The sequence below is a fragment of the Melanerpes formicivorus genome, unplaced genomic scaffold (assembly GCF_026170545.1).
Source record: "Melanerpes formicivorus ecotype bairdi unplaced genomic scaffold, bMelFor1.0.p_v2 SCAF_20, whole genome shotgun sequence".
NCBI classification, from domain to species: Eukaryota; Metazoa; Chordata; class Aves; order Piciformes; family Picidae; genus Melanerpes; species Melanerpes formicivorus.
Window position 1 is genome coordinate 5,292,975 of NW_027142372.1, and position 72,089 is coordinate 5,365,063.

Genomic DNA, 72,089 nt, shown 5'->3' on the forward strand with positions numbered 1-72,089 from the left:
CAAACATCCTCTCTCAAAGGTGTCTGGAAAGGACTTAGCGTATTCAATTCATTTGCCTATATGGGCAATGCTCACTCTCTGCAACTGAGGTACCGCCATCAGTGTCTCTGCTGCCAGGCAGATACAAGGAGAATTTTGCCATGAAGCAGTTAAAGATTTTGCAAACCCAACCCCAAAATCGAAGAAGGTGTTAGAAGAAACTGTGACTCTGCCCCATGTCACAGAATCACACAGAATCACAGAACATTAGGGGTTGGAAGGGACCTCAAAAGATTGTTGAGTCAAACCCCCTTGCCAGAGCAGAATCATCAAAAGCAGGTCACACAGGAATGTGACCAAGTGGGTTTTGAATGTCTCCAGAGAAGGAAACTCCACAACCTCTCTGGGCAGTCCATTCCAGTCTAGCTGGGAGGTGTCCCTGGACAAAGAGATTGAGTCCACCATTAGTAAGTTTGCAGAAGATGCCAAGTTGGGAGCAGGTGTTGATCTGTTAGAGGATGGAAGAACTCTGCAGAGAGACCTTGAGAGGCTGGATAGATGGGCAGAGTCCAACAGCATGAGATTTAACATGGCTGAACATGAGCCAGAAGTGTGCCCAGGTGGCCAAAAAGGCCAATGGCATCCTGGTCTATATCAGGAATAGTGTGGCCAGCAGGAGCAAGGAAGTCATTCTGCCCCTGCACTCAGCACTGGTTAGGCCACACCTTGAGTACTGTGTCCAGTTTTGGGCTCCTCAATTTAAGAAAGATGTCAAAATACTCAAACATGTCCAGAGAAGGGTAACAAGGCTGGTGAGAAGTCTGGAGCACAAGCCCTATGAAGAGAGGCTGAGGAAGCTGGGGTTGTTTAGCCTGGAGGAGGCTCAGCGGAGACCTTACTGCTCTCTACAACTGCCTGAAAAAAGGTTATAGTGAGGTGGGGGTCAGGCTCTTCTCCCAGGCAACCAGTGACAGAACAAGAGGACACAGTCTCAAGCTGTACCAGGGGAAGTTTAGGCTGGATGTTAGGAAGAAATTCTTCACAGAAAGAGTGATTGGTCATAGGAATGGGCACCCTGGAGAGGTGGTGGAGTCACCATCCCTGGAAGTGTTTAAAAAAAGACTGGATGAGGCACTTGGTGCCATGGTTTAGTTGATCAGATGATATTGGGTGATAGGGTGGACCTGGTGATCTCAAAGGGCTTTTCCAACCTGGTTAATTCCATGACTCTGTGATCCCCCCATTGAAATGTTTTCATTCACTGCAACTGGCAAACATTTCTCTTAATAGTAAATCAATCAGCATCAGAAAGAACCATTCCAGTGCTTTGCATTCAGTTAATAAATGTTGCATGCATAAGCTGCTTTTTATAAGAATAATAACAACTGCAGTTGTGATCATGAGTTCTATGAAAGGAAAGACTAATCTTTGTCTCAGCAAGACCAAATAGGATTGAGCGGCACCTTAAAGGTCTCATTGTGTAAGCCTCACTGGATTTGCTTTCCTCATATTATTTGAAAGAGAAGGGATTGCCAAAAGCAAGGGTAATCAAGACCTAAATAGTGACTGCTTAAGCAAAATGACAGCTGAATACAGCCACTGTAAAAAAGAGAACACAGCACTAAGGAAAAGTCCATCTAAAATAAGAAAGCAGAGACGTTACCTTCAAGTGTTTTCTTTTTACAGTATTATGATTACTAGAGAGATTTCTTGTCTGAAATATGAGTGTCTATTAACATGAAGTTTGAGGCAATGAGGAAAGAGAATAAATAGTGCAACAAGTGGTTTCTTAGGGTTTTTAAAATTTTTCTTTTAAATTTAGCTTATTGAAACCTCTAAAACCATGAATAGAAACATTCTCCAGTGTAGCTACCTGCCTCCCATTTTCATATGGAATTATTCATGTCAAAATATAAACACATCATTTCACAACTATGCAAAAAAAGGCTGTAGGCCTTGTTGGCATTGTCGTAGTTTGGGCTGGGTGTCCTCTGCTACAGGGGTGTTTCCTGTGTCCAGAAGTCCAGCCCAGTGGGTGGACACAGGAAATTAGGTTATTTCCTACCATTATCCCTTGCACCATTGTAAGTTTCACGGCGGGGTCTGGCACTTCCTCTTTCCTTCCTCTCCGCCGCCTGGTAACTGGGGGAGAGATCTCCCGGCCATGGGCCTGGCTAGGCCCAAGGCCACGGGGGGATGGGCAGTCTCAGATCTGGCCAGCCGAGACTAGCCTAGCAGTGGGGGGGGGAAGGAGGAGCCCTGGGGGTTTTGGGTGCACCCTCAGGTGGGGATGGGATTTCTCTGGGTCTGTTTTGGGGTCTCTCTTGTCGCTGTATTTCTAGTTTTCTGCACGCACTCACTGTTCTATTTAAACTTTCCATCACTTTTGCAATCCGTTTGAGTCGTTATTTCTGCGCGTGGTGGGGAGGGGCTTTGCCCCAACCCATTACAGGCATTTACACTACAGGAGCATATGGCGCTGAGGACTTGGAACATGGTTGAAGAGTAACCCTGAAAGTACTCTTTGGAAGTTCTGTTCAGTCTCTCTTGTGTTGCAGAGGCACCCACAAAACAGACAGCAACAGCCACCTGAAAATGTGAATTTTTTGTAAGTACTTGGCAGTCCTTCCCACAGAATAAAATTGCAGGTTCAGGTATCAGCTGGGAGTACATTACTGCACAACCAATTAAGCTGTCTAGAGAGAGATGAACCAAAATTTGCACTCACTCACTCAGAAAGGCCAAAATGTATACATTCACCAAAGGCTGGGTGTGGACTCCTTGGATGAGGTCCCAGTCTAAGGGGAAAAGGTCCAGCTGACAGGCTGCTTGCTCTGTGGAGACCAGTTCTCATGTCTCTATAGCGGACTCCATTTAGACCCTATCAAAGGTGCACTGCAGTCCATTTCTTAATTAGTTGGAGGGCTGAGTCCTCCAAGCACCAAAAACCAGGGTCAGAGTAGTTTCTGGGCCCTGTGGCACTATTAGGGTGAGGTCTCTGTGAGATCCCAGGGAGACCCTTACCAGCTCCTCTCAAGCCTTGGCCTTTTGTCCAGCGTCTGTCAGGCTTTTGTGCTTGTCTGGGCAGTTGCACCTACCACAAGGTGTTGGAACTGGCACTGGCTAGCAGCTACCATATACCCGAATGAGAACAATTGTATGAGCTGGGTACATCCTACACAGCCTTATCCTCAGGGCTGCAGTCTCTCTAGCACTGCACTATTTCTATCTAACATGAAAGGGTTTTAAGAACTTTTTGTCTAATTTTAAGTCCCATTAGACAGCCAAAATTGTACAAACTGGTCTTAATGTTAATTTTGTGCTAGATCAGAAAACAATGGCTATTGCAGCATCATCTCTAGCTACTGGATGAACATTGTAACATGTCAAAACACGTGCCAAAAGATATTTCTCTCACAGAACTAAAGTGTATGCATTGAAGAGAAAAGCAAATAGACATTTGTGGTAGGTTGGTCCTTGCTAGCATTCAAGAACCCACAGAGCTGCTAGCTCACTCCCCACCCAGCAGCAAGATTGGGAGAATATAGGAAGAGCAGCGGCACAAGTAAACTTGTGGGTCAGACTAATGGCAGAGAAATTGCTCACTAGTAACCACTACAGACAGACTCAACAATTAATAGACTGCTAGTTAATATAAATATTTAATTATTGATTTGAGGGTTTGGAAACAAAAAAGACAAACACTTAGGGAAAATGCCAGGCTCAGCTTCATTACTTTCATTCACACACCTCTCCTCCCACCTTCTTATGGATGCAGGTCACACTCAGACCCTTCAGTAAAGCAAAAAGTACCACTGCCAGTTGAGGTCAGTGTACAGCAGTTTCTCTTTGCCATTAGTTTGTTTCTCACTCATTTCCTATGATGCACATGGGTCCTCCACAGGGTGCAGTCTCCTCAATGATGGACTTGCTCTGGTATGGGCTTATATCCATAGACTACTTTCCCTTCAGACCATACCTGCTCTGGCACAGGCTCATCTGTTTGCCATAGCTCTTTAGGAGACGTGCAACTTCTCCTCTGATCTTTTTGTTCCCTCTTTTCCCTCCTTCCATGCATTCTTCTGTCCTTTCTTAAACATGTTTTCACACAAGACAACAACAGAACTGCTCTAAATGACTAGGCTTTGTCAAGTGGTAGGTCTCTTGCCAAGCTGGCTAGAAACAGCTGTGTCTGGCACAGGGCAGCCACTGAACTCTTTCTACAGATGCCACCCCTGCAGCCACCTTTGCTACTAGAATCTTGTAATTTACACTCAACACAGGTGTTAGTAATTATTAGCCTGCTATTGATCTATTAAGACCTAGAGAGGACTTATCAGAAGATTTCCTCTTAGAGAACACATTTGAAAAATTAAAAGTAGATTTCTGAACGCATTGGTTATGAATAGCAAATGAAAACTAAAAGGCAAGACAACAAAACTTTGTATATTTTTCTCCAGTTCATGCCACTAATATGCATCCAAGTGAGTTTTTTTGCAGAACTTGGAATAGTACAAAAAGGAAGAAGTTTTAAAAATGAAAAAGAATAGCAGGTAGTCCTGAGGTTAATATCATAAATATTAAAAGGCTAAGACTATCTCATTCAAAGTCTGCTTTTTATGCTTTCCTGTTTATTAAATCAAAGTAGTTATAATTCTATTTTAAGATAATACTTTAATATATTTAACCATGTCAAGGAAAGAAGGGCAGCATTGGAGGGCTCACCTCAAAACCCCTTTAATAAAAATGGAAATCTTAACATTATTTTGGATGTTTATAAAGCTGTTGGCTTCTTCCTTTACTGTTTTTCCCTGCAACTCATGGATCACTAATGATGGCATTTTCACCAAGCAGCAGTGATATGCTAAATTGGTCTATATCCTTTTGGCAATTTAACAATGAGCATTAACTAATAAGCTTTAAAACCAAACAATATCATTGATACAAAACTAGGAGTTTCCAAAAGAAGATAATTAGCAGAAAGAAAAAGCTTTAAACACTGGTGTTTTTTTTAAATAAAATGGATGTCATGTAAAACATGACAGAAGAAAAAGCCAAAAAGACATACAATTTAGTAAAGTATAAAATGCAAAATGTTCATTCCTATTTATCACTACAATAGGGAAATGTCAAGGAGTTTTAATGCTTAATGAGCCCATCAAGCTTAGAATGCACCAATTGTAACATTTTTGATAATTGGCTACATTTTCATCTTCAAAGTCCCCCCTCTGTGGCCCCTTCCTCCTCTTCTCCAAAATGGCACTGCCAAAAGCTCTGAGCACCTTGCTTGGACTAAATTATACCTTTTACAGTGGCATGGGGTAGTTTGTGGGTTATTTTTGAAGAAGGCAGTCCAAACAATATTTCAGAAAGGATTTTTTGCTTTTGGCATAGCTGTCATTTGTTTTGATAGATAACATTGTTAATATAAGCAATAGCAGAAGAATAGAATAGAATAGAATAGAATAGAATAGAATAGAATAGAATAGAATAGAATAGAATAGACCAGACCAGGTTGGAAGAGACCTTCAAGATCATCGCAGCCAACCTATCATCCAACCCATCTAATCAACTAAACCATGCAACCAAGCACCCTATCAAGTCTCGTCCTGAACACCTCCAATGATGGTGACTCCACCACCTCCCTGGGCAGCCCGTTCCAATGGGCAATCACTCTCTCTGTGTAGAACTTCTTCTTAACATCCAGCCTAAACCTCCCCTGGTGCAGCTTGAGACTGTGTCCTCTTGTTCTGGTGCAGGTTGCCTGGGAAAAGAGACCAACCTCTGCCTGTCTACAACCTCGCTTAATAATCAGCTTCATAAGAATGTTGCCTCACCTTAATAAACAACAACAAAAAGCATTGCTAAGCTATCCATATGAGACACGTAATATTGCTATCAGATTTATAGTGCAGAAAAAATAAATTACCTGCATTATGTTAACCAATGCTCTTAGAGATCTTTAATCTCAATGTAAAGTCTACCTCTTGGAACATGAGGGAGGATTAAGTATTTCTGACGTCCTTAAAACAGGAGTTCAGCCGGTTTTGTCTGTAGCTTTGGTGCACACACCCCACATGACCTTCTGACAGAAAGCAGAACATAGAGGTGGAGGAACACAAACATTTTTCACTGCAACTCCAAAATGAGAGTTTACCATGAAATGTAAACTCTAGAATATGTGCTAGGCAATGAAGAACAGGAGTTACCACACAGAATTTCAATCTTTCTCTTATTATGTAGTTGTAATTTAAATGTAATGTAAATGTCCTGTCATCTTTCAAAGTTTTACACCATCCATTGAAAATGACCTTACACAACATTTTAAAAACACATCCACAGATGACTGTGATACTTCTTTGAAGGTATTGCTGGGTATTCAAAGCATATATGGATGTGATTTTCTGGATCAAGAAACGTAAATTGGATTTGTAACTAGAGTTTCTTTAGAATAAATGTAATTAATTAAATAGTTATTAGCCAAAAATGAGTTAAGAGAAAAATCTGACAGTCTGATAAATCTGACATAATCTGCTGAATTATTTTTAAATCAGTTCTCTTGCTTGACATTACATTGATTAAAAATAAATAAATAAATAAATAAATAAGAAAGAAAACACTTGTCCTTGCATAAAGTATGCATTGGATTCTCTGCAGAGATAAAGTTCTTGCTCCAGACAAGAATCTTTTTCATCCTATCAGTTTTCTTTGTATTATCTTCCTGACAGTAGACATGTCAGATGGCAATGCTTATTTTGACTGAGTATTATCCATTCAGCACAAGCTTAAATTAAGACAGTAGGGAACATTTTATCTCTTGCCTTTAAATAATGCTGTCCCTTTAAATCCCAGTAAATATGTTTTATTGGCATTAGACATCAAAGATTAAAAATATCCCAACAACCACCCCCCATGCTGAGTGATTGATACGTATTACCATTGTTAAGAGGCAGCTGACACCAGCTGGCCTCATGCTTCATCCAACTTGCCCATTAAACCTGCCTCACTGCTCTGAATGAGTTTATATAGCAGAGTCTCTGGCAAAACCTTGGAATGCTGTCAAGCCACACAATCATAACTATTCAATATAGTGTGCATAATTTTATCAGCAGGGAGACAAAAGATTATTATCACTGTTCAACTAAAAGGTAGAGAGCTTTACTGAGCAACATTAGCACTTGAATGTTACACAGCAACAGTGACTTTCAAATCATCCTGGTTGGGAAACGTTATTTCTTTCATCCGCACAGGTACTACTTTATTAGGTTACATAAGGATGTGTGTTAAAAAAAAGTTAGAAATAAATAAATAGAAGATGGAGAGAAATGGGGGCAGAAGAGGAACAAAATGTGAAATATGTGGAGCTCATGAATTGGCTGAAACCACCACTTTTGTGTTATGTATTGATTCTCACACTTTTTTTTTTATTTGATTGATGACAGTGGTGTTTCATGTCAGCTCAAGCCACAATAATATTTTACAACCATGTTTGTGAGAGCTGAACTAAATGACAACAATTGGATCAGAAGGCCCTCAGTCACATTTCTTTGATTTAGTGAAGCAGGAGACTATCTTTATTGTGCTGTTGCTAAAACCATCAGTAATTAAAGCTGAGTGCTTAAATCTTTGAAGTTCATCAGACAACATGTCCAACATGCTTGTTTATCGCTAGAGATGTGCTAAACCTTGATGTCAACCAACCCAGCAAAAGCAGTCCGCTGAAGATTTAAAGAGCCACAGGAAGTAATTGTTAGTTATAATAATTTTAGAGGCAAAAGATGCCCATTTTCTTTAAAATACTATTCAGCAAATAACTCCCAATTTAATAAACGCAGAAACAATATGGTTTTGGTGATGCTTCCCATGCTAATCTTCTGCCAAAATGGAAAAGTATTACATTCAAAAAGAAAACACAATTAAAAGAACAACATGGTTCTGATTAGAAATTATTTTTTTTTTAATGGTGGTATTTGTAGGTTCATTCCCACTCAGCAGCACTCTTCAGGAATCTCTCAAATCTGAGGAGAGCCTTAAGAATATACTTGCAGTATGTGCTTAAAAGATTCATTGAACCAGGATTCAAAATACTTGAAAGACAGTCCAAGCTCCCAGACTTGAATAATAAAAAACAAAAAAAAAATTAGAAAATTATTTTAAAAATCACCTTTAAGAACATGGCATTTTTGAAGGTCTCTGTAACTCACTAGTACCTGTTACTCTACATGCAAATGAGATAATTTATTTAAATAACACACCATGACACATGAGTGAAAACCAAATTTTTGTTGGTCAAGAAATTCCATGTTTGGAAAAAAAAAATATTGTAGGAACTCATACTAAAGTCATCCTATGGACATATTCCTACTAAGAACTTGCTTCCAAAAACTAAGAATAATCATCAAGTCTATGCTTTTTTCTTTACTCAGCTTGTAAAACAAAAATCACAGGGAAAAAAAGCAAGATTATTTTGGCTTTTACAAGATTCCTGTGCTACAACAGACTTACAGTTCAGTGTATTTTGGTTAGCATTGGTGGTTTTCAAACACCAACCAGAAAAGAAATAGAGTTTGTTCAGCTGTAAACTTGTCACGTAGATCATATGCCCATATGTCTCAGGGATTTAGGATAATTTCTGAGGGAGCTGGGGTTGCTTAAACTGGAGAAGAGGAGTCTCAGGGGAGACCTTATTGCTGTCTGCACCTGAAGGGAGGTTGTAGACAGGTGGGGGCTGGTCTTGTCTCTCAGGCAACCAGCACCAGAACAAGAGGACACAGTCTCAAGCTGCACCAGGGGAGGTTTAGGCTGGATGTTAGGAAGAAATTCTTCATAGAGAGAGTGATTGCCCATTGGAATGGGCTGCCCAGGGAGGTGGTGGAGTTGCCATCATTGGAGGTGTTTAGGAGGAGACTTGATAGGGTGCTTGGTTGCATGGTTTAGTTGATTAGATGGTGTTGGATGATAGGTTGGACACAATGATCTTGAAGGTCTCTTCCAACCTGGTCTGGTCTGGTCTGGTCTGGTCTATTCTATTCTATTCTATTCTTCTCTTGGTAGTCATGATCTATATGAGAATCTTAAGATCTACTGTAAGTTCACGCTAACAAGGCCATGAATAGGAATTACCTTCAAATGTTTGGGCATACTTTTGAAAAAAGCACCTAGGATCTAGCTGAATCTCAGAATTCTAGTTTCCTCCCATATTTAAAACTGGTAGGGTATTTTTTCCCTCCTAATTTTTTTTTACTTGTTAGGAAAGTGCACTTCATATTGCTTTGTTCTGGGGGGTTGTTTGTTTGTTTTAAAAGTGATGCTTTCACAATTTTGTGTATATTTACAAAATATCTTTTTTCAATAAATGTTAGGTATAAATGTCTGAATAAACAGCAATATAAACATTTTATTTTCATGATCTTACAAGTGTTAAAATTCAGTTTCTTTATCATGTTGTCTTGTTATGATGCAGCAGTAAGGACATACATTAGCTCTTATCAATGACACAAAAATCATGAAAGTATAACGCATGTATGACTTTTTGGATATCATTGGGATTAACAAATATGACTGGACAGATGGGCAGAGTCCAACATTATGGCATTCAACAAACCCAAGTGCTGGGTGCTGCACCTGGGGGTGCTGGTTGACAGCTGCTTAAACATAAGCCAGCAGTGTGCCCAGGTGGCCAAGAAGACCAATAGCATCCTGGCCTGCATCAGAAATAGTGTGGCCAGCAGGAGCAAGGAAGTCATTCTGCCCCTCTACTCAGCACTGGTCAGTCCACACCTCGAGTCCTGTGTCCAGTTCTGGGCTCCTCAATTTAAGAAGGACATTGAGACTCTTGAATGTGTCCAGGGCTGGGCAGTGAGGCTGGTGTGAGTTCTTGAGCACAAGCCATGTGAGGAGAGGCTAAGGAAACTGGGATTATTTAGCCCAGAGAAGAGGAGGCTCAGGGGAGACCTCATTGCTCTCTACAACTACCTGAAAGGTGGTTGTAGCCAGGAGGGAGCTGGTCTCGCCTCTCAACCAACCAGCACCAGAACAAGGGGACACAGTCTCAAGCTGCGCCAGGGGAAGTTTAGGCTTGATTTGAGGAGAAAGTTCTTCACCGAGCGAGTCATTCGCCATTGGAATGGGCTGCCCAGGGAGGTGGTGGAGTCACCAGCCCTGGAGGTGTTCAAGAGGGGATTGGACGTGGCACTTGCTGCCATGGTCTAGTCATGAGGTCTGTGGTGACAGGTTGGACTTGATGATCTTTGAAGTCTCTTCCAACCTTGGTGATACTGTGACATTTCTGTAATTAAGTAGTTTTAGCAAAGAAGTGGTTCAAGGAGGGCTCAAACTGTTGTCTGCTTAAAAGGAAAAGCTGTTCTCAGCAGCTATTTTTCAATGGGACTCCAGGGTGTTTGAGATTTCCTTAGAGCTTGTTGACAGACTCCTGTTTAATACTTTTATTTAAAGCACAATAGGAGAAAGGTGTCCTGTTTATGCCAACCAATCATCTAAAACCAGACTGCAATGCATTAGAATATACACAATAGTGTTGCCACTGTGTGCCAGTGAGGACACTGAAGTCACAGGCCTTATTTTTTTCCCACAATTATCACATAATCGTCAACAAATTACTGTTCTTCCAGATTTTTTTTCTCTGACATTTCATGTAATGTACCTTACATTACAAAAAAAGTCAGCACTGCAGGCTCACTTAGGGCTAACGTTTACTTTCACATTTCATGAGAGGACAATACACAGACCAAAGAGAAGACACAAAGGCTGCCCTAGTGCACTATTATGGCCAGGTACCTGCTCTCTGTACAAGCACTTTGTGCAGCAAAATTATTTTGTCAGACTCAGGGCAGTGGTGAAACGAAAGAAAAATATTATTTCATTGAAGTCACTGCCTACAATATTTAATTGGATTAACATGAAGCCAACTGTCCTGAATAGCTGGGGTATAATTAACTATGTGTGTAGCAGCTTAAAACAACGAAATAACCTTTATTGACCATGTTTGTCAACCACTGCTTTTTCACCATACCCAGGCTAGTGAAGAGGCAATTTAATACCAGCTGGTATGCATGAGAGTTAGAATGAGATAATCAGATAATCTCAAATTGTAGTTAACATTCAGTAATTCCTATGAAGAAGCAAAAAGGAGTACCTTTTTTTGTCTCCAGCAGTAAATTATTTTGATGAGTAACAGACTGTGGAATTTTAATTTTCAGGACACCGCACACATATCTGTCAGTACAAGGACTCTCCAGCAGAGCGTCCTGATTTGCTAGAAGTGAATTTTTCTATCCCAATGACCAAAAGCTTCCTCAGTATAAATTACACCAACACATTCATTCTGCAGTATATCAAGGCCAACTCTGTGATGTGAAGCATCTTTCTTAGTACAAAGTGAAAATATCACTTTCAGGGTAGCTGTGATGCTAGTCCCTATCCCCTTCTATTTATATGTATTTCCATATATGCGTTGTCAGAATTATTTCTGTAAAACAACAAACAAAGGCAGAATTTAAACTCTTGTCAGAGACTAAATTCTTAAGATTAGCTGGGGATGACCATGGAAGATGTAATGGAAAGGTGATCTACTCACATTAAGCATTTCATTGGTGGATCTGCAGGGCTGACTGTTGGTTACGCAGAGTATCTAGGCACCATGGTAATACACTATAAACTTTGAGATATTTCTAAAGAGAGTACTGAATGGTCCAAGCACCAATTCAGATGGAGCAGATACAAATTTTGTGCCTTGTTTTGTGTTACAGAGGACTATGTATGCCTCAGAAGTCACTGTGGACATGTACTAGTTATTTAATGAAGTCTGGTCACTGTGCTGTTGATGCCCTGAACTGTCATGTAAATACACAAAGAGACGCAGAAAGATAGCATCATATGGGCAGAAAACCCCTGCCTTTTAGCTTTGGTATTTACACTGCCCTGGGTTCTGGCACAGGCTTAACTGGTATAAATCCAGGACTCTGCTCTGCAATTCATTTCTCTGGAAAGTGATGCCCTTAGTGTGCCTGCATTTCTCCGTAAAATAGATTTCATTCTAATACAGGAAAGACTAATTCATTTTATAGGGATGAGTGCTGTCTTGATAGAAAATAACAATGTAGGTATCCCAGAGGTTTATAAAAATCATTCTTCATAATTTCAGTGCAATAATTCATATTGGTATAATGTAGCAACTATGTGATCTTTTTGCCGTGTGCTACAATAAAAAAGAAATTTAAGAAACCCATTGCTAAATGAAAGATGGAGCTAAGTAGGAGAGATTTAGAAAACCTGGAGAAATGGGATGGGGAATTCAATTAGGGGTTTAACCAGAATACCATGAGATCATATTGTTATGATCATTATCACTTCTTTTTAACATTTAGGTGTAGTCTTAATGTTTGACAATCAGGTTCCCCAAATGTGAGAAAATTCATAGTAAACACATACTTAGGGATTCCTGAAGAATAAGTGCTTATGCCATTCATAATCTTTTAAAAGATACAAATCACTTTCACCAGTTAGACAGACATTCCTAGATGAAAAGAAAAAAAAAAAACAACTACAACATTCTTAGTGTTTAAAACTAAAATTCAGTAGTTGTTAGAGTTAGCAAGACATGCCAGTCTGGTTGTTTTATCACGCTAATGCCTTATCCGCTAAGTTATATAAATTTAACACCCTGGGGAAAATACAGTATATTATAAAGTATTCTGCTTTATCTGACAAAGAGGAGGAAAATGGGTTGGTGAAAGAGTGACAGAGAACCACTTGAAGTTCCCAATGTTAGGCTTTACTGTTATCTCTACCCAGTGACTTGACCATCTGCTTAAAGAACTTTGTATTTTCACAGGCAGTATGCTAGCCTTGCTCAACAGCAAGAGCAACAGGGTTTTTTTCAGACATGGTGGGCATGCTGCATCAGCACAGCATGAGTAGGGAACCTGAACTTCTGCATGACACAACCTTTCTTGCTCCTATTCTGCTGTATGGGTGGAATTCTGATGCTTAACATATGAAATTTTAGTGTTTGAAAGTATACAAATAAAGGAGCTCAGAAATATCAAATAATCATTACATTCTGCTTACCTGTGGTAATGGTTGCAATAAGCAGTGTGAGCAATCTGGCAGTGTAGGCCTAGAGCCTGACATGGTGGTAGGCCGTGTCCAGCATGAGCGCGGAAGTGGCTAGCAGTGTAGCAGAATAGTGCTGTGCCCGCACCATGTAACCAAAGCAGGGCACTGGTAGCTATAAACACAGAATGTTATCTTGGAATAACAGGACACACACGTGCATCAACAATCTCGCGTGTTATCACTAGTTTAACCAATAATCCATAGTAGTGCAGTGTGTGGTCACTCGTGAGGGACCGATGAAGCCATGCCAGCAATGCCCCCTGAGTTTATGTAAGTTGTAAAGTTTTTCTTAATACGCACTTCTTCTATGCACTTCTTACTAGCCTGTCAGCTCTACTGTCTGCTCTGTACTATGCTTGCATTATAATAGAACAACGCTGAAGCAATAAAGGAACAATACTAGATCATATTGAACAGCTGTATTGATTCCAATCTCCGTCATCCATACTTACCAACTCGCATGTTTTGTATTTTGAGAAAAATCACTTCAGCTTTCTAAGCACCTGTGTTGTCTTTTGTGACCTATGTCCATTTTGTATGCATGTAACAAAATAATTTGGCTGAAAGTTAAATCTTTGGCAGAAGACAATTGGATCCTATAAAATTGCAAAGCTTCAATTATAACTGCAGTTCTCTGAGTAAAACATCAAAACAGCTCGTAATTCTTGTTTCAAAAAAAACCCTGCTTTTATTCCTGCAGCTACTAGAAAGATGGTGCATGGCCAAAGCCAACAGCAACCCATTGGTCAAATCCATTCTGACAGAATTCTTTAGTTGTTACATGTAGCTCAATTATCTTGATGTTCAGTCTTTTCCAGAAATCCTAGTTCTCCCATTATAACTGATGATTAATTACTTTTTCATCTGAAAATACAAGCTTTGATGTAAATGTTTTAAAATCAAATCATTTGATAAAATTCACTTTTGTATCATAGCCTGCCTGCAATGGAAGCTTGATACCAATCTTCCATATGTGCACATGTTGAATGTTTATGTAAACATTTCCTGCTATACAAGGACACTTAAACTATATTTTAAGGGTGCTCTGTGAGATATAAGCCAACCACCAAAAAATGGCCTCTAAGAAACACATACCTAGAACAATGATTCCTTGGCCTGAAACACAAAGAACATGGCAGCAATTTACTAATAAAAGTGATACTAATTGTATCTGCAGTAGGTGGTAGGCCAGAACCACTTTTTATAAATAACACCTTTTACAGATAACTAGAAAAACTTGTTAGTGCTCAGGAGAAAGGAAAGCGTGCTCGAACATCATTCTAATATACCTTATCTGATAATTATTAAATCATGTGTCAGAATAATTTATTCATATTGTCTTACTTTAATATTAATCTAAAGGGTTTTAGCACCTTAACTAATACAACAAAGCCAAGCTGCCAGCATGAAAAAGTTCTATCATGAAAAAATTGAAGAAGAAGAAATAAATCCTTCTACCTTGACCCTACAAGTATTATTCACTTCAAGTTGGGAATCTGGATGGCTCAGATGAAGACATTTCAATACTGATATATGTAAATGTTTGTAACACTGGAGACAAAATGATTCAAGGGTTAGCTAGCACATCTTGACATTTCTTGTTAGCTTCTCAGGGTTGATAGACTAGTACTACCATTGTTGTGAAGTGATATCAAGCTCAAACCCTTGTTTTCCTAGGTACAATAAAAACAGACAATAAAACATGTTCCTGCTCCAACAGCATCACATTAGTAACAAACCATACAGCTATGGAACTGATTTCCTGAAATGCACAGGTAACTGTTCAAATGAAACATTCTTTTTAGAGACACTCATCTGGATCTAAACTCCATATAGTTGCCAGAAGCTGCTGAATAGAAAGACTAAGTAGTGGTCTTGGAAGGCTGGTAAAAGGAGAGTTGTGAATGTCATGTGAAAGTGACCCTAGATTTTATCAATGTTAGTCTGACTATTAGAGAGCTCTGACAATGGAAGAGCAGCAATGTTTGCCTGAAACACTCCTGCTGAGCCTCTTGACTAACTGAAGCAACTTATTTTTTGCCCAACTGGATATAAGCAAAAATAGCTCTAAGTGAGAAAGGACACAGAGATGAATATTTTTGAGCTAGGACTGCCATAAACAGCCATACCTCTGAGCAACTAAGATGAACTCTGTCTACTTTATTGTTACAAATAAAATGAAACACCAAATAGCTTGGGAACTGTTCTGCTTTTCATATCTCATAAAATAATCCAGGGTGATACGGAAACTTTACCTATTTGATTCGTTAATGTAAATTAATTCTTTTGCTTGTCAAAATTATATCAAAACCCCAGCAGAAAGAACAGACTATTCCTTTTAAAAGTAAACAAACAAGCAAGACTGCTTTGATTTGCAATGAAAACAAACAGCTATGAAAAGAAGCTTTCATTATTTTGGAGACTTTGGCATTCTTGTGTATATATTCATGAATTAATCATTGAAAAACTTAAACTCAGATAAAGCCTGAGGACTGCAAATGGTTATTAAATCACAGTTCTTTAAACTCCTTGCATCAGGAATCTCTTTCACACATAGCTAAGTGAAAGAAATGTGTGACATTAAAGACCATGTAATCTTGCAAAGCCAAAGAAAATTGTGAGTAGACACCATCAGTATGTCACCATGTATTAACAGTAATAAAATCTGTTAACAAAACTACTATACATATAGTAAACAGCAGGAGTTTTGGAATGCCATGCAGCTTTTAAATTATTAGCACTAATTAGCCAAATAAAAAAAAAAATAATCAGGAAATACATTAGAAGTGAAGACAAATCTACCTGTATTGCTGTGTCAAAATTACATTTCCAAACAACCAATTAGTAAAGACGACCTTTCAGCCCAATAAGCCATATGTAAAGTGGGACGGCTTCATTACAGTGGCTCCCTAATTAAAATGTAAAGGCTGCTGATCATTGCATAATTAAACAACATGTCATGTGGTTTCATCTAGCAATTGCAAGCAGCTAGGCCTAAAATCATTAATGACTAAATCGTCACCTAAATGAGTCCAGAGACTGTAGAGCTACATTCTGTCAGAAAGGAGAGCATCCTATGGTCATTATGGAGATAATATCCTCCAAAGGGACTGTTATGTACAAAATGTTGAAGTTCTTTCTCTTAAAATGACTTTGACTTTTTTATATCCCGTTTTCTTACTAATTATCCTGAAAGAAAAAGGCTAGCAGGGCTAATTAACTTCCAGCTACTGTAATCGAAATATTAAGCTGCAGAACCAAAGACTTTCCCTGTGGATATTCTTAAAGTTTTTCATAAGTTAAAGCTTATTGAGAAATTATTTGTTAGGTAAGCTTATGCCTTAACTGAGAATCACTTATGTGACTTCTCACTTTACACAATGCCTGAGGAGCAGAACCCATATGCAATAGTTCTCTGTGTTCTCTGTATCACAGGCAGTTCATACAGCTTTCACTGATGATGTACTGATATGCTAGCAACCGAACAGTGAATTTGTAGTACTGTGGATTTACTGGAGAACTTTGCAGGTAGGAAAGCATATATTGTGAAAACATACACACCTCATTATCTATATTTTCAGAGTTTAAAAATGTAATGGGAAAAAATAACATTAGTTCAAGCTCCTTTGAAAAGCAGAGTAGATGGGATCTTTTATAAACAGCCATAAACAGCATCTGCTCTGCATCCTAATCAATACTTTACAGTTCATCTTCTGCTCTTCTTGCATCATTCACGCACACCTTTGCTATAATAGGGAATTCAAATGTCTTCTTTTGATCACTTTGATGCTAAAATTCATTCAAGGTCTTTGTCATTTGAAAGTAAATAACACTGGATATAACTGAATTTGAAAGGAAAACACTTGACTGGAAAACTAGTACGTTCTTCCTGTTTGCCAGATTTACAGATAACAAAGAACTACATGAATTTAAGGGAGAAAGAATAAAAAAAAAAAAATAATTAACAATGAATATCTGAAAACAGCAAGTGGATAATGATTTGAAGCTAAGAGTGTATATTCAATAAATGCAATGCACATTTTATTTCTCAGCTCACAATACCTATTTCAGGTTGTCAGCTTCTCACCAAGGCTTAGTGAATAGAAAAAGGCTCAGTTCAAGACCTTCACTTGAATTTCACCTTTGTTTCTCTTTTATATGTACAATATGTACATTCTTCTTGTTCCAAAATATCACAGAGACTAGTCACAAAGAAAACTACCGAGATGAACATTTTTATTGTACTCTCTCTCAAGAAATTCTGTGGGCTTGCAGAGATGTATAACTGATCCAGTTAAAATAATTCAACTTCAACTAGCGCAAAGTATGTGACAAAGACAAAAAAAATGGCCAAACGCTTCTTACTGACTACCGGGGTTGCACCTCAGACAAGAGATGTGACTTCAAAAATGCAAACTAGTTATTTTAATTCTGATTAAATGATGCATTTCCTCTGTGAGGTTTCTGTATTTCTTGCAGTTTACATTTTTTGCTGGTTCTGTGGAACTCTTACGATTGGTTTGATTATTCCTCTTTATTTCCAATCTAATAATTGCAATCAATTTCATGCCAAGAAATTGCTCTCAATATTTTTCTGTTGTCTCTAACATAAACTAAGTTTTTCTCTAGACAGATAGAGAACTGGCCTCTTTGAGCTTGGTGGAGAATAGTTACCAACTCTGGCAGAACTTAGGTTTAGAAAACTATTGTAGTAGGAAATCGTACTGTTCCCTCATTTAGCCTCCTGTTAACACTTTTTTCCTTCTGTGTCTAACAGCTTTACTCCTTAAAATGACCAGAGGCCTCTTTACAGTATCTCAGTTAAATAATGCTGCCAACTAAACAATGGAACACAAGACTTTTAAATACTCTGCTACTCATGATAAAGTTTACATACAGTCAAATTTGTCACTGCTGAAAGAGAAAGTTTGTGGGAAAAAAATTCTTATTGGATTTCTCACTACTGGGAATCAAATACTTCCCTGTGTATAAAACATAATATGATTACTTTTTTTTAAATAAAAGGATATATTAATAACTGACCTTTTGATTCTAAGAAAATAAAGTCACAGTGAGATTGCCTAAATATGTAGTTTGTATTTCTACAAAATAGCTAGTGAATGCTCATAAATTCTCATTTGCACTCAAGATCCACCATCAGGACTGGACTTTCCAATTTCCATTTTAAAATAAAGTTTTTAAAAATGCCCTTTTTCTGAAAAGCTAAGAGTATATGGTACAAGTTGACTATGCACCTGAGATGGTCCACACACATGAATAATCTGACAGGCCATCCTCCTCATCATTACTGAGTTTCTCTGTTGAAATTTTTTCCCTGTGTTTTCTAACTGATAAACAATGACAATGACTTTTTCAGGAATTCCAACAGGGAATATCAGAGATTACTGTGTGTCAGTACCTATTCTGTGTCCAAACACTCACCTATACCATACAGATTTTCAGATAAGGCTCAGAAGTAGAGAAGGGGCTGGGTGTGTCACAGTGAATCTTTTATCTCCCCTCTGTATGTCACAAAACCCAGAAATCTGCATGAATGTGGTCTAGGGATGGAAAATGCATATCTTTAATGTCTTGCAGCTGAATAAAGAATATATGAAATGGGAGTACACACCTTCTCCATTTGAGGATGTAGAGACATGCCAGAAAAATCTAAACAAATCTTTAAAGTAGAAGAGAAGAATTCAGTAAAGGCCAGGACCATTCAAGATTCCACAAGTGTTTTTTACATAGTCAATGGGTAGCAAATACAGAAAACAGCAGAGCTGCCTAATAATACCAGTACATTTATGTATTACCATAGGTCTGTCACCATCATAGTATCACATCCATTTTCAGACACTTCTGTTAGTATTGCTACTTCATGACACTGATACTTCCATGTTGTTGCCATTGTGAAAGAGTCAAATGTTATTACCCATCATTCTTCATAAACAAATAAAACATTACAAAGCTTGTCAGAGTAAAGGTCAAAAAGAGAAGAAAACAATAGCACTAAAGAATAAGAAGATACACCTGTTGCACCAAGTACTGGATACCAGGATATTAACAGAGTAGGAACGAAGGAAGAGAAAGGGAGACAGGAGAATGACAGAGGATAAGAGGACAGAGAAGTTACACAGCAATAGCTGTGCTTCAAGATAACAAATAACTGTTCTGTGAGTTCAACAAACCATCAGATGTGCTTAGTTTGTAATAGGCATGTCCTATTATCACTCTTAGTCTCAGAGTACAGCTAAAGTCTGACTTTCAAAAAGTCTGTATTGGTTTTGGAATTCTTTAAGTTATGCCCAGTATCAACCAAGATAGCAGTCATTATTTAACATGGAGTTTAATTCCAGACCAGTAAAATACATCTGCACTTAATTTTAGAGTATCATCAGACATGCTTTTTCTTCTTTATAATACTATGCACTTTTCCACCACTATTTACACTGAATTATTCCTCTGCCAGGAACAATCTGAGAGTTGGCAATATTTCAATGAGCCCCTGGCAGACTAGCCTGGCCTTTCCCTGTTTCATGCAACTACTCTTTCTGTTTTGAATACATCAATCATGCAGCAGCTAATTAATTTTATCCTACAAATAAATTAAAAATAAATAAGCGTAAACCCATGGTGAACAGATAGATGTATCTCTTTTCTTTATAATATAGACTATTATTAATGCATTATTTCTTTATAACAGAATGTATTATTTGCAGCTGACCATACGATTTCTCATGCTTATGAACAGAATAAAGTTTTCTTTCATTCATCTGCAGCAACTAGATTTGCTTATATGTATTGTGCATACTTGACTTCAAAGGCAAGTGTGTGCTAGATGAGACTGTGCATTTCATGGCACAGATGCATGCATTTTCTCATTCTCACTACAAGTATATCAGGCTAATTCAATTTAATGAACTTCTACAAGGAAAAGTTATCTGCCCTTGGTTTTGCTCATACCATTATGTCTTCAGTCTGGCACAAAAAAGTATCCTGCTGATATTATAGATGATAAAATTCCCAGTGTGGACTCAATTTGATTTACATCAGTGGCAGTTTGGGCTGGGTGCCTCGTGCTGCTGCCTCTGGAGCCCTGGGTGTCCAGCCCAGTAGGTGGACACAGGAAATAGTATATTTGATACTCATAAAGTCCTGCTCCCTACAAATCCATCTGCAAGGTCTCACACTTCCTCTTTCTTCCCTCGCCATTCCCATGGGAGATGCTCCGTATCTGGTAATGGAAAGGGAGTTATCTCAAGGCCTCTTGGGCCTGGCTAGGCCTAATGCCAGGATGCGAAGGGGGAAGGGCAATCTCAGATCTGGCCAGCTGAAATTAGCCTAACAGTGGAGGAGGAGGGAAAAAGAGCCCTGGGGGTTTTGGGTATACCCTCAGGTAGGGAGAAAGGAAATGCTGGGAGGCTTCTGGCTATGCTTTGGGATCTTCTTTTGTCACTGCACTTGTGGTTCTCTGTAAAACACTCACTGCTTTTCCATTTAAACTTTCTATCACTTTTGCAATCTGTTTGTTTGAGTCTCATTTTTTTCTGCCGTGGTGGGAGGCAAGGGAGGATCTACCTCAAACTGGGACAATCAGTCAGTAGAATGGGAAATGTATGCCAAGCAATATATTTTGCACCAGCATGTGTTACATCACAGCTATGATACAGAACACACTGGAATGTAACTGGCAGAACTGAAAAAGCAAAATTGAGACTGACAGTCATGTTAGAATCATTCATTCAAACACTTGCACAGTTCTTGAGGAGACAAATACAGCCAATTTCTCTGTAAGGAGGAATGTTTTAGATATGGTCATATATTTGTCTTCCTTGTAAATATCAAGACACACAAAGTTTTAGTCTCAGAGATGTGTACTTAGCTGCCACTTCCTGTGGAATTAGAGTTATGTGCTTGTCTTACCCAGCCCACAGAAACAATTCTTTCCAAGGCCAGCTTCACCCCTCCTGCTCACATTCCTTCTATATTCTGATCCCAGCCACTCCACAGATCACTCTAATTGCTAGTTTTATTTAATCTCAAGTGAGTCTTCTATTTTCTGATCTTGAAACAAGTTGGGGGTTTTCACAATCAGAGGCATTTTGATCATCAGCTCCAACCAGGATCCTGAAGACAGAGACATTATTTTCTAGCACAGGATGGATATCCTAGAGAAACACCATGGTTTCACATTGTTATCTCCAACTCTAGCTTGTACTGAACTTAAGATCACTTTTGCAGGGTATTGACTAAGGGTCACAAATAGTACTCTAGGATCTACTAGGAGTACTGTCCAAATCATTATTTGGGGTTTTTGCTAGTAAGGTGTATCTTTACTTCAGTGCTTCTATCCAAACTTTATTACTTCACTACCCTCAGGGCTACAGACTGAGGCAGCTTCAAAATGAGGGTGGCTTATATTAAATATATTTTAATTACTGTCTCCTGCATCCATAACAGTAAAGGTGGTTTCATTAATCAAGGGGAATGAATTTCCCTTTACTCAGATCAGTAATACATTCATTTTGGACTTTCACAGGGAAAAACACCTGCTCATATTTTTTTAAATAAAATATATAACTGCTTTATTAGAAATAGTGAACATTCATGGAAACCTGGAATCACAGGTCTGGAAACAAAAGTTGCACCTAGATTTTTCAACTATCTCCTGGCTGTTTGCATTGTTATTACAAAATAAGATCTATTAATTCATTCTGATCTGCAAAAATTCAAGCTTATGCACAGAGGACTACAGTTAAGAGCTGAAAAAGGGAATTGTGGTTAATCTTTCAGGTCAGTCTGACTTTGATTACTTATTTGACTCCAGCTGAAGAACCAGAGCAATATCTCGAACTCTAACTGAATGAAACCCTGAGTACAAATGCATCACAGTTATCTCAACAAGTAAAATACTTCCTAAATATCAATTTCAAGGTTTTGCAGATAAGTTGCAGAAGTTCAGTTACATGGAGTTACAGAAGAGTAAGTACAATAATATGTGAAGTCCAGAATCCTTTAAAAAGTTTTCTTCGCTACAAAGCATGACAGCACCAGAGACTACTGAGAAAGTGAGTCTATTTGGCAGTCTCCAAATGAGCTGGACTAGAAAAGACCAAAGCAGATTTTGCTGTGCTCAATTTAGTGTTCAATGTAAAGCAAGCAGTATTTTAACTGAACTTTCCAAGTTGCTTTTTTTAGAAGTAGAATAAATACTGTTTGAAGGAAGACAATTGATTAGTTATTTGCAGGAGATGTTAAACAAATATCTGCACTCGTTGCACCACTTGATACCACTATGCAGCATTAGCACTGTTTCTTTCCCTATTTGTAATATTAGATGCTAGACTTAGACCTGATCTTGAGCTAATTACAGGTCACACAGCACAGTATCACAGTATAACTTAGGTTGGAAAGGACCTCGAGGATCATCGAGTCCAACCTATCAACACAGACTCCATGACTAGACCATGGCACCAAGTGCCACGTCCAATCTCCTCTTGAATGCCTCCAGGGACGGTGACTCAACCACCTCCCTGGGCAACCCGTTCCAATGACGAATGACTCGCTCGGTGAAGAACTTCCTCCTCACCTCGAGTCTAAACCTCCCCTGGCGCAGCTTGAGACTGTGTCCCCTTGTTCTGGTGCTGGTTGCCTGGGAGAAGAGACTAACCCCTTCCTGGCTACAGCTACCTTTCAGGTAGTTGTAGAGGGCAATGTAGTAGAGCACTGTCACTCAAGAATTCCTACTCCTAAGTAACACTGTTTATAAATAAATAAATAAATAAAGACAGATAAGTAGCTAACCCAAAGTTTAAAATGTCACCCAGAAGGATAAGAAGGTAAAGGAAGAAACAGTGAAGATAATTACTAAAAAATTAAAAGTTAAGCCTCCTCAGAGATGGTGAAAGTGGGAAGGACAGCATAATTTCACTTCTTAAGTAACACATTTAAAATTAAAAAATCATCATATAGGCATATATTGAGAACACTGCAGCACCCCACTGGTTAAAAAAACCTACTATGCAGCTAATGGGTAAGATGTTTAGGAAGTTTAAAACAAATCTAAAAATTATCACAGGCAGAGCTTAAGTCACCTGGACTTTTTTTTTTTTAACCATACTTCAGTCAATGGGAGTTTGAGAACTATCTAAATAGTTTTGTTATTTCACAATTAACTCATATTTCCTTAGTCACTTGTTTGATTTTGACTTTGTTTTTACATAAGGTCTCAGCATTAAAATAAATACATTAAAGCTGTAGCAAAAGAACGAGAATTATTCTCAATCTATTCAGGCCATGGTCCTTTTATGGAGCTTTCTGATTATATAACTGTATCTTTTGGTACTGTAAGTCTACACTGGAAAAAAGGAATCAGGTACAAAATATCCTATACCTTCTAATAATCCATAATATGAGACTTAACAGTATTATCCAGACTGCAGAAATCATTGGAAGTCTTCCTAAAACATCATTTGTCCTGATGCTCTTCAGTTATCCATGCAATACAAAAAAATCAAAGAAAAAAAGCAAACTTGCAGTCATTATTTAGGAAGGTGCGGCCTGCACACTTAAGCTATTTCCAAGCTACCTATCACCATGTTCACCAAACATTTCATTTGCAGGATCTATCCAGGCAATTCTTTCCGTTTTGAGCAAGATGAATGCTCCAAAATGTGTTGCAGAGGCATGTTCTGACTGGCAGCTCTTCAGACAGCACTGAGAAAAGACTGGCCTTTGACATTTCAAATATCGTTATTAAAACGAGTACCAAATTGAAGGGCTAATTGGATTACGGTGTTAATGACTGCATTTAAACTCCAAGCCTGGCTATGCATTACTCTAGGTATCAGGTTACCTAAAGCACATTCACAAGCTACAGTGCTCATGTTCTCCTAATAATATGGTTAGAGGTCTCTTCACAGCTCTTAGTAATAAAGAACTTTCTCTTACAGAAAATAGTTGCTGAACAATGACATCTGCTGATACTGCAGCCTGTTATACATCTTATTAGAAACCCCTTACCCTCCCGCACATATCCCTGTAGTATGCTGCAGAGTAACTTCAGTGCATCTAAGAAATGGTAAAAGCTTTGGGTTAATAAATCATTCTGGATAGTCTACATTTTCATGCAGTGTATATACAGCTAATACCACGATTAATACAAATTCAAAATGTCAGCTTTAAGGGGAAAAAAAAAGACAAAGAAGAAAGAAAGAAAGGAAAAATAATAATTTTAAGTGTGAACTCTGGAATAATTTATTCATAGTACCACAATAAACTGTCAGCTATCTTGACAACTAAAAATGAAGTGTACTGTACTCCATGGAAATTCCCAGAAATATTTTTGTGTGTTACAAACAGAATAGAAAGAAAAGACAACATATTGAAACCCAAAGCCAGACTCCACATGCATGGAAACTTCATTCGGATGCCACAGCATTAGGTTCTGTAGAGCCCTTAAGTCATAACAACCTATCAGAAAATATCACCTGAAGTGATCTCAGCATATCTAAAAATGTTCAACTGTCATTTTGAAGCGGTACTTCAAGTATTTAAACTCAGAAGAAAAAAAAATCTTGACAGAAAATACAAGGGGAAAAGCATGTTACTGGAAGAGAAACTGCCTTAATTGGGTCATTAAGAGTATTTGATAGGATTATAAAAAGGCAGAACTGTCAGAGTGCAATTCTTGTCCTGGCCACTGGCCAAAGTAGTGCAGATTTTAGAGGACAGAATAAACCACCACAAGTCCTACAGCATCTCCCATACAAGATAATTTCAAAACAATTCTTGGCATTTCACTTTCATTTGCATGAGAGGTAACTTTTACTTATAATTTCCCACTGAATTCCTTCATCATTTAAGTCTTTGCCTATAAAAGGGAACATGCCCCAGTGAAAAGCCACTTATAGCCAGCAGCACTAACACATTTCTAGTATGGACAAACAAATAATCTAATTTCATCTGAAAATTTTATTCTTATTTTAATCATTCCAAACATGCAAAGTATCTGTACCAGAAGCTGCATCAGTTTAGGGCACAATGACTCAGCTGCAAGTTGGAGCGAACGTCCACCACAAAAAACCTTTGGAATGATTAGAGGTAACAAGGCAGCAGCAGCTCCCCGCTGTGAAACTTTTATTCATCTTCAGCTACCAAAGTGCTTCTCTTCTCCACATGAGCCACAACCTTCTTTTTCTCCAAATTTTAACCCACAATTTTTAAAGGCTAACCATTCTTCTGACCTAAAAAACCCTGCTATATGTAAGAAGAAACTCTCCAGGAAGGGGAGGTAGAATAAAGATCCCAATAGCTGTTCAACACTCCTGAGACTGGATTTATTTTCAAAGAAAGAAAAAAAAAACCCAACATAACAAACAAAACAAACAAAAATCCACACACACATTACTTGATCTAAACCCTGCAAAGCTGTCAGAAATGCTATCTACCCAGTGGAAAGAGGACATTTCCACTTAATAAAACAAGACATCTCATGAAAGACCTGCATGTCTCCTGTCTCTGAGAAGTAAGGAAGCTTTTTGTTTTACCCTGTGTAAATGGCAAACTTATTTCTAAGTATTCTGTGATAACAATTTTTTTATCAAAAGGGCACAAAGAGAAGACACAGGAAAAACAAGGTTGTATATTCATATATCAAGGCTAAGAGATAGATTTCACTTGACCTTAGCCTTTAAATGGGTACCAACAGTTTGTTAATTTATTGGTTTATATTTATATATTTAAACTTTATGTTATGCATGTGTCTTACAGATGTATAAGTTTTATCCACAGTCTTTTATGCAGATAGTTTGCTTATTTTTCTCTCATTTTTTTTCCTCTTGATCAAAAGAAATAAATTAGTTTAAGAAACAGGCTTCAGAAATACATATTTTTATGGCATCTGCCATTCATTACAATCCAAGCCATTCTGACAAAGGACACAAAGGATGAAAGTCCAGCATTGAATATGTAGAAGTAACATCTTCAGATCAGTATTCCTTTTTCCATTCCCTTTCCTCCCACTACCAGTATCTATCTATTGCCTTTCTCAATTAGCATGGGCATGATACTTATCACAGCAAAAAAAAAAACAACTGTTAGCAGCAGTTCTGCTGGGTCCACGGGGACACACAGAGGAAATACAGGGCATTCCTGTATTTTGCTTGATCTTTGTCTACAAGGCAGCACACCTTTAGTAGAAGGAAGCACCCAAGACAGACATCTCAGAAGAAATATTATCTGTCTTATGAAAAGTCCTAGGATTTTGTCCTACCTTGTTTTATCATAACTGCACATTAAGTATTTATACCTGCAAATGTGACAGACAAAAAAAAAGCTTCGATTTATCCTGAGAACGGTTGCAAAGCAGGAACCATGACATTTTGCAGTGTACATCTCTCACCAGTACCTAATCTGTTAACTGATGTAGCATCTCTGCAATTTTTGCCCCTTATTGGAGACTTCCCATTTCCCGATTGGAATTTCCAAATGCAACAGTTCTGGGAACATTATCAGATGCACCCAAAAAAAGAAAAAATCTGGATAATCTTTTTACTGAATGTTCATGAATCAAAAACACATGCTCACAGCATGCAAAAGTATTGCTATCTTTTCAACTTCCAAATTGTCACAGGTATTCTAACAACTGATTGATGAACTGATCAGTTTATTATCATTAGCTGCAGAATTTTCCTTTGGTTCAAGTGGAAGCTAACATCCCTTGACACTCCTGCATTGTGAGAGGATTACAGTTCTTAGGATTTGGTAGCTATTGCAAACATTTAATTTGATATGGCATGTTAACAGTATGAATAACAGCTAGCTTAATACAATACATTCTTTTTGGTTTACAAACAACCCCCACACACTCCCATTTTTCACACAGCTCTTCCATTCTCAAATATAACAGCCCAGCCTATTAAAAACAGATTAATCCTTTTTAATGTCACAGGTGTGACATTTTAAAAAATCAGTACTTTCTTTCTTCTTTCCCTAAGTATCACTGGAACAATTTCTTCCCCCTTAACTCCTATTTATGCATATTCTTAACAGAGCTGTAGTGTAGAAAGCTAGCAAAAACGATGGTATTTTCAATCCTTACTACTACGTCTTCATTATCTAAAATAATTCAGACTTAGGGGAAATTACAAAGTATATCTATGAAACACAGGGCAGGAAGATTTTCAAAATTATCCTTCTAAGATTGTAAGGAATCCAATTACTCAGACAATCAATCATTGTCTATTGTGAGTCATGAGAGACAGCTGGTACTTCTGGATTCATAATATTCTACCCACCTCCTACCTGTTACTAGCCAGCAAGGGCTAAGGTAATCCACTAACAGCTTTTTTATTGTGAGCAAGCTCAGCCAAAAGACAACTTGAAGTAAATGAACTAGTGAAGATTCAAATATCAGCACATATTACAGACGCTGGCAGCCTCTGCAGTTCTTAAACAATTACTCTAAAATTAGAAGTAGGGCTAAAGCTGTCATCAAGTCGCCCTTAGTGTGATGACAAGCAAATACAGCGATCATGCGTAGTCCTGTCACACAAATTACGTAATTACAAATATATTTTCGATACAAGCTATAAATGGATTGAGTTCCTACAGCTGCATTTTTTTCCTTCCAAAACATTAAATCCAGGCTGAACCTATATTTTAGAATTTTACCAAACATAAGTAGTCTTCCAAAGCCAACTCTATTTCTGTTCAAAATTTTCCACCTTTAACATACTTCAAAAATGCTAACAAATAGTTTTACATGACCACGGCTATGATAAAAACAATTCCACATATAAAAAAACAATAAAGCCTGAGATGAGGGAAAGAGAGATTCAGCGTTCTGAGGGTCATGAGCCTGAATTATTCTACCTGAATACACCCACCCAAACATATTTGATACACCAGCACTTCTGGTGCTGAACATATTTCTCACCAGCATGGAGAAAAAGATGAAGTACTCACGGTATGCACAATTAAACTATATATTCTTTGCTTGAAGAGCATGGGGAGCAACAAACTTGCTATAAATCTGTTATTTAAATACAAACCAAAAGGCAACATAATAATTTAATATAAATTAGAAACCAGTGCTTTAAAATAATATTGAAAAAAAAAAAAGTTCAAACTGTTTCACGTGCAATTAAAAAATAGTGAGGTTTACCAAATAGCAGAGAGATATACATAAAAGAGAATGGCAATGGCAACAAAAGCAATTTATTTACTTGCTGCTAGTTGTTTAACTACCTTTAAATTGTCATTGAATTTTAATTTTTAAATTATTTCCTGATCACAGTTAATTAGCAAGAAAAATATTATGGATACTTTGGTTGCTTTGTTTCCACATTTCATAAAGTTTCTATGCATTCAGACATTCCAGGATTTACATTTTGTGGCTTGAAGGATTGAACAGTCTGCGAATTACAAAAATGGGCTAACACATCAAACAAGCAAAAAGTTTGTATTGTTTAAAAGATGTGATCAGAGGTTAAAGAACTAAGCTCAAATAATAAGTAAATTAGATTTATGTTTTGCATGTAAAGATCATTGATATCAAGTACTCACTTGTCTCACTTTATCTTAAGCAGAAGTGAGGGTAATGGTGCTTACTATAGAGTCCAGAAATGATAAAGTACATCTTATTGTAGGAAGTCAAAGGTTAAACTTATTATTGCTCACCATAGGGCAATCTTAACCCGAGGATTAATGCCATAAACAAAAAAGGAAAATTCCGATCGTACATATAATGCTCTGGGATAATGTCTCTGAAGAATTACAAAAGTGAAATAATGCCCCCTACTGCTTTCAGAAAATGTTTCTGTATAAATAAGGTCTTTTGGTTCAAAGGGAAATTATCATGTAAAACCAATGAACATGTATTTTCAAACTAACCAGTGCTCATTAGCATGACATATGCCAAGGACAATTTATTTCTTCTCTGGCTTTTAATTAAAATATATGAAGAACCTTGCCTTGTAGAAGAAATTTTCAGGAACATAAACAACTAGAGCGAATATATAATCTAAGTTTATCAGAAGTTATGTATTTGGGTAAATAAAGTATGAAGATTTAATTCAACATTTTTCTTGATATTTTCCTGAATACATAAAATTTCAAATCATAGATTTTATATAGTGATGATATTTTTCAAATAGTAAAGTTGATCGGATTGATTTTGCTGTCAGCTAGCAAGTTGGCTCAATTCTTTAACAGGTAACAGAGACCACACAGTGACTTTGAGTTGCAGAAGACTATAGTTCAATTCCCAACTCTCTTGTTTAGTTCTGGTATCACAGCTAATGCTGTAATGAATCTCTTGATAGGCAGGTAAAACAACAGGGTTACTGTTTGAAATAGTTACCAGGGAAAGGGAGGGCTCAAATATTGAAGTGTAATTAACAAAGTCTCTTTTATTTGTTCTGCTTTTAAGTCACAATAGACAAAATATTATTAACTCCTAATTTTCACCACTGTCTGTCAGTGAAAAATAACTCCCAAATTCTTAAAGGTATCTGAACAGATTGACCTTCTCTACTTCAAAGTAAACTACTTACAAATATATATTTGGTACACGATTGCCTTTGATGATCTAATCTTCAGCACTCTTGAGACAATTGTTGAAAATATCAACTCTTAAAACAGCTTCTAAGTCTTTGTTCAAGGCCAGTGGAGTGAAATGGCTAGAATTGACAAGTGTTTATAGCACAAAAATGTAACAGATGTTTTTATTTAGACAACACTACTATGAACTATGCTGGGCATTTCCAACTCACCAAATACTTGTAAGAGAGCACTATATTTTATCTGATTATTACTTGGACGTTCCTGCAGTAGCATGTGAGAAACAAAAATATTTTCTTATTCAGAGCAAAAGAAACTGAAATTATAGAACCTGTATTTTAGAAAACATTTGGATAGATCCATTTTTGCTGATTTATGGGAACTTTACAACCCTTCAGCAACAGGGAAAAAAATAATTCACAATGGTATACCCTTTAAACATTAACCAGATTCACGACTGGCTCAGTGGTTAATTCAATTCAAAACATAAAATCTACTCAGACTTGAAAGATTGTATAAATATTGTGTTTCTTCCAGAGTGTATTTACTAAATTTTGTCCCAGCTCAATGTTTCTTTTTCTGTTGACAGTTTCTGGCAAAAAGTTTGGTCCTCAGTGCTAGCTGAGTAACACTCCCTCATGACATTGCAATGTAACTATCTTCTTCCAATCCCCACCTAATACATACAACTAGGTGTATCAGTATCTGAGACTTAAATGAATATAAAATGTTTCAAGTCAGAGGAGATGATGTTGAACTACTCATTAGTTGACATTAACCAGGCAGGGAATTATAATAATTACATTTTATTTCCATGGCAAAATTGCATTTAACTATGCTTAAATATAGATCAAATGCACCTGTATATAGTCCTGAGTTACATATATTTCTACATGTATGATAAAAGCGTGTTGGTTTAGGATTCAGCAGTTCTGGACTGGACTGACAGGACATCTGTATGAAAAAGTGGATAACATTTCATCTGTCGTATACGGCAAATTACTTCCAAGTTATTTTTCCCGTATTTTGATATAGGAGTATTTATCATAAGATAAAACTGAAAGCTGATTGCTATTATTTCTAGTGGAATAAGATGAAATGGGATGGTACCTTTCTGAAATTGTTTTACTATTTTCCTACCACTGTGAAAGCAAGCACATAAAAGGTGGCATCTCATTTCTCCAAATATAATCTTTCTAAATGTTAAAGGGTTAAGACAATTTCCAGAGGTCTCTGCCTAGAACAAGCCCACCGATATTTAATTGAACTGCCTCTGCTCTCAGGTATGCCGTAAGATACACTGGAATCAACTGTCCTTTAGTTAAGGAAAGTCAGCTTAATTTGCCTTTTTCACCACTATTACAGAAGCCAAACATGCCCAACTGGTGTAAATAAATTGATGGAAATGTTCTGATTTATTAAGGCTGATGATTAATCCCACTGATTTCGTACCACTCTCATGAGACCATGTTCGCACAGAAAGTCTGTGAGCCTGATCTGCATCTCCAGTACTTTCATACAGAGAGGATCAGTTACAACGTAAATATTTTAGAAGCATTTTCATAGAATATCATAGACTCATAGAATCAATAAGTTTGGAAAAGACCACAAAGATCAAGTCCGACCTATCACCCAACACCTGATGACTAACTAAACCATGGCTTCAAGTGCCACGTCCAATCCCTTTTCGAATACCTCCAGGGACGGTGACTCCACCACCTTCCTGGACAGCACATTCCAATGGCCAATTATTCTTTCTGTGAAGAATTTTCTCCTCACCTCAAGCCTAAACTTCCCCTGGCACAGTTTGAGACTGTGTCCTCTTCTTCTGGTGATGGTTGCCTGAGAGAAGAGACCAACCCCCACCTGGCTACAACCTCCCTTCAGGTAGTTGTAGAGAGCAATAAGGTCTCCCCTGAGGCTCCTCTTCTCCAGGCTAAACAATCCCAACTTCCTTAGCCTCTCCTGATAGGGCTTGTGCTCAAGAACTCTCACCAGCCTCATTGCCCTTCTCTGGACACGTTCAAGAGTCTCAATGTCCTTCTAAAATTGATTGGCCCAGAACTGGACACAGGACTCAAGGTGTGGCCTGACTAGTGCTGAGTAGAGGGGCAGAATGACTTCCTCATTCCTGCTGGCCACACTATTTCTGATGCAGGCCAGGATGCCATTCACCTTCACCACCACTCTCTGGGCTCAGCCCTCCAGCCAGGTCCTAACCCAGAACAGAGTGCTGCTGTCCAAGCCACGGGCTGACAGCTTGGCCAGGAGTTTGCTGTAGGGGACGGTGTCAAAGGCCTTGCTGAAGTCCAGATAGACTAATCCACAGCTTCCCCACATCCACCAGGCGGTCACCTGATCATAGAAGGAGATCAGATTGGTCAGGCAGGACTTGCCCTTCCTAAATCCATGTTGGCTAGGCCTGATCCCTTGTCCATCCTTCAGGTGTGTAGTGATTGCCCACAAGATTATCTGCTCCATAATTTTTCCTGGCAGTGAGGTCAGGCTAACAGGCCTGTAGTTTACAGGTTCATCCATCTGCTCCTTCTTGTGGATGGGCATCACATTGGCCAGGCCATCACGTTCCGGTCATCTGGGACCTCTCCAGTGAGCCAGGACTGGTAGAAAATGATGGAGAATAGCCCGGCCAGCTCATCTGCCAGCTCTCACAGCACCCTAGGATGGATCCCATCTGGTCCTATGGACTTGTGAGTATCCAAGTGGCTCAGCAAATCCCTAACTACTTCCTCATGGATTTCAGGGAAATTATACTGCTCCCTGACCCCATCTACCAGTTTAGGAGGCCAGTTAATCCTGAAGTCCCTCCTGCCTTACTGTTGAAAATGGAAGCAAGGAAGGTATTTAGTACCTCAGCCTTTTCCTCATCTTTAGTTATAATGTTCCCTTCCAGGTCCAAAAAAGAGTGGAGTTTCTTCTTGCTCCTCTTTTTAGCATTAATATATTTATAAAAATGCTTTTTATTGTCCTTTACCGAAGTGGCCAGCTTGAGTTCTAACTGGGCTTTTGCCTCTCTAACTTTTCTCCTACATGATCTAACAACACACTTTGGCCAAGTAGAAGTCACGGTATAAAGTGAACTGTACTGAATGTCTGGCCCAGCCTACTGTCCATATATAAAAGTTTTTAAAATGTTGTGTTTTCAGTGAGGGAAACAAACAAACTACCTTCAATTGAAGAAAAAAGCATTGTTCTGTACAAGCCAGCTTAGGTCAAACATTACCATTCTTTTTTGGACATTAAAATAAAACTAAAATTTAGGACCAGATTCTGAAAAATCTTACCAAAGTAATTACTATCCATGTAAAACTCCAGCCAGTAAGAATTTTATTCACTTGAAGACTATATTGCATAGCCAGACAGGTATTTCTTTTAACATCTCTAACTTACAATAGTCTTCAATGACAATTTATTTTTCTCTATTTTTCATTTTTACTAGTTCACTTTTGCTATGCAATTTAACTAGGAGTATTACGACTTTATGTGCTCCTATGTATGTGATATGTCCCCAAAATACTATCTCAATTCACTGCTCTTCATTCATTCAAATGAAAAACATTTTTGTCACTGTATCAGTCTAAGGTCTTCACTTTGTACAGTTAGGTTTTGTGTAAGCTATCTGCAAATTTATATGATTCAGACATGAGAGTTTTTACACCTATTCTCTGCTTTGCAAATGTAAGTAGCAAAACAAAAACTGAATCACCTATAGTTATGTTTGCTCCATGCTGGATCTCTTAAAAGCATTAAAAAGCCACTGTAAGCACATTTTTCAAGCTTACTGCACCCCTCGTAAATTTCATCTCTTGGTGCCATTTTCCACCAACTCTTTTATACTTTACTGAGCCTTCCAGAACAAGAAGAAATCAGTTATCTTACTCTATCAGCAATCAGCTACCAAACAGCTACAGTACATACAAGAAGGTTGCTCAGTTACTACAGCTAGTGCTTCACAAAAGGGACTGAGATTCCTGTAGTCAGACTAGGGGCAAAATGATTGTTTATGAAAATTGGAGGGGGGGGGGGAAACAAGCTGCAAAAGTCCGAAAAATTTAATGATACTCAAGAGTTGAAGCCTACCTTTTCATAAACTATTAAAAAATTACTTGAAAGAGCTTTATAAAATCCCTAGTTACCAGATTAGCAAGACTACTGCTTTCATATTTGCAGTTGCAGGTATTTTGATAAAATACACCAACTTTAAACTGACTTACAGAGTGGCAGTTGAGCATGGCACACTTTTGCACCATTTCAGCTGACAGTGGGCTATCCATTATCAGAGACAGATGCATGAGAGTGACACCCCTTCAAACACCTCTTATTTCTGTAAGTAATACAGTGGTATTCAATCCTGTCTCACAATAAAGTCTATACTCTCATGTTATCATTTGTTTTGTCAGACATTCAAGTGAAGTGGCAATGTTTACATACACAGCAGGCACACAGTGTTTAGAACTTTTTAAGTGACTAGTATTTACATTAAAAAAGCCCCAGAAAACTGTCTTCTGGAACATTTCCCAGACTAAATAACAGCCTTTGCCAATACACCTGCAGCTTTTTGTGACTAATTAAGAAACTTCCGCAAACACCCTAAAAGCTTCAATATCCAAATGCAAACTCCATTAAATACAAATATTACCTACTCTCAACAAATGATGCATGTATAACTTCAATTATTTTTGTCTTCTGTTCCTTATTTACAACAAATTCCTTTGAAATTAGTTTGGAATAAAGGAAAGTAATTAATCTAAAATTAAGGGACAGAATAAGCTTCATTAATATTATACTATATATTATGTTCATTAATATTCATATGAATGAATTATTATATGACACACATGACATACAGGCTTGAAAGCTTTAGCTCTCAAGTTTTCCTTTCTGAAATATATAAAATCTATTTGAGATATCACTTTTGGAAAAAATATGCTACTACTTGTGTTATGACTACAAATTAAACTCTCTGATATTCAAATTCATGCAGGATACTTTTCATACCTTAGCATTTTAGGTCCCCATCCTGCAAACAATTGAACATGTATTTAAATTTATGCACATGAATACCTTCACTCAAGACCATAATGAGGATCAGAGAACCATCTGCAAAGTGCATCATCATAGACTGCACAGCTCATTTAACTAACATGAAAGACAATTTAAAAATTCAGTTTCCAAGTTGTTTCAACTAGCACAGCTGCTTTTTCAAGCATGCAACTCAAGCAAGTTTTAGGAAGGTTCAGTTTCATAAAGTCATATATGTAGCCAATTTTCAATTGCAACAATTTTAATAAGTAAGAATCTGCACAATGCAGCTGAAGCAAGGTATTTTAAAATATGAAAGGAAAAACCTACTTACACAATTACAGTATTTTTCCAACAGTAATAAAAATACGGAACCTGGCAACAACTCACTCATTTTCAGGACACTGTAAAATGTCCTACTGGTGTTCCAAATAGAAATGCAAGAGCAGCCTTTGGATGAAACCAGTTCCTTTGGCTGCTACCAGTTAACCACTGCACTTTCTCTTCCCTAAAATAAGATTAATAAGATGCAAGCAAAGACTTAGGAAAGTGAGTTTTTCCCTCCAACTAAACAGGGCTAACCACTTTGGACAATGCACTGCAAAAACCCCATAGGCTGAAAAAGTTTTTCTTTACAAATCCCCTCTGTAGGCAGCCTATTATAAAATGCAAGAGAGTTTATCATGTTTCCAACCTACCTCACAATTTGGTTTTCATACAGATTGTGTACTTGTGACAGGAAGCTTGCAATTTCTCCTAAGTATGGGGAAGACTGAGTCCAGGATAGTTTGAAATGACCACTAAAAAAAAAAAAAAGAAAAAAAAAGAAAATGACAGAGAGAACATTCCAACTTGTTGACCCATCTTTGTAAACATAAGCAAATCTTTCTAACAGCATTGGTCTTTTCCACTTCAGAAGGGCTTTAGTTTGTCTTGAATTTTATGAAGTCATGTAATACCTAACCATAGCACACAGGGTCACACTCTTATAGAACCAACCTCCCTGAGAGCAGTTTCAGACCATTATAATGCCGTAAATAACCTCCTAAGACACATGTATAGAGATTACACATAGAATTATACAGATCACAATAAACTCAGCACTGACACCAGGTTTTATAACATGCAGCATAGCAAAACAGACCACAAAAAAAAGATACACAGCACCACACATTGTCCACTTGATTTAGAAACTAGAAAGCTTTCGGTTATCCTGACATATTCCAAAAGGCTGTGTTGACAAGGTAGACAGAAATAAGTTTCTTTCATCTTTTGCATACTTTAAGCCCTAAAGCACTGGTTATTTAATTTTTATTATAATGTTCCTTGCAATTTCATTTGTAACTAATAGGACTACAACACAACAATGGCTGTAGTGACTACATTTTAACAGCTGATGGCACCAATTACCTCAAGAAATTGCCTAGTGAAATGTTGTAGAAAAATTTGCCAGGAAAGCGAAATGCAACTATCCAAGTAACAAAACCAGAATAATTTTATCTTTAGGGAAGTACAGCAGTTTTCCCAAACGTGACACTCATTGTTAGACCCCTATCCTGTTCAGTGTGTCTGTGTGCACATAGATGCAATTTTTTTCCATTTTACCACACCACAGACAAAAAATGTATTAGACTTCAGAGGTTTTAACACTTTGAATCCCGATAGCAAAAAGTATATGGCTGTACCTCGACATAAGCATTCAGTGTGATTTTCCAATGTGCTAGTAACTGCAAACTGTCATTTGATTAGTTTCTACACAGGGATACACGTACCTTTGTAAAAATTATTTTATGTTGGGTTTTTTATATTATTTCATGGTATAAGTAGATTAAAACAAAATATGTACATTCAGATATACAACAATAAAATACTCATTTTCCCTTAGGCAGCCATATTTGATGAACAGCTACTAAAAATTAACTTCACAGTGATGCTAAAGGGATGGACAAAACAAGTGGGCTGAGAGAATTGCAGTTGTTTAGTCTGGAGGAGGATGAAGGGAAACCTTATCGCTCTCTACAACTCTGTGAAAGGAGGTTGTACTGAGGTGGGTGTCGGTCTCTGTAAAAACAAATGATAGAATGAGAGCAAATGGCTTTTCAGTTGCACAGAGAGGTTATTAGAAGAAACTTCTTCACTGAAAGGGTCACAACCACTGGAACAGGATCCTCAAGGAGGTGATTGAATCCCCAGCCCAGGAGCTGTTTAAAAGAAGCAGAGATGTGGTGTCGAAGAGCACAGTTTAAGACCAGACTTGGCAGAATTAGATGATGATTGGACTCAATGCTCCTAAATGCATTTTTTCAACCAAAGGCATTCTATGATTTTATGAATCCAATAGTCTAGGGGGAACTTCAAAGATATTTTCCCGAGTCTAGGATGTGAGAAGACAGAAGATGCTTACTCCTTCAAGCAACAGTTGGTCAGTATTGCTAACTCCAGGCATTTACAAGCACAGTGTAGTCCCAGAGCTACTTTTTAGGAATTCATCTTACCCTTCACATTTCATTTTAAAATACTGAGGTTAATAAAAACAAATAAAACCCCACCACTTTAAAAGTGTCTTCGTTTGCCAAGCCATCAGACGTGGCAGTGGGGGCTACACTTCAGTCCCTCTGGCCACGAGGAATTTAAAAAAAAAAAAAAAAAAAAAAAAAAAAAAAAAAAAATCAGTCCAAGACGACGGTACCAAAATATGGCTTGCTTTGTACCTCAAAACAAAACTTCTAGGCCGTGAAATCGCGAGGGTGGTTTCCCTCCCATGCAGCGGGCTCCTCCTGGCTGCCAGGCACGGGAGACTGCACTACGCCAACTGTGCCCGGCGATAACGCTCGGAGGCGGCACGCGCTGGGCAACCGCCAGCCTCCTCAGAGCAGGGCACATGAAATACGGCAACAAGCACCCACCAATGAGACTGGAGCTAGAGCGGGGGACAGGGACGGGGGGGGGGGGGGGGGGGGAAGAAAAGGGAAGCGAGAGAGACAGCCCTCAGCACCGCGCCAACGTCTGCCTTAAGCTGCCCGTCCCTCAAAGAGGCCTGGCCGAGGGAGGAGAACTTCGCCTGCCCTCGCTAAAGATGGCGCCACAGCGGCCGAGACTCCTCCTCGCCTCCTGGCGTAAGGCGGTGGCGCCGTCGTCGCGGGCCGCTGACCGTACGGCTGTGCAGAGCATTCCCCGCCTCCTGCGCGAGGTCGCGGCGCCGTTGTCGTCGCGAGCTGATGACGTTGGCGGGTGGTGTGGAGGGAGTTCGGGGATTCCCCGTGTTGTTGTCCTGGGGCCCCGCGGGATGGGAGCCCGCAGCGCGGGGCGGTGCGGCCGGTGCTGATGGCGGCTTGCCGGGCAGCCCGCGGCTCCGAGCCGGCGGTGGATGAGTTCACCGTTCCTGCGGAAAAGAGCCGTCTCCTGGAGGGGAGTCGGGAGCGCATCGAGGGCTTGTTCGAGGTGCGGCTGGCCGTTCTGGAGGCGCAGGGGGACTGGCGGCCAGCAATCGCGCCACCCGCCCCCGCCAGGATCTGGGTGCAGCTGGAGGGCCGTGGGAAGGCTGTGCGCAGTGCCAAGGTACGGGGGACCAGGGGTGTTGGGGGGGGCTTGGTCACCCAGGCGGAGACTACATCTGTGCTTGTGTAAGGAAAGGCTCCTCTAGCCCAGGGCGCGGCTCAGGGCCGCTACGAGGGGGTAAAAGGAAGAAGGGGTAGGAATAGGAAAATGCTTCACGAGGAAACAAAAACGGTCCTGCCCTGGCAAATAGTTGTGTTCCAGGTAACAGGGTGTCTCCGGTGATGTTGACATAAGCCTAGAGAAGAAAACGAAACTATTCGGTTGAGAAGTGCAAAGTTCACCGGTTGTGCAGGGCACGTTAGGGTCACCACGTTGTTAAAACTTCCTGCTGTCTGTAGCTGCGTCAGGGGGTTTGACGAAGATGAGAACGGCGAAGTTGTACTTCGAATCGCGATTAAAATACATTGTTCCCTTTTTTTTTCTCGAAGTCAAGAAGTTTGTCGGAGTGGGTTGAGTATTTTCAGGTTTCACCTTTGCTTTACAGATTTAACTTACTCAGGAGCATTTAGTAGCTTATTAGCAAAGCTCTCACTAGTAGAAGTCGGCAGGCCCAAACTGCTTCACCAGTGGTTTTGCTGGTGCAAATCGCTGCCTTTTTTTTTTTTTTTTTTTTTTAACCTAACACTAAACACGTTAAAGGGAAGAGCTGCCCAGGCTGTTCATTTTGCTGAGTGTGATGCTAGTTGCTGTGAAGTAACTTCACAAAATTGTTTTGTTAAATCTCCTGTACAGCCAACCTGGGGGGGTTGGCAGTACTGATGAAGCTGGTATTACTCATAGTGGGCTTGGCAGCTATAGCTGTTAGAATCACGTGATGGGAATGGTAGTGTGAGCACTAGCTAGGCTGAAGGTAGCTTTCAAACCCAAAATCTCAGTTTGTGGCATTTGCATCTGTTTAGATACACATTCACTTTAGTGGGGATCCGTAGCAAGTACTTTGTGACTAATTCACAGACGTGGTGCCACGCCCCGATTGCCAAGCTACCTTGGGCACCACTGAGGCATTGTGCTAGTTTTCAAAATTCCCATGGAGTAACTTAAGGTGAAAAAATATCAAATTGCTGATTGGTTAAATTTATATGAATAAAGGAGGATTACGTGAAAGCTTTTGGTCTCTTGTCCCCTAAGGATAAAATTGTAGAAAGGAGAGGGAAAAGAGTGAGAGATCACCACTCTTTGTTTCTGATTGGTGTTTCGAGACCGAGGCAGATCTTGAGGTAGCTCTTCAGTGATGGCTGCAGATCCAGCAAGGTCTTCCGTGATACATTCATACCGATCAATATACTGTTACCCTTTTTATACACATGGAATGTGGAGTGCACATGGTAAGAAATTAGCTCAGGAAGAGACACCCTCCTTCACAGAACGTATCTTTTCCCATTGTTAGCTTCCTTTACGAGCATGCCTGGCCTGCAGGGTCATTGCTGTGTTCCACACCTCGGGTTAGCAGGAGTCAGGCTCCTGAACATGGCAGTCCACTTTGAAAAACTCGATTCCTTAACTATGCCAAGCATAAGGCTGATCAAATATTTATGAGTGTTGAGCTTGAGTTTTTCATTTATTATTTGGTTCTCTAATTTGCTCCAATTTGCTTGTATAATTTGCCACAGAGACTCCAGAAAGTTTTACAGGTAGCATAAACAGAGATTCTTCTGCAAGCAGCTGCAGTACACCTTCATTTTCCCCAGAAAATTAAAGCCTGAATCAAACAGCACAAATTTTCTATTTTCTGATTCCTGCATACAGAATATTTTCTACTGCAAATACTTTAAAGGTTATGGGAGAGTTGACTTCTCTTATGTGTAGAGCTGCCTCCAGACTATCTGGAAGGATAACTGACTAGGTAATACAAACAATTGTATATCTTTAGTTGCTCCCTTTAAAAGCTTGGTGGCAACAGTTTGTGCTTTAATTCATTGGTCATACATGATATCTTTGTTTTTCAGTATTTATTAGAAACAAAGTACTCAGATTTTGCATATCTTTTCTTCTAATTATATTATTGTCTTGCTACTCTGCAAAAGCAGTCCTGTGATGACTGAAGCATGAAAAGTAGTCCTGTGGATTTTGTTGCAGAAGCAGTTTGTGTTGATATGGTCTTGAAGCAGCCTGCCTTGAAATCTGTGATGATGCAACTCACGAGATGATAGGAAGTGGTGTTATCTCATTCATTACCAGTTCCATTTAGAAGAGAAGTTTAATTTCCAAGAGTAAAGACACACCAAACTTTATTATCTGCTTGGTAATCTGCAAATGTAATGACTACGGTTTAAAAACCGGTGTCACAACATTAAAGAATTTGAAGCACAGAGGGAAACAGTTTGGGGAAAAGTAGTGTTACCTGAAAGAAGAAATAGTGTACTGTATTGACAAACTTCAGAACTCTGATCTTTTTGAAAAATTGATGTCCTTGATTCATGGCCCTCTTATAAGTGTAAAAAAAAATTGCATAATAACAGTTTTAGAATACAGGATACCTGCTGCTGTGTTGGGCATCTGGAAATTTTCTATAGAAATAATTTTTAGAAATGAAATTTTATGGACTGGATAAAATTCCCTAGGGCAAGGCATTTGTTAATGAAGTGGATTTTTCTCTTTGACCACAGAACAGGAATGGGAAAATAAATCTCTTTTGACTTGACTTCTGAAGTGTTTGATGATACAACTTAAATATTCTTCTACTATCAGTTTCAAGTAAATTTATTCACAACCAATAGGATATAACAGAAAGTTAGCCTTCTGTGAAATCTGTTTAAGAATAATTTCTGATACCTGCATTGCTAATTATTATCCAGTTTACTAGCAGTATGTACTTTCTTATATTTCTGTCCTATGCTGCTTTGTTTTTTCATGTACTTGTCCATTACTGATCTTACCAAAGCTAGCCTTAATATATTTAGCTTTTCATGAATATTCACTCTGCTGTCTTTTATTTCTTCTAGGAGTACGTTAAGGGACTCTGTGAACCTGAACTAGAAGAAAAGGAATACTACCCAAAGGATATGCACTGCATCTTTGTTGGGGCACAGAGCCTGTTTCTCAACAGTCTTATTCAGGATACCTGTGCTGATATAACAGTGATGGAAATAGGGTTGCTCAGTATTAAGGGGGGTGCAGAAGCTGTTGTTATGGCTCAAAGTCACATTCAGCAGTTTGTGAAGCTTTTTGAGAATAACGAAAGCTTATTAAATGACAACGAGTCGGAGATTAAAAGGCATTTCAGACAATTTGTGGAAGCACATGCAGATAAATATACAATGGATTTACTGATTTTGCCTAGCTCGCTAAAAAGAGAGCTGCTAGCTCTCACACAAACTGAATGTTGTGAAGTGGAGAGCAATACCATAGATCTTACAGGTTCTGAAAGCCCAACAGAGTTTTCAAAAAATAAAGCCTCCATAGTAATCACTACAAACAGAGATGGAAAAGCAGATGGTGAAGCAAGAAACAATGCTGGGACACCTGTAACTGAGCTTACAAAGCAAATGGACACTGTGTTTTCTGATGCTTCTGAAACGAGGTTTGTTCCCATAAGTTTGCCTGCGTTAGAGGCAGTGGTGTCTAAAGAAAGGCAATCCTGTAAAAGAAGGTCTTCTGATGAGGAGGAAAGGCTCTCTAAAAAGCAGTTTTCTTTGGAAAATAATCAGGAAGTGAAATCTGCTTCGTGCTGTAATCCTTCAAACAGTGATGCAGTTATTGATTTGCTTTCGGATAACTGCAGTGATTCAGGTGATGATATCAGTGAGGAAATGGAATATAAGATTCTTGTTAACTTTTTCAGAACAATGGGATATTCCCAAAATATTGTAGAAAAAGTTATTGGTATCCTAGGACAATCTGTGGAACCATTAATATTGCTAGAAGAAATTGAAAAGGAACATGTAAAATTTCAAAGAGAGCATGAGCAGTCATCTCAAAAACCTGGAACTGTCAATCCTCATTTAGGCAGTAGTGCAAATAATTCACAAACGCTAGGAGACAAAGATATTTCTAGACAAAAAAGTCCACTTAAATCTAGTTGTGCTTCAAAAGAGGTAAAAAATGAGTGTAATAGAATAAGAGATTCGTCAAGCATGCAAGCTGATGCAGAAGATGAAATGCCTGTGTTAACATGCAAATCTGCTTCTCCTTCCAGAAAAAAATCAGCTGTATGCTATAAACAAAAAGACACTAACTGCCCTTGTAAGTGTCACAGTGCAAGGTCAGGTGATACAGAAACTGATGGTGACATAACCATTGTTTCTATACAAGCTGGAGCTCTAAAAGATACTGATTTTGTGGCCAGAGGGAGCTCGGATGTGTGTATCTCAACTAATACTAAAACTGCAGTTCAGCACAAATCCTCAAGGCCCTCAACTGTACAAAATAGTCATCCTGGTTTTGAGGACCAGCTGGGACACTGCAGTTCTTCTCAAGGGAAATCTCTCAACCAACATCTTTCCCAAACGTCAAATACTGAAAATCCTGTCCCAGACCAGGTATTCTCTTCAAAGATACGTCCTTCAAATCCTGATAGCAAGAACGTGGGGCCACACAAAAGTCATCATGAGCCTTCAGTTACTGGAGTTCAAAGATTTTTGGATTCTCTGAAAAAGCCATACAAACTGGAGTTGAAAAATGAACCTGGGAATCCATATTTAAAACATATCATTATTGATGGAAGCAATGTTGCAATTTCGTAAGTATTGTTCTTTTTGGCCATCTCCATGTTAAAAGTTCAGTGAACTTTGAAATAATGACTGTGGCATGTGTTTGCTGGCTAACTTTTTGGTAACCAATAGTCTGTGTGCACAGCATGTTTTTTCAGCTACTGGTAATGGCTATATTGGTAAGGTACAGTAAAGCTTGATAATGAAAAATTAGGTGAGATTGACAGAAGTCATTTTTATTTCCAACACATAGCAATTCTGATAGTTTTCCATTTAGTCACAGTGAGTGCCTTTTTTGAAGTTACTCTTTCTTGAGGTACTGTGCATAGAAGGAAATGTGTAAGCTTTTAGCAGGTGTCACTATGTGACACTTCAGTACACAAATCCATTTATAACAGTGTGGTTTCTGGGATATGCTATCAAGAAACGATGCTCGTGGAATTTACTTCTGGCTTGAAAAAAATTACATAGTCTGAAATTGAACAAATGGAATAACTGGTTAAAAGAGAATAAGGAGAATCCTTGGTTTTGACTTAAAAATTCCTTGGTAATTGCAATACTCTGGAAAATGTTTTCTGCAAAGCTTTTTAAGACTCATTTTTTTTCTCGAGAAGTGCAGTCCTAATCCTAGGTTTGCTGAAGCAGAATCTCAGGCATCACATTTCATAAAAATAAATAATTTAATAGAGTGGTATGCCAGCGAGATCAGCTTGAGCTGGGTGCCTCCTGAGAGTTGTTTCCCTGCACTTCTTAAAGCCTCACAATCTATTACATAGGCTGTTCGTGTGGCAAGTGTGTGTCTTTTGTCCAGTCAAGCATTACGTGTCCTCTTCCATGAGTGGAGTTTTGATGCCTACATGGTTTCATAACCTTTTTGTTCCACCTGTCTTCTGCTGCCTGCAGATAGAATAGAATGGTCTCCTTCTTCATTTCCTTGAATTATAGTTCCTTTACCTTTGATCATAACAGCCACTCTAATTCATATTGCTAAGCATACGATCTTCTTTACCATTAGTTATACAATCTCATTATGTTAGCTCAGTTACATTGCATTGGAGTTGTGCGGAAGTTATACGGACGTTCTTTTTGTGTCTCTTTTAGAAAGAGTTCTGCCTTAATTCATTACGCTTTAGGTTACAGCTTGTGCCATTTCAAATCAATCCACTTTGAATTATCAGTGCTCCAGCTCAATGTAACACTTCAGTCAGAAGTAATTTCAGAGATCTCTGCTCTGCAAACAATTTCATGCATGAAACTTGTTTTTCTTGTTTCGCTTTTCACATATCTAACAAAGAAGTTGAGTTACCATCAATTTGAGAATCAAGTCTTTCACTTCTTTATTAGTAATTTTCAAGTGGAAGTTCTTACGTAGTAGTGACATATTCGTTCTTTAACAGTATGAATCATAGTGCTTGTGTCCTGTTGGTTTTTGTGAATCTAGGCAAGCAACAAAAATACTCCCCTCAGTAAAACTTGGAAAATGGGGAACCATGTGTATGCGCACCTCATTTTCTTTTATTAGAATAGAATAAACCTTTATTAGAATAAACCAAACCAGGTTGGAAGAGACCTTCAAGATCATCGTGTCCAACCCATCAACCAATCCAACCCACCCAAACAGCTAACCCATGGCACCAAGCACCCCATCAAGTCTCCTTCTGAACACCTTCAATGACGGCGACTCCACCACCTCCCCGGGCAACCCATTCCATAGCGCAATCACTTCTGATACTTGAAAGAAACTATGCAAACAGTAGTAGACAATAACAGGGCTGTTGGATAATTCCAATAGCTTGGCTGACAAGGCACTATGCAAACAAACCCAATGAAATGGGCACAGTTAGTACTGAAAAGATAAGAAATCCCTTTCAGTGACTATGATGTAAGCGTGTTTGGATTCCTTACTAATTTGTATTATTATTTTCTGGAAGTTTAAATTTCTTGAACAGCAAAAAGCAGAACCCATGTATTTAATTTTCTTTTATTCACTTGGTTCATTTCAATATTTGTCTCGTCAAAATTATCCTTTCATTGACTGCTCTTCTGTAGCCACTTGGGAAGCGACTTGGATTTTTCCTTTTTATACGAAGTAATCTTGGCTGGCATGCATGCCAGAAGGTTTTGTCAGTGTTTGCTGTGGAGCTTTTTTGTAGTTTTGGAATATGGAAGAGAGCAATGACAAATGCTTTCTTGACAAGCACTAATAGTAATGTTAGTATTAGTTTAGCAAATTGGGGATTCAATTTTAACTTCTTCCTGTTATGTACAGCCCTAGCCTTATGCTTTCTTTCTGATACTGTGGTGTTGGGTCATAACTTACATAAACTACCAGATGTTACAGTGACATTTCTAGATGTATAGTTCATGGAGAACTATTTCTACTGATGTTTTCACCACATATATTTGCACTTGTTCCAGCTAGATCAGTATTTTTCCCCTTTCAGAACAAAACATGTTTTTAAAGACGAGCTTCAAATGCAATTTAAGGACCTAGTAATTCAGAAATGTTTGCAGTTAGTCTCTATGGATAACATAAAAGGCATCAAAAGTAAATCATCACTGAATCATCTTAGAATGGGTTGGATTGGAAGGGACCTTAAAGATGGCAGCACCTGTACCAAGGGTAGGGATATTTCAAAGCAGACCAGGTTGCTCAAGGCTCTATCTAACCTAGCTTTGAATACTTCAAAGTTGGGGCCTCCACAATTTGTCTGGGCAACTTCTTCTGATGCCTCATCACCCTGATAGTTAAGAATTTCTTCCTAATGTCAAATCTAAATTTAGCTTCATCCAGTTTGAAGCTATCTAACTACTACATGTCTTACTGAGAAGTCCCCCTTCAGCTGTTTTTGTAGGTCCCCTTCAAATGCTGGAAGGCTCCTAAATCTACGGAACTTCTGACATACCTTCTCATAAACAGAAGTTAATGTGTAACTTAACGTGTAACCTTTCCTCTCAAGTGATCATTATTTGAAGATGGCAATTATCCTTATAAATTGATTTCCCCAGTGCACCTTGTCCCTTATGACTTACTGTTGTGAGAAGCACACCCCGAAGACATAACATCTAACTCAAAATACAGAATATATACTGCTCTGTAAGAAATGCTTTGTCTGTTCTTGCTATCTGGATCAGTGTGTCTTTTCTGACTAAGTATATCTCTATTTTGTCTAAGTGTAGCCTCTAATCTGTAGTACTGTGAGGAGAAAAGCTTCTAAATGAAAACTGGATTTAGTGTTAACAGTCCCCAGAATCTAGTTACTTAATTGCTGAAGGAAGACTTCCTGACATGTCTTAAAGGGGCATATAGGATCATTAGGGCAATTCAGATTGGGAAAGACCTTGCAAGGTCATCAGCTCTGTGTAATTAGTTAATTAGTGAATTTTCTGAAAAGTCACTGAACTGCACAAGCAAGTAATGAACAGCACTTCTATTTTAGTGGGAAAAAATTGCCATTAAAATACAGTGGGTTTAAAATCTTTAAAGAAGTTTCATTATTTTGCTTGGATGTGGTAGCTCAGATACTTGAAGTGAGGGGGAACCAGGTGAACCAAAGGTGATGTAATTTCTAGTGAGACTGCATTTGGAGCTACCATAATAGTCAATTATGTTCCTTTCCAACTATGATCACTAGATTTCAGAAGCCATCACCATTGGCTTGAACCCCATTATTGCTGTGCCCACAGGACTGAAAGGAGACTGAGCTATAGAGTTGCAACATGGTATTTTTTTTCCCTTTTGCTATAGATCTGTTTGCATTTACGAGATTCATCATCTGTAACATCCATTTACCTTTTAATTTGGTGAAGCTGTATGTGTAACTTCAAGCTTCACTGCAATGTTTTGTTCTGTTTCTTTCTCTTCACAGTAGTAAAATGTGATGTTAATCTCCCTTGTCTTTCTTTCACCCTAGTCATGGTCTTCGGAAGTTCTTCTCCTGTCGAGGAATTGCAATAGCTGTTGACTACTTTTGGAAACGTGGCCACAGAAATATTACTGTATTTGTTCCACAGTGGAGAACAAGACGTGATCCTTACATTACAGGTGAGGGAAAGAGTAACATCGTGGGTTTTCTTATTAACCTGCAATGTAACTATTTCTGTGGCTACTTTGTGAGGCATGTGTGAAGAAGGAATACTTCATAAAACCTTGAGCATGAGCAGTTTGACTGCTCAGCATCTGTAAATGGGTTTCCATGTAGAGTGTGAGACACTCTGAAATGCTGTTTAGGTCAACCAGAGTGCCTGAAGTGAAGGCATTTTGTTTGGGTTTTGCTTGCATTTTAATTTCCAGTTTCAACTTCTTCCCATTTTTACAGTATTTATCAATCCTTTAGCTGTCAACATGTCATTTCTGTAATTAATAGGTACAAAAATATCCCATCTTCTCTGCTAATTATGTCTCAGAATAATTATCAAATCTATAAATAGCCCGGAAAAAAAAATTTGGTTTTAAGAACACTTGTTTTATGTTTTAACAGAGCAGGATTTCCTAACACAGCTCCAAGATGTTGGAATACTGTCTTTAACTCCTGCAAGGATGGTTTTAGGAGCAAGAATTGCTGCTCATGATGACAGGTGTGGAATACACATAGTTTTAAAGCCTTTTTAAACACTGCATTTATGGTTGCAAAAGCTTGATACTTCATGAGCAGTTGTTTGCTAATTCTTCAGTCTGTCTAGACAGAGAGTTATTCATCCAGCCCCCCACTCTGAGGGTTCCTAGTGTTTACATTGCTATTGTTAATTTTTACCATTTGTGGGACAGTCAAAAGTGCATGTTTAATTTTATTTTTTTTTCTATAGCTTGCTGTCCTAGTTCTGCATGGATGAGTAGTATGTAGCTGTAAAATAGTTATGCAGCTAGCTACAATTAGCTGGATTTCAGTTTTTTCCTTCCGGCTAATAAATATTCATACTTTATTTTTCTGACTACAAAATTTACTATTGCATCATGGGCATGCCTATTTTTGTGCATATTGCAAAGCTAATATGCAAAAGATATATTAAGTAGAGTGCAGTTAGCTTCCTTGTTAAAATGTTGCAACTCTGATCTCTTAATGCAGCAAAAAAAAAGGATAAGACAGCCAAGTTGGAGTTGTTTACACACTGAAGTTTTAGGTACACCCAGCATTTCATCTCAAATGCTGTGTATGTGCAGTACTTACTGTTGAGATTACCACAATACTCATTTCCACAGTAATTTATTTGCAATTTCATCAAAAGTGTGTGCTTTTCTTTAAAAGAGCTCATCCACTATCTCATTGCTAACATAGTTTTAAATGGCAAAGCTTGTTTTCAGTTGGGTAGGAGAAAAAAAAACCCACAAACAAAACCACCAGCAGAACAAACAAAAAATCACAAAGCAAAACACAATTGGAAAATAAGCAGCAGATAACAACAAACATAAGAAAAACAAACAAACATGGGATTTTTTTAATAAATCAATAATTTTGTCATAATTTAGCAACAAAATGGTAGTATCATTCTTAGCAAGTGTTGACAGCAAACAACTACCATGCATAAGGCTTATCTTGCAGAACATGGACAGGAAGGCTAAGTAAGACAGTATATAGGAACAAGTTTGTGTTAGCATGCATAATAAATGCTGTACTCCTTGGTAAAGCAAACCATTCACAAATGTTTTGAATCTGACAATCCCTTGGGATTTAGAGGATTTAGCTTTCATACACAAAAAAAACCCAAAAACAAGCAAACAAAAAAGAACAACAAAACACAAACCTCCCTTGAAGACTATGCTGCCCTAAATAAATGTCTGCTACCTAAAACACTTTGTAAAGTTATATGATGAGTTAAACCACAGTAATTTCCTGATAATCAAAGTGCTTGTTGTTATTCAAGTTGATAACTCTTGGTTTTCTAGATCTTTGGAATCTGGACAATTTCCAGCAAAGCAGACTCTCTTAATGGTCTTTGAAATAAATTTTACAGGTTTTTACTACATCTTGCTGATAAAACTGGAGGTGTTATTGTGACTAATGATAACTTCAGAGAATTTGTGACAGAATCACTTGCCTGGAGAGATATTATTCAAAAAAGGTAACTACTCCATTTCTGTGGAAGCTGAAAAGGATGGCTGTCCTTACAATCATAGGCACTCTAGCACTCTACCCCTGTATGGGATTTTTTTATTTTGATGAATCTGTCATGCTATTCTGGTAGAGCCCCACCAAGAACTGTCCATGTTTCAGCACTTTGATTCATGTCTAACATCCCTATTATTCATATGTTCTCTAATGTTCTTCTGTCAGTTGGTGTAGTAGTCGAACTATGTCACTTCTGCAGCTCAGTATTAGATCCTGTTAAGAGTACATGCTTTGTGGTTCATTCTCACAGGCTTTCTTGTTTTGCATTTCTTCAAGGGGATATGATAGCTGATGCAGACATGAAGTATCACTTCTAAGGTTTCAGAATCAACCACTCTTTACTGTAGTACAAATTGGCATACCTAAACAAAATAAACATGTGCAACATACTCTTCTAGCCATTTCCCTGCAATTGTTGATTGTCCTTTGTGTTTAGATGCTTTAACTTGACCTTGCTTCCATTTGTGGATTCTCTGTAAATTACAGGTTTTCTTGTGCATCTCATTTGGGTATTTGATTCATTTGGCCTTTTTTTTTTTTTTTTGTTTTGCCCTGTTCAGTTAAATCAGGTCACTTTACTATTAGGGTATAGTCTTCTGTTGCCCAAATTTCCCACTAATCCCTCAGAGGATCCCTGACACATTCTGACATACCTGCAGTGACTGGAGTTCCTATAGGTATAATTAAAGAAACAATTGGAAACTGGCTTCTCACAATATAGTTTGTAGAACATGTAACTGATGTTGGCTAATCATGTAGGATTTACATTTTCTTGAGTAAATTCTATCCTAGTCAGATTTTGTTCTACAGAACTTGAGCAAGAATATTTACCATATCATTTAGAGACTGGTTTTCTGAGAGCTTGTGCTAACATCTGCTAATAGTTTTACTTCTGGGGAAATTCCACTCTACCAAATTTTCTCCTCACAGTCAAAATGTAGTTCAACTGTTTTCCTTCAATGCAAATTTCCCCCTGTCCCAAAACAATATTAACTATTAACAGCTAATGCTTATGTTTGCTAGTTGTTTGGCTTTCTGATAACATACACACTTTAGCTATGCAGTTGAAGGTCCTTGCAACGATGTAGAGTTTGTCTTCTCTAATCACCTAGAAAGTTCCCCTCTGGTCTCTTTGCATAAATTTGTAGTCATCCAACTCTTATTGTCAAAAAAAAACCCAACCCAGCCATTTCAGTGTTTTGCAGTGTAATGGCAACCATTCACTTGAGCTCCTGTAACATTATTTTGACAGTGGTTGTAGCTAAAATGGATCACTGGTTAAATTTCATTGGCTCCTGGTGTGGTGTGAAATGTCTGCTGTAAGGCAACTTGTCCTGTGTTACAGAGGTGAAAGCAGTGGTGGTGTAATGCATTGTTAGTAAATAATATTGGAATAACTCTCTTGTAGATTGCTCCAGTACACTTTTGCTGGTGACATATTTATGGTTCCCGATGATCCCTTGGGAAGAAATGGACCTAGATTAGATGACTTCCTTCGCAGTGAAGGCTGTTACAGGTATGAGCCCTGTTTTCACTTTTGAGAAAGTCACGCTTGACACAAAACGTTTTCCTTATTCACTTGAACTGTCTGTATAGTAAAGGTACAGTAAAATTAAGCAAGAAGGGTGTAGTAATTTGCTTCTAGTCTAGATCTCTCTCAGAAGTAAGATATGTAAGACACAAACTTTATTTGAGATCTGATTATGGTGGCTTTCATACAAAAGTGGTCCAAACTGTGTTCGTATCACACAACTCTGCTTGTGGTTTGGGTATGTGGTAGCCTGGTATCCAGTTAATTACAGTGACATTTTTTTAAAACATTAAGTGTCAAGACCTGAAAATGAGGTTGCTCTTTTGCACAAGAAAATAAGCTGCCCTTTACTCTTCTTTCACCATTATAGGAAATAGAAATACTAACAGTAAGGAGTATTGAGAAAGCTCTTAGAAACAAGTGGGGTAATTAAAAAACAGCAATGGAAAAAGTAAACTGTATTAAAGGATCAATACAAAGAGTAAGCAAGAATCTTAGACGTTGTTAAAAACTGAAGAACACTTGACATGTATGTGCCAGTAGGTCACAGGTTGATTTGAAAATGAGCATGTAATGTTGACATGAAAAAAACAAGGTCAGTTCTAGAACTGCAGTAGAAAATGCTGAGAAAGGATTCAAGCTCTAATGGAAAACTATTACGAGATGTCATTTGGAAGACTGTTTTAACAGCCTGTGTCCAAGAAAACTGAAGTGAAAACACTGTCCTGAGAGGTGACTGTGATTGTAGAAATGGAAAGAGACTCTTGAGAAGACTCTGAAAGTGCTTGGTTTCCTGTCTGTAAACTTGAATCTGGAACTAGGGTTTGGTTTGGGGGAATGTGTGGAGAAGAGGTGCCAGTGAGAATAATTAATTCTGTTCCTTCTCTGGGTGTTCTACTTGAGGTAAATGATGCAGAAATGGCACCAGGAATAAGATCAGAAACTTGAAGAATCTCAAGCAATTAGAGAGCCTTTCTAAATTCAGTAACACAAAACATCATAACCTAAATGCTTATAAAGTAGAGCTCTGTAATTTAGACACTGTTTCTCTGGGTGCTAGGAAGCTGGACTCTAACATGAGTTCCTGCTGACATTTCTGTGTTATCTGGTGCCATCTGAAGTAGACTTGGCCCTCAGTTTTGTAGTGCTAGTAGCTTAGAGTAGCAACAAATTTGAAGTCTGAAATGAAATCTCAGTTAAGGAAGAATATTCATATTTTGAAACTGCTGAAAAACTTCATTGCCCCTGATCTAGGCAGCTCAAAGTCATGAGCAAAAATAAATTATGAGGAAGTCTGGTGGAGCACCTGGAAGCCCCTTTGGTCTGTCAGTACTTTCACAGATTCTGAATCAGTGTACATGTGTTCAAAATACCTTCTGTATCCATTTAGCTCAGTAATACTTACATAAAATAAGCTTTGACTGTTATGTTCTGTTGAGTGAAGTACTTGCAGTATATTGGAGTGAGTCCTAGAGAAGTTGTGCCAGGTTCAAATTGAAAACTGTAAGACCACCCATTCTGTTTCACTTTGAAAAGATACTTATCATTTTATTCCAATCACTAATTATTAGCTGAGCAGTGGTGAAGTGTAGGAGTTGAATGCATTCTGTGTTTGTATAGAAACAAGTAGCATCTCCTTTAATCAAAACTTTTATTTTGTTCCCTAGAGGTTTTCAGTCAGCCCACAATGCTTTTCAGAGCAGTGGACAGTATCCTTCTGAGACACCTTTCTTCAAACCAGGCCCCAATCCAACCAGTAGCAGTCGACAGCCTCAAAACAGAGTGTATGGTGATCATGCATCAACATGGCTTCCAGCGGAAACAAACATAAACTCATGTCTAGCAGTTCCACCACAGAGATCTGCCTCAGAAACAGTACAACTAAGAGAAGCCTTGATAAAAATTTTTCCTGACTATGAGCAAAGACAGAAGATTGATCAAATACTAGCTGATCATCCATTCATGAGAGATCTTAATGCACTTTCTGCTATGGTGCTTGACTGAATATTATAAAGGGTTTTTATATTACCACTGATCAGACTAACTTTGAATATCAATGTGAAGAAAATTTTGCTCTGCATTACTTTGTGAATATTCAAAACCTAATTTTATTTGTATAAACAAAGATACTTTTTTCTGTATGTTCTGTTGCTAATGGATGCCAGGGTTTGGTAAATTAAAAACTGCTGCTACTACAGATTTGTAGTAATGTTTTTCTATGAAAAAAAACCAAACCCCATACAAGTCTTGTTTCACTTGAATTGCAGTAGCAGTTCTAAAGAACTGTTACCACTTTAAATAGTATGCTTGCACTTTTAAAAAACTCATTTTCTCTTAACATTGACTCCTTCAGCCTCAGATGTATTCTCCAGATACACATGTAACATACTATAACATAAGCCATGAACCTGTCAGCTATCTATTGTTGGTATTTGTATCTACAGTAGAGATATTCTTAGGAAACCTGTTTTACTAGTACCTCCTTCACTTATGGACTTTATTTCTCCATGGAAATAAAACAGAGCCTTTTAAGATTTTCAGATATAAAGAATTCTGCATAGTTTATATGTGAAGCTGCTTTTTTTTGAGCCTGCATCCTGGACTTTTAAAATAGGCTATGCTCCTAAAGGTTTTACTGAGAGTGGTTTCAAAGTCGCTGTGGGAGCTGTCCCGTGTATTGTTGCAGTACTGCCACACGGTGGCACTGTGTTTCTGTTGGTTTGTTATGGTCAACAGTAAAGTTTCTGACGTATTCTGAAATGCTCCTTACTTAAAGTACATCATTCCTGTATAAAGAAGATTAAAGGCAAGATGAATAACAATAATAGTAAGGGTTTTAGGGAGAAAATTGTATATTATATGAATAACTTACAGCTATTAAGCAGCCTTCTTGTATTGTGGGTAGTTAAGAAGCTTTGTATGAATGCATAAAATCTGAGTGCCTGTGGAGTGAAAACCAAGAAAATACATTTGCTTATTTATCCAGGATGAGAGATACTATGGTAGAATAGTTAGGAGAAGGAAAGTTTCAGTAGTGTAAATTCCCAACACCTTAATAGAAAGTATTTGTAATGCTTTAAAAGACCTGTGGTAGAATCCCATCTATCTGTGATAGATGCCTACACTGAGTTTTAAGTTGGAAATTCTTTTGATTGTCAGTACACTTATAGAATAATTTTAGTATTCTTAGCAGTCTGTGCTGTTACTTGTTTGTCTAGCCTGTTAAAAATTTGAATGCTGTGATAAACTTCTAATGGAATGTGTTGTTATTTATGTAGAAATGGCATGCTGTCTGGTGCCAAGCTTATACACCTCAGTAAAGTCAGTTCCACCCCCTTTAAATCTCTTCTGGGATCTATCCCAAAAGTGTTGTATCAAAAAAGGAACATAATATACAAAAGCTGACCAGTAGTACCACTTTCAAGACCAGGGGCAAAGTGAAGATTACTGCGTATCCGTGTCTCCCTACATGCTTAAGCCTGTTACACCTTTTAATCATTTTCTGGTTCTATTTACATTAGTAAAATCAAATTAGGCTGTAAAGAAAATGTGAGCTACAGACACTATGGTGTCTAAATTTCTAAGGCACTGAGTCTTACACCAAATAATAAGCATAGTGGCTTTCTCTTCAGTTCCTAGAGTTCTGAAATCACTCTTTCCTTAAATGCAAAAGAGGTGAAATATACTGAGGAAGTGAGTGTTCAAGGTCTGGCCCTTTCATGTGTATTGTGAAGTTGGAAGGCAAAATCTTATTCTTCCCTTAATAGGAGTAAACTGAAAGATGATTGTAGCAAGAACAAAAGAAAAACATTAGGAACAGTTATTACAGCACCTCAAAAAATACAGTTACGGATGACTAAAAGAGTTTGTTTCTACACACAAACAGACAAATCTAATTTTCTTTTATTTTCTGCATGAATGAGTGCAATTCATTAGTTAGGTGGTGTTCTGTCCAGCCTGTTTGACAGGAAGCTGTGCTTACCTCCTTAGTGCTACGTTATCACCAAGTTGTCCTCATAAAAACTTAGGCAGGTTCCTGAAGCCTGTTGTCACTGATGTGAGTTAGTATAATTTTAGTTGGTGGAGAATAAATTATGACTACTAAAGGGCTTTTCCGTAACAGGGATAGGGTCCCAAGGAGAGCAGTGGTGGTGAATTCGATAATTCTTCTTTGTTCTACATCAGAATGAGGCACAGGAACTTTGGATCAGCTTTTTCATTTCCAAAGAAGCTCTTCCTCTTTAAGAGCAATATAGCATGAAGTGTTGAGCAAATTACTTTTGCATGACAGAAGAAGCCTAGCTGTAATCCTGAACTTTCTCTCAAAATAGGGGTCAGACTTGGCAACTTATTTTGATGGCAGAAACTTACTGCTGGACATAAAATCAAACTACCACAGTTTACATAAAATCATAAAGTTAGTGAGGCCTAAGGTTCTTTGCTTGTTTGTTTTGGTTTCATTTTGGTTTGGTTTTTGGTTGGTTTTTTTAATATTGCCCCTTCAGCTTTGCGTTCTAAACACTGGATCCCTGTTAAGGGGGAAAACGTCCTTACCGTCATGTAACAAAAGGTTACAAATGTAATCAGTATGGTCTGAAGTTTTCCTTGAGGGAAATGGGTGGAGCTGTTGCAATACTACCCCATATGGGAGGAGCAACCTTGGTGGCACCTTGACTGCTTAAAGCAAAACTGTCAATGTCATTCAAGTTTTTTGTTTGTTTTTAGTCTCCTGTTAGCCTATTTACTGTAAGCATGGCTGGTCATAAAATCGACAAGCTGCCTCTCAGCAAGTGCACAACAGAGCTAGCACTGCATGAAACAACCACGAAAGCTTTCTTACATCTGACAGAACAATTTTCATTTTTTTAATAGCAAAGAAAATACACTCTTTTATGCAACAAAGTTGATCTGTGATTCTCTCATCAATTGTAGAAAGTGCTCAGTGTTGAATGAGCAGATGAAAAGGTCAAGTCTAAATCCAAATAGAGCCAGAATGTTCCTGATCCCCAGAATTATTTTCTGTGAGATTGTATATATTGCTAACACAGCTTTCAATTTCTTGGTATTTACACTGAAATGGGAAGATGAAGGAACATTTCTTTGACCTTGTTCAGAACTTCCCTGTTGTCTAGGATAAGATACTCATATTTCCAGGTAGATAAAACTGCTCTTACTTGAACAGAACAGCCCTGTATTTACCTGTAGTAGTAATAAAGTGCCAAGATCCAGCAATAGGAAAGAAGACAAACAACATAAAAAAAACCCCTAACACAAAATCCTGTATCATCTTCTAGCTCCATAGTAAGACAATAAGATACTGTATTAGCACCTAAGTGCACTCAAGTAGTGGTGTGCGTGGTTAGTAATGTCTCACTGGATTAGTTCTGCTGTGATCCTTGTGTATAGCAAGCAGTGCAGTTCAGATACCCAAGGTTTGGGTCCAGCAAAATTCAGCTTTAAGCAATGATCTTGGAGTTACCTTCTGCTTCCTTCATTGCTCCTGGTCCCAGACAGCTCACACTTCAGTTCTGTGCTGGCAAATGATGCATACTGTGAGTGACATGGTTTTGCAAGCAAGTTCTACACTGATTATGAGCCTAGCTTGTCATTCCTGCTGGATCTGAGCTAATGCCATGAAGTGTCCATATTGTCTCCCAGTGTGTCTTGTGGCGTGGTATTTGGGCTTGCTTTTCCTACCAGTGGCCTTGTGTATTCCAGTACCTTTCCTGTCATCTTGGAAGACAGACTTGACTGAACCTAGGAGTTCAAAAATATGAAATATGCTGCTGTACTGTATTATTGCAAAATGCTGTTTCCTAATGCTAATTAGTAGGGGGAAAAAAAAAAGAAAACCTATCAAAATACTGTGATATGTGGGAAAGCTGTTGTTCTTCAGTGAAAAAAAGTTAAGATGAAAACCCTGATATGAGTAGGTAAGAATTTCTAGGAAGAGACTTTTACAGAACTGAACAGGTTTTTTCCACACAGAGGGGTGTTACAGAGGTCCACTCACAAGTTTGCTGAGGCCAAGAAAGTGCTTATTGGCAGCATGTAACCTGCTGGGTTATGGCAAGTGCCCAAGTGTTCTTTTTGTCTGTGAAAAAATGCTAATTAAGGATAATATAACAAGATAGTTGTAAATCATCTTTTGTTTATCACAGAGAATGAGCATGCAGAGGGGTTTGTTTTGTAGTGTGGATATTACTACATAATTCCCATTCTTTCTGCAGATTTTAATGAGTGCAAAACATAGGGGGGGAAGTGCTTCTAGAGGAGGAACCACAGAATTGCCAAGGAGTGTATTTGATGAGTACTTCTTTTCTTGTCAATCAAAACATTCCACAGAGATGGCCACCATAAACATTCCCATTTTTTAGCAGAAAGACTGAGGCATAAGAACGAACCAAGTTGCCTAAAATTGCTCAACATGGCACACAGAATGGCTCCTAAGACTTACTGCAGCAATGAGCTCCTATCTCATCCCACCACAACATCTATCCTGGTTATGCAGAAGTCCAGGGCAGACATGAAGATTATTCTCAATGTGCTCCAGCATCATCCAGCCTGCAGCCCACAATACAACAGCCCTGCAGCTGTGGAAAATGAGGCTTCTGGGGACATGCATCCTCAGGTGAGCTGTGGCAGGGAGGGAGGGAAAAAGGGCTTGAGGAAACATGAAGACAGGGAGGTGACAGGCACAGTGATGAAGGGAAATTATTTGTGAGCTTCTGTGGTTGCCTGGGCAGCACCTGTACTGGTCGTTTGTGCCTTGGCCTGATTTTGCCACTGAAGAAGGCAGGTTGAGAGCAAATGATTATGAGACACTGAGGGGAGAGTGGCTGGTGGGGAAGTTATAGGGTTGGGGAATCACAAGCTTAAACCTCTGTTCAGTAGCAGAACATGTGGTAACGGCAAAATGCTTACCTGGCTTCAGGGAGTCTGTGATGCAGATATGAGTTTATGTGAGCTTAAATGTCACTGCTCCACCTGCATTTCTAGGCATGACTAAACACAGTTGTGTCAGTGTTAAACCAAGATGGCAAACTGCAGGTAGCCCAGTGTGCTGAAGGGCCTACATACAAATCAAGGGGTGTCAGAGAGGTCAGAACTGTACTTCTGTTCTTAAATAATTGCTAAAAGAAACAATCAAATACGTTTCCTGCTAGGGCTCTGATTTAATGATGTGCATACTGTAGCAGAGGGGATGGGATTCAGTCTTTTTACCTCAGTATATAGCAAGGTTTCTGTTCATATAATTGTTTACCACAACCGATGGCAGAGGGTTTTGGGGGTTGTTTTTCTTGTCCTGAAGGATTGCACTACGCCTGAAAAATGTTAAGTATTTTGTTCTTATGCCAAAATAAATATTCATGCTTAGACTTAATCAAGAATACATAAATCACTTGAGAGTGACACAATTATTTAATCAAGCAAAGACATAACTCCAGTATGATTTTTGGGCTGTGTTTGTTCATTTTTGGTTTTAAAGGAAAATGGCATGTTCTCTTTGCACTCAGTCTAATATTAACTATAGGCTTCCTTAAACTGCCTGGATCATGTGACATGTGTGAACATGTTTCTCTAAAAACTTGTATCCTAGTTGTGTACATACTATTTTTTTAGGTGCTGGTGTGATAATGTACAGATGGATTTTAAGTATGTACTTTCTTTACTTGTGTGTATATGCGTTTATGTTGTATTTTTTATTTCCTTCTCTACAATCTGTTTGTGAAGTATGCTTCATGCCATTCAACCTTTAGCTGCTGAAAAAAACCCCACAACTAGAAGAAGTATTTTGAGTGGAAAATAATAGGGTTATGACTTGTGCAGCCTTCCCCTATCCCTCCCTTTAACATTTTAAAGAATGTCTCCAGAATAAAGTCCTCAGGCTTTGAACACTGATTCCTGGTGTGAAGATGAATATAAGATTTTTGTGATAAATTCAATGGTTTAATGTGGAAAGGACTTTTTTTTCTCTAGGTTTTAAGATAGTCATTATGTAATGTAAATAATTTTATTCTGGTTGCAACAGGCAAAGCTACAAATGAGTCCTAGTATTCAGTGCTACTGCTGCTATTTTCTCTTTCAGTGCCATATTAGGGCAGTTTGTGGTTTGGAAGAGCATTTCTGAACTGCTTTTTGCAACAGCAAAAAGAGTGCCTGAGAAAGTTCCATGCAAACCACTGAATTATACAATGTCTTTCTAATACTGATTGTTTCCTTCTGGTTTACAAGCTTGCAGGCTGTTGGATATGAATGCCTTTCTTGCTGGTATTTTTTTGTAGTTGCATCCAATGCTATTTTTAGACCTGGGCCTGATTTACATTCTGAATGTCTCTGTTTCATTAGGAAGGTCACTGCTCTGCTATAATTCTTGTACAGGGCCTGTTATTTTCACAAACACAGTTTAAAATAGTGAACACTCTGTAGATCCAAAGACTACCTAATCTACTGAGGAAAGTGGTATCAATTATGTGTAGGGTATTCTAGTATTTGAAGGGGTCTGTTTGCAAAACTAAATGTGCCTCTGATTGTGTTCAGTTTGTCTCTTTTACCACAGAACGTAAACCCAAAGGTCTTAAAGGAGTGCAACTAATCCTGTTCAAAGTAATTTTGCCCCTGACTGCTACTCTGTGGAATTTTGTACATATCTGTTGGTGTATAATTCTCTGCATACAGGGGAAATACTGCAATGCTCAAGTAAAAGGCATAGACAGATGATTATTTTTTTTAAAGCAAATGGATTGTAAATATGTACTTTTTTGTGTGTATATGCAGTCCTGTGTAGTATGTGATTCCATTGTACTATTGAAACCCTGCAGCTGTGTATGACAATTCAAGTTTTGGTGTCTGTGATTCAAATGTGAAGTAATACAACATTTTTCTCCCTAGCTGTTGAATGAGCATAGAAGTATTGAGTCTTAGTAATCACAAGAGAAAATTTTGCTGAGCAAAATATTATTCAGAGGCTATCAGAAAAAACCTAAAAAGCTGCCATGCATGTATTTTGGTATCGACACACACACCCTCCCTTTTAAAAAACAGTGGTGAAGATTAATACAAACTATGAGCGTTTCAGTCCTTAAATACTATGTGTAATGGTTTTGAAGGTCCCAAAACAGTTTAAAGCAGTTTCTAGAAAGAAATACCAGCACTGACATTCTCGTAGCAGCAGAGGGAGCCACTTGTTAACGCTTCAGTTTAAAGGTAAGCCGCTCTATGCTTGACGTCATGTAGAATGTTATGAGATGGAGTACCAATTTAACAAATGTTTGTACAATTACCCTGATTTAGTGCAGAAGTTCACTTTTATGTCTTGTTGTATCAGTTTAGACTTTTATGAGTATCCTTACTGTGCCATATGTTAAGGTTTATTTGCTTCTTGGCTCAGGGATTGTACCTCTCTTTGCTAAGAGTTTAGGTTTGAGATGCAAATTAAATTGGTAGCAGCATACTTACCTTTGATGTGAGTTCTTTGAACTCAAAATTGAAACCATAAATCTGCTGTTTGGCCATTTCTGATTGGCAAAAGTTAAGACAACAGTGCATGAGTGTATTTGGTTTGGCTGAGCTGGAGTTAATTCTCCCGAGAGCATCTTTCTAGTGCTGTGTTTTGCAGTGCTGTAGCTGGGTGTTGGTAACACACCAGGGTTTTGGCTACTGCTGAACCAGGCACCAAGGCTGTGCTTTTCCAGCATTCCTCATCCTTAGAGTATGCTGAGGGATGGGCAAGATCTTGGGAGGGGACACAGCCAGGCCAGCTGACTGAAACTGAGCAAAGGGATATTCCATGCCATATGGCATCAGCCCAGGTATATAAGCTAAGTGAAAGAAGAAGGTGTGAGGCCATTCATTGATGGTGTCTGTCCTCTGGAGAAGCCACTACACGTATTGAAGCCCTGCTTCCCAGGAGTGACCAAAATATTGTCCGTCTTGATGGGAGTAGAGAATAACATCTTTCTTTGCTTTTGCTTCCATGTGCAGTCTTTGCTTTTGTTTGGCATTATTAAAATTGCTTCTATCTTGTTACAGGCCTTTGGTTATATTTTCCCATCTCCCTTGTCCATCTAAGAAGGGGAGTGATAGAAAAGCTTTGGTGGGCATTTGGCCCCTCGCCAGGGACGAACCACCACAATGAGAAATTATATTTAAAAATCCAACAAAAACCCTAAAAAAAAATAAAAATCAGAGGGATTGTATTGGAAAGATATCAGAGAAGATATCACAGAGACTTGAATAGCAAGAAAGAAACAGACCTGGCTGGTGAACAGTAAAGGAGGTGTTTAAGAACAGACTAGATGGGGCGTTTGGTGCCATGGTTTGGTTGATTAGATGGTGTTGGGTGATAGGCTGGACTCGATGATCTCGAAGGTCTTTTCCAACCTGGTCTGGTCTATTCTATTCTATTCTATTCTATTCTATTCTATTCTATTCTATTCTATTCTATTCTATTCTATTCTATTCCAGAGGCAGGAACATGACAGCCCTTTCACTGGGATAGTGACTTATGAGCATACAGGATTGAGTGCTACTGAAGCCAGTCAGAGTCTGACTCCTTAATGTAAGGAGCATTTCTTCACCTTGAATGCAAATGAACCTAAATCAGTTCTGTGTGTTTTGCAAAGACAGAAGAAAACTGGGAGTATCTAAGAGGCAGAGTCATAAAGGTTTAGCAATATTTTCTGAGCAGAGATATATTGTGGTTTATAAATACATTTCTGTGGGAGATCTTTGCAGCAGAGAGGCTTAGATTAAAAAGAGCCCATTGGAGTCCTTTGCCAGATCTCCTGCTGGCAGAGCGCCAAGAATAAGGACATTCTTGACATTCTGAAGTGAAGAGGCATTAAAATAGTAATATTTTATATTCACTGGCAGCAAATGAATTCTTTGTGTTGCATGTGTAGCTGCCAAGGATCCTTTACATTAGGGAAATATAATTTGTTATATTTTAACTTTTAACCAAATTTTTATTCTCTTGGCATATGTGTCTATCGGCTGGTAGGTCCGAATCTAAAGAGAAATTTCCATGGCTGAATGTTACTTAGTGTGGAACATGTAACATCACCACTCAGCTTCACAGTGTTCAAACTTGTTTCCCTTTAAGGTTTGAGTCAGAAACTGACTTTTAAGTTAATGAATAAGGAGATAGCACTAAATTTTAAATTATCTAAGACAATGCTAGTGTGATTAGGAAATTAATTTTCAGAGTCTCTACTGATTTGGTGTGTGCATGCAATTATTTTGGGCTTAAATCATTCAATATATTAGTTTGGGCTGAAAACTATTTAGGCCTGTGATTCATAAGCAGTATGTGTTGTAGTGGCCTGAAATGTTATTGGTGTTATTTGCAGAAGATTCATTTCAGATAGCCTTGCTACGGCAGGACTACTGTGTGTTGGTTTCTCAGTTGTCACATCTGGCATATTGGTTTAAACTGCTTCAGGTCATGAGTCAGAGCCCTCAGTTCTCTGCTGTCAACAAAAATGCAAAGATATAGTAGCTAGATGGTTATCCTTTGGTTTATAGCATCCATCAAAGCCCTACTTTATAAATGGAAATCAAATTAAGCTTTCCAGAATTACAGCAGCTATGAGTCTTCCAAATTATGATGGATTGAAATAATTCATGCAAAAGCCCAAGATATCTCATCTATCCCATCTGGTGGCTTTATTCTCAAGCCCTTTCAGGGACATTATTCAAATGTTTCTGGTAGGAGATGAATGTAATTGCTGCTAGACGAGCTATTTGGGAGGGGAGGTTATGATTTCTTTTAATATGATATTTAATTATGTACAAATAATAAAGCAGCTTAAACAAGTTTCTAATGTTCCTATAAAAACGTTATGGCCTTTTATTTCTTTCCTCAGTGATAGGCTTTGCTTGTCTTTTGTTGGTATCATAATGTACTAATGGTAAGTGATGCATAGTAAGCAGGAAATAATTGGAGTCTGCCTTAAATTTCTTCTGTCTAGAAAGGACTTTCCAGTACAAAGAATGACATCCCTACACAATAAAATGAATAGTTTGATACTCTGCTATAAAACCAACTTTAAACAGAGTATGAAAATTTGATGTTCTGGAGGTTTCTTTCCAGTTTCTTGCTGGGTCAAGAAACAAGAACAAAGTCTGTCTGTTAGAAACTTGTTTAAGGCTATCTTGTGGTTAGAGAATGCAGACAGAGCCGAAGGTCTGATCAGATATCAGTGTGTAGAAGGGTGGGAAATACGATAAGCAGTGTTCAGCAGAAGTCTCTGAAACACAGAGTAGGTATGTGGTGGGTTGAAAACTCCCCCCCCCCAACATTAATTTGCCAGACCCATTCAGTTGGAAGCAAATGAAAGCTGTATCTACAAGCAAAACTACAACCTACAATGAAATGCAATGAATATGTACAAAATGTACAGTATATACAATGTGTACAGGTATTAACAATTAATAAACAGCACAAGAACACCCCTGGCTAAGGACCAGGGGAAGCTACTAGCTTCTCCCTCCCTGCCTCCCCTTTACCCCCCTGTACATAAAGGGGACAAGAGACAGAGCTGAGAAGTTAATACCAGTCACAACAAAAGCGATGCAGCCCAGGTCAGTAAAGCCAGTTAGTATCTCCCAGCCCAAAGAAGCAAGAAGAGAGAAACTGGTTACATTACTAGCTTAAGTCTGTTGTCTTTCCAGTGGGATTGCTCAGAACTATCATTATTTTCCTTTTTACACCCAATAGTGATTTATTTACATTTTACTACTTTCTGTTCAAGATCTGTGTAAAATTTTAAAGGCATAGCCTAAAACTACCACAAGGTATTTGGAGCAAGCTGTATTTCCTGAGTAAAAATTTGAGAGTATATTTGACAGGTGTGTTTATATTTCAGAACAGATTGTGTCTGTGAGTCGTAACAACTTACCAAACTACCACAGAAAATGTTCATGTCTTACCCTCTACGAACCACAATGGTGGAAGGAGCTAAGTCTCAAATCATATCCTACTGTGCAATACATATTTAACAGGCTTAAAACTCAACTCTTTCTGTACATTTGAGCTGAGTTAATTACCTTTATGAGAATTGTGTATTATACTAATTGCTTTGACACTCTGCTACTGAACGATGTCTGAAATAAGTGCACATTCTCTGTTGTGGATATTTCAGAAGGAAAAATGGCACAAATACTGTGTGCTTCTTAAGCAACAGGGTTTAGAATGTGTGAAGGTCTCTATCAGGACCTATTGTTACGCTGCTCATCAGGGCAAGATCTGAAATCCCTCCACTTGCAAAACATAAAGCTACTTTCAAGACTTTCCTGATAAGCCAGAAAAAAGAACAAGAGGGATTTCACCCTCTCTTAGCAGAGTTGTGAGGGAGAAAATACGGCACACACTGTGACAGGGTGCAACCTTATCTGTGTTTCCTCTTCAACCCTGAAGCTTTTTGCAATCATATTAAAGACATCTATGACACCCCACTCCCCCTTAACTTCTAAAGCAAGGTAATTTACCTCACAGGTGAACATATGTATTGGAATGATTGGTAATTGTTGTTAATGGAAAATCCTGACAGACCCAGCTGCTATGCCATGTAAGCTGCAAATTCCACCTTCAGTAGAAGGTAGGCCATGTCTTGAAGACTGCATTCTGAAATGAAAATATAAAGAACTGAGAGAGTGATGCAGGTGTATGAAGTGTGGTAACGGTTTCTTTCATGTAAGGTTTAAGGGTTTTCCCTCTAACTTCCTAGTCCTCTTGTAGTTTTGGTGGCTGTTTTTCATCAGTTTCTTGTTATTTTAGCAATTTATGTAGATTATTGCTTTCGTATAAGCCTATGTTTTGTACTTAATTCTAATGCAAGGAGAAATCAAACCAGCTGAGATCAGTTTTCTTATCCTTCTCTTCCTGCATTTCAATAGGTATGATACTAATCTATGTAGCAGTCATGGGGACTTTTGGGTTGTTTTTTTAGTTAATTTTTTGAATCTAGAATGATTTTGTGGACATCATGAAGATACTAGCAAATATTTCCTTTCTGTCATCTCATGCAGTTGTTTCAGAAGGTACTCCGAAGCTTTAAAGGCCAATTAGGGATCTAAAGATACAGACAGGAGCTCTACAGAATTTTCATAAGTGTTACAGGTACCTATATACCTCTGAAAGACTGTGGTTTGTGTACTTCAAAAAGTATGGCTTTAGCCCCTAAGCATTTGTGATTTTGAAGAGCCCATCTTTTTGCATTCATATAGTATCACCAAAATGTGACTGCCTCTGGAAAGGAAGATCAGATGTGAATTTACAGTGGAAGGTAAATGTACTTTAGGTCCTACACCATTAGCACCATCTAGAGCATCGTATCATATGCCTAACTGCAGCTACATGGCTGTGCATTATTGCCATGTAAACTGCCTCAAATGTGGCTACAGGTTGTTGTAAGATCCACTCTAGTTTGAGAGCAGAAAATGAAGAGTCATTATACAGCAATTAAACCATGGACTTACTAAATTTACTGGATGTATTTCCAGTTCTGATTATTATTAAGCTTGCTTTTATGAAGATGAAAGGGATCTAAGAGTAGGGATAAAGCTGGAGGTACAAACATGAAGCAAATTGCACTCCAGCAGCTGCACTAAACCAAGCACTTTGGAGACTGGAGTATGTGGGGAATGCAGTAGTTGGTACAGGACAAGACTAGTTTTAAACAATCATGTGTTTGGTGCCTAAAAGAAATTAGCCCATAAGAAAGTTATAAGCTTTCATAGAAGCTTCAGTGTAATTTATGGTGTCTTCCACAGTAGAAAGAGCATTCCAGTATGAAATATGCCACAGAGCCATTCTGAATCTGTCACATTAAGTGTACTGATGCTTTAATCATAGGCCTGAAAGTACTACTTGACAAACTCTATGTCTCCACGAGCTTTTGGTGGTTGTTTCCAGGCCTTTATTTCAGCCTCTGCCATAACTCCTTTTGTGACTGCTGCTCAGGATAAAAGTAGTCATAAATGTTTACTTGAAACTTTGGTACACAAATGTTTTTCTGTTGGTGTTTTAAATAAGCTGTTGTGATTTTAAAATACAAAAGTAGCAAGTAACAGAATGCTTGCATCAAAGTGAAGTACCAGTCATGGTGATTTGGTGTGACTGACAATGCTGTTAATCTGCCTAGCCTGACAGTTGGGAAGTAAGCTCCTTATAAGTGTTTGTCTCCTTAGGAATTCCCCTCTGCTTAACCCCAGTGATAAAGAGATGATGGTCCTTTAACCATAAAGGCTTCTCTACCAGCTGCCTCTGTATTTATTAGTACAGTTTCCATTACACAAAAATAATCTATAGTAAAATGGCCTGCCTGATTACAGAACTGTTTTGTGGTATTTTCTGTTGCCTGTGAATTGTTTAATATGAAGCAACCATGCAGAAACATTTGGATGTCTAAAGATAGTGAGACATTTAATTAAGCTGCAAGTGCCAATGCACTTGCAATTGGAATATTGAACATACCACTAATAAGTGGTATGTTTCATTCATGAAACAAAACCAGCTGTGGATTTAAAGAAGAAAAAGCTTGCAGACGAGTATGTCCTTTTAAGTTCTGGAGGCATCATAACTAGTCTACAGTCTGGGTTTAATTGGGAAGTGTCCTCATTTGGGTTTTTATGTTTTAACTAGTTAATAATGCAAATTATTTTAGTATTTCTATCTTCAATTCTGTTTCACCTGGACAAAGAAAAAATCTACATAAAGAAAGTCTGTAATACATTTTACAAAGAGAAAAAATGTTTTGTGTGGATGGTTTTTGTTTGTTGTTGGATTGGGGTTTTTGGATTGGTGTCATTTTTTTGATGGGAGGTGCATTTTTGAAGGGGGTAGGTTTGTTGGGTTTTTAGAGGTTTGTCTTTTGGAGAGTGGGGAGAGGGGATGTTGAGAGAGAAAGGGGCTTTGTGAGTTATTCCTATGGCAGCGAAGGTGCCATGTATGGGTTTTGAGTACACACAAACTGGGTTAATCTGGGACTGTCACAAAGGGCATATGGGCTTGGAAAGAGCATAAGGCGTGAAAAAGGGTGTTCACTGTAATGCTGCAGAACCTTCCCAGCTAGTTTATCTATGGGATTAATGTAAGAGACCACAGGGGAAAACTGCTTGTATACCTGGGGAGTGAGGGTAAGATTTCATTATTTGAGCTGGGATGCTCAGCTGCCATTGTAATCTATTTAATGGATTTTTAAAAAAATAAATCATATTAAAAAAAAAGGAATAAAAGAAAATCCTTGGCCACAAAGGCAATCTTTGTAAATAATCTACATGACAGTCAAAATGCTATTTGGAAAGCTTACAGCCTTGTGAATTTCATTAACAATGTTTATATGAAACCCTAAAATTTGACTTTAATATCATAGATCAGCTGCCCTGTCCTGCAGCTCTTTCTCAGCTGACCTTACTAGGACTACATCCTTGTTTGGGTTTCTTTATGTTTGGAAATACACATCCCAGTGACTGAACTATTTTAATTAAATGTATAATTGGAAATGCTGATGATGTTTGTGATGATTCTGTACATTAGTTCTGCCTACACAGTGGCAAACATAACATCTTGAATAAGGAAACAAGAAAGAATATAATTTAATTTATAGAATCAGAGATCCATGGTTGTTCACTACTTGTAAAGCTCTAAGCATTAAAACAAAAATTACTCTTTGATAAGTTGGTTGTTGTGGTAAGTAGTGCTCTGATCATCTCAGTGGTCATCTTCTGAACTTTCTCTCTTCAGTTTACCAATATCTTGCTTGATTGGAAAACCTAAAATGGGTCACAATATTTTGGATGCAGCCTAATGTGAACAACATACAGAAGGGATGATTGCTTCCTTTAGTCTATGGGACTGTTTCTGATAATACAGCTCAGGATACTTTTGGCTGTCTTGGCTGCTAGAGCACCCTGTGGGCTTATGTTTAACTTGCTTTTAACCAGTATCCTCAACTCCTTTTCAGCACAGCTGCTCATAGGCAGACAGTCCTCAGATTGTATTCTTGCACAGGGTTGTTCCATACCAAATGTAAGACCCTGCACTTGTCCTTGTTGAATTCCATGAGGTTCCTGCTGACCCAAACCTCCAGCCTAAGTTCCTCTGAATGGGAGTCTTACCCTCAAGCTTCCCCAATTTAAAGACACCAACCAAGCTGCAAATTTTGTGGGGGTTCAAGCTATAATTTTGTAAACAAAGCTTACAGTGAAGTTTAAAGTATTGAAGGGCTATCTCATTTTTATTTTAGTCTATGGAACTGCATAATTGGATATGATTAAGGAAATTTTTGTGAAACTCTTCAAGGAAGTTTGCTCTTGTGGAACAAAACTTAGGTTGGGAAGCATGTCTTCTTTCTGTCCAGAAACAATAAAAACACAATATTTTTTCTTATAAGGATAATTTTAATGCATATATGTTAGTCAGTAGACACAGTTGCAGACACAACAAATCTATCATATATTTTATGGAAAGGAAATAATCTTCTGCAGCATTCCAATTTAATTTGTCACTTTCAGAATGGCCAGGATACGTAACAGAGACATCACACACAGAGAAAACCTGCATGTCGATGTAAAAGCCTCAAAATTCCAGTCCTTTGGCAACAGAAAATCCTACCAATGAAAACTAGCTAGATACCGAAGTAGAACAAAACAACAGGAAATAGCCCATGAAAAAGTTTCCAAGAGAAAGCCATTGGGTTTTCTTAGCACAGTGAGTATAAATCACACAGATTATATGCTTGTTTAGTCATTAAGGTATATCTGCAGAAGAGAAGATCTGCTTAGCGCTAACACAATTAGCAAATGGTATGGAATTGATCAGTGTTCCATGTATTACCATTTTGCTTTTAACTCTGACTTTTTGAGACATTCTTTGCCTGCCTGATGTGCTGTTAGTTAACTCCATCTGCTGAAAGTCTGGTCTGTCAGTTTAATGATATAACAAGTTACTTTATTAAAAAATTGTACCTCACAGTGCTACTGTTGGTGGTAACAGAGAATTTGAGGTAAATACATCTGGGAAATATCCTTGTTTTGCTGATGATGTCACTAAATCTTGAACTATTAGAGCTCTAGTTCTCCACATTTGTATTTTCCAGGAAATGGTTTGTCATGGATTTCATTATGCAAGATATTATGTTCAACAATCTGTTGAATTCAGGGTATATGTTGCTATTGTCTGTATGAATACGCACTACCGTTGGGCATACGTCCTGCGGCAAAATGATACCTTGGTATAACCATTATTCTTACTGAATCCCAAGCAAATTTCTGGCTTGCTTTTTAACTCTAGCTTCTCCATTATGTGCAGTTATTTGTAATTAAGTAATATATTTTTAAATACTTCCTGTTTGCTATTCAAGGAACTGCTGTGCCTGGTTCTCCAGAAGCCACTAGCATTCTGATGTGTTCATAATTAGTCTGAATGCTATTATGTAGTTAGTAAAGATAATTATATTGTACTTTCATAGAGTTTATAGCCAAAGAGCCAGTAGATTATGTTGATGACAGGCAATTATAGTTCACCTGATATTTTGGATGGTTGCTCCAGGGTCTATCTTTTTGTGTTCTGAGAGATTAAATGCTGCAAGCAGAGAACGAGAAGAGAGTATGCCATTAAGATTCATCTATTGATAAGTAATTGGCTAAGTGCCAATTACTGCCACCTACTCTGATAAAAAATTTATGAAAAATAGTGGAACCTTACTGGTAGGAAATACTAAAACAAAACAAGTAGTAGTTGGTGAGAAGCTCACATAATGACCTCCCTCACAAATTCTTCCTCTTATCTACTCTTAGATTATAGATTAATTATAGTTACAGGGTCCTAGCTCAAACTGCTTCTTCATTACTTCCTTCCTTATGAATATACTTCAGCTTAGAATATATATATTTGCACTCATATAATAATATATATATTTAAGAATAAAATAAACCTTGAGAAGTTGACCTAGAGTATAACCATTAAACAAATCCTGTCTGTAAGTAGATTCAGCTGTAATTTCTTTCATTTCACTGAAATTGCCTGAGTGAAAACTGAAAACATGAAAACTATAAAAGTAAAAAGTATTGACTGTGGGGAGGTCGCACTAGATCACCTTTGGAGGTCCCTTCCAGCCTGGACCATTCTATGATTCTGTGATTAAACTTGGCATCTGTAATGGAGTTTCTGGAGGCAATTAGATAGAAAATTATATTGCAGACTAAAAATAAGGGCCACAGGTTGCTTATTGATGAGATAGCCTGACTGTATCTGTAGATATCTGTCCTGATGGCTGTTTGTTTTCTTGAAATATAATACTTTATATCAAAAACTTGAGTAATTTATGTGCTACACTATGATAGAATCTCTACTGACTTCTTTTAAATTATACAAATAGATCTGGATATGCTTTGCTTCAGAAGATGCACATCTCTTCTTAAAGTATAATCCATATAATTAGTTACCACAATGGATTGTAAATAAGCAACTTATCCAGACCTCTATAGTTCATTGAAACTTCTGCCTATAATAGTATTTTTGGTAAATAGATATTCAGATAGACACTTAATAGAATATTCAGAACTGCCTAATTGACTCCTTCCCATTGATTTCAATGGAAAGTAAGTGCTTTTGGAACACAACCCTTCTGCCAACGTTTGTTTGTTGGTTTAGTTTGTTTTAAATTTAAAACAGTCCAGGTTTTTATATTAGGAACACATTCTACTTCACTTGCAGACAAGTGTCTCCATAGTGTCAAGGCAATATTTTTCTGTTAAAAATAAATTGCACAACTTGACTAATTTATGAACTGGAGTTTTAATGGATGTTTAGCTAAAGGTGTGCTGTTGGGCAGAGATTCAAACACAGTAACTCATTAGAAACCCAAGTGAGGGCTAAGGTGATGGTTGAAAAGGCAAGGCCTTTGTTTGCTACACTCTGTTCAAACAATCGTGTTACTTAATTTTGTTAGTGTTTAAAGTGACTTTTAGGATGCTACAGGAATGTGTATGGCCAAAATGATCCTCTAGGGGGATTTTAACATCTTAAAGCAAAGCAGCTAGGAAATAAATAAGAATAGTCATCTTAATAAAGCAGCAAAAGGGAAAATATTTTACATGTTTGTGATTTATCAGCAATTTAAGATATACACAGATTTGATAATGACAGAGAGTGGTGGTGAATGGTGTCACATCCAGCTGGCGGCCAGTCAGTAGTGGAGTCCCCCAGGGATCAGTGCTGGGCCCCATCCTCTTTAACATCTTTATTGATGATCTGGATGAGGGCATTGAGTCTATCATCAGTAAATTTGCTGATGACACCAAGCTGGGGACAGGAGTTGATCTGCTAGAGGGTAGAGAGGCTTTGCAGAGAGACCTCGACACGCTGGACAGATGGGCAGAGTCCAACGGCATAAGATTTAACACATCCAAGTGCCGGGTTCTGCACATTGGCCACAACAACCCCATGCAGTGCTACAGGCTGGGGTCAGAGTGGCTGGAGAGCAGCCAGGCAGAGAGGGACCTGGGGGTGCTGGTTGATGGTAGGATGAACATGAGCCTGCAGTGTGCCCAGGCGGCCAGGAGGGCCAATGGCATCCTGGCCTGCATTAAGAACAGTGTGGCCAGCAGGAGCAGGGAGGTCATTCTGCCCCTGTACACTGCACTGGTTAGGCCACACCTTGAGTACTGTGTCCAGTTCTGGGCCCCTCAGTTTAGGAAGGATGTTGACTTGCTGGAACGAGTCCAGAGAAGGGCAACGAAGTTAGTGAGGGGCTTGGAACACAAGCCCTATGAGGAGAGACTGAGGGAGCTGGGGCTGCTTAGCCTGGAGAGGAGGAGACTCAGAGGTGACCTTATTGCTCTCTACAACTACCTGAAGAGGGGTTGTAAACAGGCAGAGGTTGGTCTCTTCTCCCAGGCAGCCAGCACCAGAACAAGAGGACACAGTCTCAGGCTGCACCAGGGGAAGTTCAGGCTGGAGGTCAGGAGGAAGTTTTACACAGAGAGAGTGATTGCCCATTGGAATGGACTGCCCGGGGAGGTGGTGGAGTCGCCGTCACTGGAGGTGTTCAGGAGGAGACTTGACAGGGTGCTTGGTTACATGGGTTAGTTGATTAGGTGGTGTTGGGTGATAGGTTGGATGCGATGATCTTGAAGGTCTCTTCCAACCTGGTCTGGTCTATTCTATTCTATTCTATTCTAACTTACTATAAGGGATCCTAATTTTTTTTTATATATATATGTATATGTGAATACACATAGATATAACAACCATACAAACTCACCTGTATCCAGTGGAACATATAAACACCTAACTCATGAAAGCAAATGTGTGTATTTAAACACATAGATGGGCAGAGAGGTGGATCAAAGAAAGGCTAGCCTATAGTTAAAACTTTCTCCTCTAAGCTCAAGTAGTTTAATTGTGAAAGGAAGAAAGTTATCTCCTCAGTAATGACATTGATAGTTCTTCTAACTAGTTTGTGACATGCATTATCCTGAGGAGCATTGCTTCTGTTAATAGATCTCACATTATAA

At 38.4% G+C, this 72,089-nt stretch overlaps 1 protein-coding gene across 2 annotated transcripts; it reads left to right on the forward strand.

Annotated features, from left to right (window-relative positions):
- The first annotated feature begins 37,925 nt into the window (after positions 1-37,925).
- Positions 37,926-59,965, forward strand: N4BP1 (NEDD4 binding protein 1). 2 transcript variants are annotated; one of them, XM_068150569.1, is made up of 7 exons: positions 37,926-38,280; positions 41,223-42,958; positions 46,844-46,974; positions 47,411-47,507; positions 48,882-48,989; positions 50,445-50,552; positions 56,945-59,965. In XM_068150569.1, the coding sequence occupies exons 1-7, from the start codon at positions 38,047-38,049 to the stop codon at positions 56,961-56,963; spliced, it is 2,433 nt and encodes an 810-aa protein (XP_068006670.1). In that variant the 5' UTR covers positions 37,926-38,046; the 3' UTR covers positions 56,964-59,965. The 2 variants fall into 2 exon arrangements, with proteins under 2 accessions (XP_068006670.1, XP_068006669.1); XM_068150568.1 differs by lacking the exon at positions 56,945-59,965 and adding an exon at positions 52,235-53,909 and having other exon boundaries at positions 37,928-38,280.
- Positions 59,966-72,089: the final 12,124 nt, after the last annotated feature.

Coding starts and splice junctions, on each gene's coding strand:
- N4BP1 (XM_068150568.1), top strand. CDS start 38,047: ATGGCGGCTTGCCGGGCAGCCCGCGGCTCCGAGCCGGCGGTGGATGAG. Junction 38,281..41,222: donor AGGCTGTGCGCAGTGCCAAG/GTACGGGGGACC, acceptor TATTTCTTCTAG/GAGTACGTTAAGGGACTCTG. Junction 42,959..46,843: donor GGAAGCAATGTTGCAATTTC/GTAAGTATTGTT, acceptor CTTTCACCCTAG/TCATGGTCTTCGGAAGTTCT.